Raw genomic sequence first — 72,089 nt, forward strand, 5'->3', positions numbered from 1 at the left:
TTCACAGATTTGTTGATGGATGTGTTTATAAAACTAGCAAATGAATTAACGTAAAAATAAAAGAGAAACAAACACGAGATAACAAGCAAAGAAAACTACGGGGTTGCGATTTCACCAGGTAACACAGCATCGGGGTTTCGGGAACGAACAATTACCACTATTCCTATGTAAGCTAATCTCATTCTCTCATTAATATTCCCTAGCCTCTCTCGAGTGATCTAGCGAACCTATGCAATTGTCGGATTACTTATCCTCTCGGCCTCTAATCCTATTAAAACAACCACATGCAATAAACGCGAGAATTCTAATGATTACACAATCGTCTAAGCCGTCAAGCAACCTAAAACAATGTGATGAGTGAAAAAGGGCACGAATTTTTACTCTCTCTCGAGCAGCTAAAAACTCTAATTAAACAATTATAAAGGTGATCAAGCTAAAGAATGCATTAAGAACACTTCCACACAAGCAAACATATTCATGAAACAGTTAATAACTAATCAAACCCTAACGAAACCCCTAAGCTATATCTAACCCCGACTACATCGTAACCCCGCTAAAGACTTAGCCTCTAACGGTGTTCATGACCATGATCAACACAAGGAGAGTGATTAAAAGCAATAAAACTAGCATAGAATGACGAAGAGAGCTCATGATTATAACGAAAAAGGAATTCAAGAACACAATAGTAAATTAAGAGCAGAAAATAAATAAAAGGAAGAAGAAAAACTATTAATGGAGTTCCGGCTGATCGGATTTTGTCAATTCCGTTGATAAGCTTTCTCTGCGTTGCAAAAGCTCTCCAAAACAATAATAAAATAAAGCGTAACCTAAAAATAGAGGCTGAGTTATGTTTTATAGTGGTTTAGGTCGAAGTACAATTTTGGACTGATCTGGGCCTTAAAAAACGATCCAACGGCTGAGATTAAGTCAAAATTCGACTTTATTTTCGTCAGGATTCGTCGTCTCGCGGCGCGCCATCCATCCTCGCGGCGCGAGGCTCATTTCTTCGCATCGTCGCGGCGCGAGATCACCGCGAGGCGCACCGCGAGAAGCTCCTGGAACTTTTTGTGTTCGTGAAAATACAGGGGTCGCGGCGCGAGGTCTTCTGGTCGCGGCGCGAGGTCTTGCGCACCAGCCTCCAAATCTTCATTTTCTTCATTTTGACTCCAAATTCATCGCTTTTACTTCTGTTCCATCGATATGTGACCCGACAGCTACTTTTCATCTATGTTGCCTGAAATTCACTATAACCACACTAAAACCATCAAAAACACTTGAGAACGCGCTAAATCCAAGTCAAACGAGAGCAGATTCGTACGTAAAATACGCACTCATCAGTGGACAAACATCCCATCCGTCGACAACAGCTCATTCAGGACCGAGCCAAGATTCTGAGGTATGTCAATTGAACACTGGCTCGGTTGTTATCTATAGCACTATTTGTTGATTTCCTTCAAGTATGAATAACATTTCTAACATCTTTTTAACACAGGATCGGTTGAAAAATGTGGAAGACACAGTCAACCACATGAAGGGTGAATGGAGCTTATTCCGGATGGAGATGAGACAAAGTTTTAATGAATTCACCAAGAGTGTGAAGGATCAATTGTTGGAGCTGTCCAACAAGAATTCTAAAGATAATCAACCAGAGTACAACGAGGAGGAAGAAGACCAAGAACAAGAAGAAGAAGAAGAAGAAAAAGAAGGAGGAGGAAAAGAAGAAGAAGAAGGGCAAGAAGAAGAAGAAGAAGAAGAAGAAGAAGAAGAAGAAAAAAAAGAAGAAAAAAAGAAGGAGAAAAAGAAGAAGAAGAAAAAGAAGGAGAAGAAAAAGAAGAAGAAGAAAAAGAAGGAGAAGAAAAAGAAAACGAGAAAGAAAAAGAAATAGATGGTACGTACATTATGTCAATAAATACAATTATTGACTATAATTGTTGACATTGTTGTTAACTGATATTCCTATTTCTTGTTAATTCAGGACCGATCGAGATCGAAGACAGTCAGTTAGATTCATCCCAAAATCTAACTGAATCACAAGCCAGATCGCACCTTCTACGACTGGATTGCGAGCAGTTTGAGAGAGAGATGTACGACGACAGCCAACTGATTTATATTGGCTCAGTTCCCGAGGGCAAAACCTTGGGGGGTATGGATGAGGAGATCAACGCTGCAAAGGACAAGGAGAATCAGGAATCATGTGAGATCGTTCCGATAAACATAGACGATTCACCGAGAAGACCTGTCCGAATCACGAGATCTCCGGAGAAATACACTCCAACTCCTATCCCAAGGCCGTACTTGAAGTTCACAAAAAACATCGATCGCCCGATGAAGAACCCTCTCACTGCTCAGTTCGATTCAACGTCTCTTGTGGACGTACTCGTAATGGAGACTTGGCTTAAGATCGGCTTGAGGAAGAAGAAGGACGATGAAGGCTTATGGTATGTGAAAAGGGAAGATCATTTACCATGGAGATGAGATTTCACAGAGGTAGAAGTCAGGTCAAAGACTTTCTTTTACACCCTTTGGACCGAAGAAGAATGGTTGTGCGATCAGGTATGACTACTACAATCTACTTAGACGTCAATTGTTGACATCTAGATGTCAACAATTGACATCTATTGTTGATTTCTATTGATGTATGTTTTTTTTACAATTTATCTTATATTATATTAATATGGGACCTATTAATATCCCTCACCTTTTCATTGTTTTTGCAGCATGTAGATGTTGTGTCGTACTACCTGAGGAAGAAGAGAATGACAGGTGAGTTGAAAGAATCGTTCACAATAATGAGCATTTTCTTTCATAGCTACTGCATCAAAGGGTACGAAGCATGGCTCAACTGTGAAGATAAAGATAGGTTTGATTGGACAAACCAGTCCCAAATCCATGACTACATAACAGCCACCAACAAGTCCTTGAAGCATTCTTCTCCCTGGGTGGACGTCGGGGTAGTTTACCTTCCCGTATGCTTCACAGATAGGTCACATTGGCTTCTTTCTAGCTGTGACGATTCGGGAACGTTCTTTCATGATCTACGACTCGATGTCCGGGAACAAGCATCACCGAAAAATGGTAACGGCCCACGTACAAAAAATTGCTGAATTTCTCCCGTTAGTTCTTTGTTCTGTTGGTGCGTTTGACGGGCTGGGGATTGAAGACACAAGTTCGTCGAAGTTCAAAGTCGGAACTTACACGAACATGCCTCAACCGAATAATGGGTACGTCTTGCTATTATAGAATATCATATTATTGAACATTCAAGATGTCTAATTTCAAATTTTTAAAAACAGCGGCGATTGTGGAATGTTTGTTATAAAGGCCATGGAGTTTTTGACTCACGGGTATGATCTATCGGAAATCCGACAAGACGACATGGCCATGTATCGACAAAAGATCACAATTGATCTATACAGACACGGGGCGGTTAAAATAGCAACAAAAGTGGGTACAGACATTGAAATGGATGATGATTAGGAAACTTTTTATTTTGGTTGGTTAAATTATGACATTCTCTTGATTTAAGTATTAGTTTGTTCATATAATAGATGGGATTAAGCAATCTTTTGTAGTTCATGTACTAGATTATGTACTCTTATGTCAAACATCTGTTGTAAATAGACATCTGTTGTCAATGACTAGATTGTTCATATATAAAACATAGTGTAAATAGACATATTAAGCAGTTTCAGGCATTCAAGTCATACAACAATCCATACATAAATATCACGAAGTTTAGACCAATGATGTGGGGAATTCATCGTCAGAGTCATTTTTTGTTAATCCTCATCCTCATATAGTAGAGGAGTTCCTCTCTCTGGATTTTCAGCATAAACACTCGTGTCCCCTTAGGCACGACTTCCATAAAATCTCCTTTTTTCTTCAACTGAGTCTCCCAGTCGTCTCCGAGGATTTCTTTCATAACACTTTCGAGACACATGATCGGACCCGATTCAGTCTCACTACGAAATGTATCCAAGTACCATATGTACTCAACCTCGCTCATTTGAAACTCTGTGAGTTGTGCATCACCGAGTTCCGATCCGCTTGCCTTATTAACATCAATTGACTACAATCCCTTTTAGTAATTGTCTACAATTATAGGTATGAATGTCTACAATCATAAAAAATAATAACTGATTTGATTGGCATCAAAATGTACCTCATGTTTAGAATATTTTCTCTTTCGGGGCTCGAAGTCGTCATAGCTTGTCACCGAAGATTCAATGGAGTGTTTTCCTGACATTTCTGCATAATTTGGACAATATTAGAGTCAACAACGTTCATTAGTTGTTGACATCAGATGTCAACAGTTGACGTCCATTGTTGACATCTAATGTCAACAAATTGACATCTAAACTCTACAGAGTTCATCAGTTGTTGACATTAGATGTCAACAATTGACGTCCATTGTTGACATCTAATGTCAACAAATTGACATCAGTTGTTGACATCTGTCAATTTGTTGACATTAGATGTCAACAATTGACGTCCATTGTTGACATCTAATGTCAACAACTTAGATGTCATCAGTTGTTGACATTAGATGACATCTAAGTTGTTGACATTAGATGTCAACAATGGACGTCAATTGTTGACATCTAATGCCAACAACTGATGAACTCTGTAGAGTTAAATTACCCAAACAATATCCTAAAATCTTAACCACAAAGTTCATCCAAACAATATCCCAAACAATATCCTAAACAACTGATGAACTCTGAAGATTCTTAACATACCCAAAAAATAGAAAAAATATCCCAAACAATATCCTAAAAAGCGAAACGAACCTTGTGCGCGACCTGATCTTGGACTAAATCTGGAGTTTTGAGTCTCGTCGGCGTTTGGGTCCTCGGGTTTTAGAGAGCTGGTGCGAGAAAGAGAGCTGGACCTCGGGCTCCTGGGTTTCTTGGGTCTGGTGGCTTTGGGGTAAAGAAAGAGAAAGAGAGAGAGATCTCGTCGGCGTTTGGGTCCTCGGGTTTTAGAGAGCTGGTGCGAGAAAGAGAGCTGGACCTCGGGCTCCTGGGTTTCTTGGGTCTGGTGGCTTTGGGGTAAAGAAAGAGAAAGAGAGAGAGATCGGGAAGAGAGAAGAGAGAGTGAGAGGAAGAGATAGATTGACGGGAACGAGAGAATAAGAAGGAGGAGAGATAAGACTGACGCGAAGAGAGAGAGATAGAGAGAGAGAGAGAGAGAGAGAAGAGAGAGATATGAGCGGGATAGAGATATGAGCGGGAATGAGCGAAAATGAGGAGTGAGATGAGATATGAGGGAGAGTTGGTGTGGGTTGTAAGAAAAATTTAAGTGGAGGGTAAAAGGGTAGTTGTACATTTGAGTTAGTGACATTTTTTGCCAAATTATGGTTTTGGTGGGAAATTGGAAAAAGTTAGTGATTTGATAGTAGATAGGGCAATTTCCCTTTAATGAAACCTGATCTTTCACTTTATGCAATAATAATACGCGTGTCTGTTACGTTATGACTTAATTTTGGATAAATTTAAAATGCTGACATACAATTTTAGATGCATTTTTAAATTTTAATGGAAATTAGACACAACTTGACAATTTTTTTCTATTCTAATTATTTTCTAAAATTAGGTTGAATGAAATTTTTCTCCGATGATCATAATTTAATCTAACATATTGAAACATATAATTAAATTAATCATCTAGTTTTTTTTTTTAAATAAATATGTTATTACTAAGTAAATTTTAATATTTGTATATGTGTTTCTAAAAAAAAATCATAGTAAAATAATACTTTTAAAGACCTTAATTATATGCGTCATTTTGAATCTCCATATATATACTATTGATAAAACTCCTCACAATCTACATTTTTTTGGCGTTGTAGATTTGTAGCCAAAACTAAGCTATAAAATTGGAATGTAGCCAACATTTGCAAATTTTTAGAAAAATAGTCAATGAAAATTATATTTTACTTAAATATCCTTATATTAAACATGTTATAATTAACAAAAAAAAAATGTAAATAATTTAAAAATTCGACAATTAATGTACCAATAGTGAACTCAGACGGAATTCTACATTAGTAGACATGATTTTTCATCCAACACAATGCGTCTATTTTTGAATCTCTTCTCGCTACGAATCCGTAGGATTTAGAATCACTCAATTTCGAGTTCATATGAGGAAGATATAGATTTTTGAAGTTTTGATGAGAAAAAAAATGTATGAGAGAAAGTGACGAATCAACGTATAAAAAAAAAAAACTGGAAGGACAAAATATGAAATTTTACTGGCTTATTCAAATGTCACCTCATCTGTTTAGCTATTTTCCTAAAGTTTCCAAACGTTGGCTATATCTCAAACGTGATGTTTGGAATGGGTTAGTAAGTTACAAATTTTTTTCTTTTTTCTTTTATTGCTATATTGGGCTCATTTGATTTTTTATTTTGACAAAGGCCATTTGGTTGTATAAACATGTAATAGACATGAAAGAGAAGTATGAATAAATCAAACAAATAATAGATACAAAAATATGCTGCTAATGTAGGTCTATTTATTTTAAATCTTAATTGTTATATATTTATGATTAATTTTTTTAATTGTATAATCAATTCTTATTTTTTTTATACACAATAAAACTAGTTATTTGACATTATCGAGTTTTTTTTTTAATCTATAAAATTATAAATCTATATTAATTTTAGCCTTCCTCGACATAATTCATGACTTCTTTCTTGGTTGCTTGTGTTTACTTTTCAAATACAGAAAGGAAAAAAAAACACAAAAAACAAAAAAAAACAAAAAGGCTAGACTTGATGGAAGATTGTATTGCTTGGCTGGTGAGTGTTCTTATCAGCATTGAATAAAAATGTTGGACCACAAAGACTTCTATTCAATCATGTATTGGTTGGCTAGTGAATGTACTATATCAGCAATTATGTAAAAATGTCGTTTCTTGATAATGGGTGTCATACCAGTTTAACAACTTGATAATGCCACCGACAATATTTTCCGTAAATTACCTATAAGTTTAACTAAATTTATGTTAGTCAAAACATGCTTGCTTGTGTTTACTTTCCAAAGCTGAAAATTACTAAAAAAAAAAACTTTAATGCTTGCTTGCAATGTTTCTCATTTGTTTTGCTCCGCCTTTCAGCATTTCCTCTGTTTATCTTGCGCTCGTTCGATTTTGTTTGTCAATTTTGATGATCTCAAGTTACATTACTAGGAAAGCTCATACAAGTGCTAGAGGCGAAGATGTCAATAATAGGACAAAATAAAATGATGATTTGTGCCAAAATAAAATAGTTTCGATTATTATGATGGAATGATCTTTTGACGAGTGGGAACATTAATTTCCAAATGTTGATCTATAAGGTTGTATAGGTAGCTTCAGAATTTCGTCTGCTTCAAAGGACAAGAAGATCAAATTTATGTTCAAGTGATCATGATAAGACTTTGGAGTTTTGAAGTCAACACAACTGAAGTCGATCAATTCGGTAAATTACATGTGATATGTGCAACTTTTTATGATGTGCTATTAAACATATCAATATAATATCATACATAAATGTTTCTGTGCTGTAAATAAAAGCAATATCTACATTATTGATGATCGTACATTCACTAGCCACTAGCCAGCTAGCCAGTACAATTTTTCAAGTCTTTGTCATTTTTCTGGGTTTGAAAATTCAACACAAGCAAGTCTATCTAGACTAACATGGAGAGATTAAATTGTTGATGTGACACTCTTTCATATTAGCCAAGGTTTAAAATATCGCCGATATACGGCGATATATCTTTTTTGAAGAGTCTCAGTAAAAATTCGTATATAAACGTTACCGTTTTATATTATATCATTTAATATCGAGATATATCGCCGATTTTTCATTTTATTACGACAAATTGACAAGTTATTTCAGGAAAAATATCCCAAAATCAGGAGAAGTACCATTCATTCCATACCCACGCAGACCGACTTCCAGAGAACAAAGCTTATACGATTTCAGCGATATCAAAGGTGAAACCTTCTTCTCCATGAGAAATCGCCTGTCATAGGAGAGTTTTATACGCCATCGACGGTATTGGTGGATCTATCGGCGTGGAACGTACGGTAAGTTCCAAAGTTAGGGTTTTGATTATTTTGAATTTGTTTTTACTTATTAGATTGATTCAACTCGACTTTGTTGAAATTTTTTACATAGTTGAGATTAGGACTTGGTTATTTTTCAGATCCCCAACTTTTTGTGAAGTACCGTCAAGGTTTTAATTTTTCAGCGACACATCACCGGCGACCGTTCGTTTTTCCGGCAGAGTAAAAAAACTTTAGAATAACGTGGATTGAAATTGTGTATTGGTTTGATATTGTTAAATAGTGATTTAGAATATATGATTGTGTTTTTGAAATTGTAATATTGAAATTGGGATTGTTTTGTAGTATTTGAGAACTATTTTATGTTTTATACTGTCTACTTTAAGTGTATTTATTGTCATGAACTTTGTAGTATTTGATTTTGTATTTTCGTAATTTGGATTTGATAACATATATATATATATATATTGGATTGTTTAAAAATATCTATTTTATAAGATTTTTGTCGATATATCCGTCGATAGTCGACATATCATCGATAGTCAGTATTGAAATTGTTATAAAATATCCGTGATACTCGTCATATCCGTAAAATCAGAATCTCGATATGAGTATCGGTATCGTTATTTGAAAATTGATATCGGCAAATGCATGGTTGACTAGAAGTCTCTGTGCATACTTAATGATGTGGTCCAACATTTTTACATAAATGCTGATAGAACTCTTATACAAATTTCCGATGAGTCTTGAGTATTTTTTTTTTTTTTTGTCTGAATTTGAAAAGTAAACACAAGCACGTCTATATCCAGACTACCATATCAATTAAGTTATAGGTCCCACACTGTTAAATTAAATTTTGACCATCAGAACAGGATAGAAAAAAAATTGGACATTCAACTTTAGTTTAAAAATAACTACTACTGATAAATCTAATTTGATAATTAAAAATAACTATTTAGCTAAAACGCTTAAATAATGATAATAGCTCGTTATTCAATACAAACATACCCCAATGGTCCCACCATATTCATTAAGAACAAGAACAACTGCCATGTGAACTTTTCTGATTCGAAACTCCCTAAGAAGATTCCACACCGACATTGAATCTGCACCAATAAAGCAATGTCATTTCCGTTCCCTAAAATCTACTCTAAAATACGAGACTCGAACCAGATATTAGCAAGATCGATAAATTACGAACAAAAAGGCAAGTGAAATGATTTTACAAATCGTAGCACGAGAAATTCAGATAAAATCTTACCAGGGACGAAGTAGGCCGGCTTGTGAGCCATGTCTCCAACACTGGTGCTTTCAAGTAGATCACCCTTTAAAAAAAATAGAACATTATTAACGCTACAAACTATTAAAATTTGTATAGAAATGGAATTTTGCTGAACCTTTGAACGCAGTCGAGTAGATCCATTGCATATGCAATGCCGACTATGTTATCCACACGTTGCTCAAACACGGGCACTCTAAAAGAGAGAAATATATCTGAGTGTTAGTGTCATCTTTGATCATTAGCAATATTCTACGTAAAGAGGTGTGATTATCGAAGCATTGCCTTGAATATATTGATGAGTCAACCACATGCTGTGAAAGTCTATCAATGTTGCACCGGCGTCGATGGCAACAACATCCACAAGAGGTGTCATTACCTCTCTAACATGCGTGTCTTTGATCTCCAACACATTTTCAATCATATCCTACCAAAAAAAATATCAACAAAATAATTGTAGTTAGCGTAAAAAACCGGAAAACAAATTAACTTGACGCCCAGATTGGCTAAAAGAAATCTTTATTTATTTATTTATGACATAAAATTTTCTTAATGACTGGAACGCCCAACTTGTTCGGTGTGAAAAGGACAACAATATCGTACCTCAAATGACCCACCCCAATGACTTATTTATGTACAATAAAAAAGAATAAATAAATAGCTTCTTTACCTTTTTCGGGTCTTAATTAGTTTCTCGAAAAAAAGAAGTTGGTGGAAGCAATACCTGTTCTTCCTCTTCTATTGCGCCGCTCAGTTCGGCGCCTCGCAGCATCAATTTCAGCTCATCTCAAACCCGGCGACAAAATTCGAAATAGAATTTGCTATAAAGAGCTGAAACATACCTGATTCCTTTCAACCCAAGCAACTTCAAGATTCCCATCGAAATGAACGTAACCACTCTTCCGACGGGATATAGTACCAATGAGAGCCAAGCCACTGGCCGGACCTAAATCAAGTAAAAATCAGTCTGGGCACCGAAGATTGTGAACGACGAAGAACAAAAGTCGGAGAGCCTTAGAACTTACCACGATCCTAGCAACTTCAGTCGCATTGTGAACAGCTATGCTTTTCGGAGTGATCTCAGTGAGCAGCAAAATCGCAACCTTGGAACATTTCATTCAGAGACAAGACAACTAGTGCATTGGTGAGATATGTACAAAAAGAGTGCACTGGACTTTTGCTAAGTTCTCGGTTAGGAATCAACCATCACGAATATATCCCCCGAGTTCGGTTAAAATTCACTTTTTGACCCCCGAGATTAATAAATTGATGCCAACATCATCTAGTCGTGCAATTTTTTTTTTAAGTTAACAAGTTGTAAGAAAAAGTTGGTTTGGGGATATATTTGAATCAATTTGAAGAACTCGGGGTTGATCATTACATACTGAAATTACAACAAGAAATTCTGACCAAAATCACGGAATACATTTATCATTTTCCCATCGAAATAAATTAAATACCCAATTTAGTAACTTTCCATTTGAGAAATATGAACTTACAGTCATTACTCCAGTGGCTGCACTAATACCAGCTTCTCCGAATATTGCCGTTGCAGCCTCGGTTACTAAAGCTGTAGCTCCAATATTGACAACGCTGAAAAAAAAAAAAAAAAAAAACAGATCAAGATAGAACAAAGACTCAGAACGCTCTATAAAAGTAAAATAGAATGGAGGGAAATTAAGGAAGTACGTTGTGCCGATGAGTATGGTTGTCAAGAATCTAGTCACGTCTTTACGGAGCATTTTGAACACACCGTCTTCTGACTCTCTATCGGCCAACTCGCGAACCTGACACACAAGAATTTTTGCTAAAAGATTGATCGCTCTATGTTCTCAAACTGTCTTTACATTCAAGAAGAGTCGTGTTGGTTTCCGATACGAACTGATATATTCGCTCATATTACGTAATATGTAAAAGAAGGGAATTATAGTGACATTATCTCTTTCGTCACACCAATCTCTCATACACTAATTTCATGATGATATTCTCTACTAATTCTTCTTATATACAGTCAAACTTAACTTCTTCTTATAAATTCTCTACAATGTCCATACATTCAAACTTCGACTCTCTATCGGCCAACTCGTGAACCTAACACACACGTTTGCTTATATTTATCACTCTATGTTCTCACTGTCTTTGCATTCAAGAAGAGCCACTTTGGGCTAATCCCATTTATATGTGTAACCATGCTAACCACCTAAACCATTATAACCTTAAACTCTGAGATTAGCAATGTTATTTTTTTTTTATTAAAGAGACTTTGGTTAGAACATCATATTCCTACCAAAGCATTTTACAAGCGTGATGACACTTAGCCAAAATCCTACCAATTTGAACAAACTGCTATTGACGGCCTAGCTCAGTGAAATCCTTATGCTTTTGGTGATTGCAAACCAGCTAACTCATTAAAATCTCACTCTAAGCAGTCTTTAAGTCAAGTGTCAATATATTAGTGCTAATACAGTAATACTATTTGGTTCTTGTCATTCTTTCTTACTTTATCTAAGACTGCCCTCAAAACTACATCAAATTTTTATTTAAGCCTAACTATAATCTCCTAATCCCCAACATTCCCCAACTATAACTTCTAATGAATCTACAATTCTTCTAAGCCAAAGGATTACTAACCTTCCAAGGCCAAAGCGTGGTGATTGAGGTCTCAGCCATGGAAAAAAACGCAGAGAGACCCAAAAGCAGAGCCAACACAATGCCTTGCTCTTTCAGAACATGAAGAACCTGAAGAGTCTTGGGCCAAGCGTTTCTCATCGCCAATACTACGCTCTGACCGAAATCCCCAAAGCCAACGCTGACTAGTCCTTCCGAGGCCAAAGCCCTTTGACTTCCACAAACCAAAACCCCACAAACCATCGCCGCCAAAACCACGCCACGTTTTAACAGTCCCTTCAAGACCTCCGAACTTGGACCCAAATCTCTGTCTTCGCTTCTTGTCGATATCGATGCTTCGAGGCCAAAGTCTGTCGCTTTCCATGTTGGGTAGCGAAAACTCTTGAGCTCGATTGCATTGCGAGACGAGAGTCGAAAAGGGTACGGATTGCTTCGACTGCTTCGAGGGAATTTTCGGATTCGTATTGGAACTGTAATTCGCGGATTGTAGTTCAAGAAGGTCAGACATTTAGAGCTGATATTCGAGGAATCTAAAGCTATGTCCATTGGTTATTTTCAAGCTATAACATTGTCAATGACCAAAGACATGAGTGGGTTTGAGTATCTGGGCGTGTGTGTGTTGTATGTACGGACGGACATGGATATCGGAGAAAGAACTCTCTGAAGAAGACGAGAGCTTCAGAGAGAGAATTGCTTTGCGATTGCTTGGTATAGTCAAGCAAAGTGACTAATTTGCCCTTTCAATTTCACATATATAATAAATATACAAATGAAAAAACATATTTAAATAGTCAACATTTGACTTACTTTTAAGTCAAAATTTAAATTGTTCATGTTTTATTTATGGAGAGAGTTTGTAACTTTGTATATTGAAAAGATTTAGATCTAGAGGTTTTTTCTAGGATTAGAGCTTAAAATCTGATCCAGGATAATAAATTTGTTAAAACATACTAATAAAAATAACACATAAATAGAGAATATTATTTTTCCTGAAATCTCTTTTCCCTCTAAAAACCCTACACCCTCTGGATTTTGGACATCGTTTGACTCGGGGGAGGGCAATTCCTCACAACGTCTCTTGTCGCTTTTTGAGATTTTCTTTCTTCTCCATTCAATGTCATCATCATCGTCCTCCGTCTATCCATTTCTCGGGACGCCGCCAAGCTCATGCGCCTCCACCGTTTCAAGATCCGCACGTGGGTCCACGCGCCACCTCGCTCCTTGGCCTTGGCCTTGGTCCTCGTCCTGCAAGAACCTCTGCGTCAGCTCCCGTCGTCTCCCTTGTCGATTTTCGCGATTTTGTCAACGTTGCATGTCGGGTGTTCACTGCGTCGTGGGTCTGAGTCACCGATGTTGAGGGTCTCGGCGAGCTCCCGTTTGCCGACCTCGTTTGGCTCACAGAAGCTATGACTCTCGACTTCATGTGGTCCCTAGCGGCATTGGTTCTCGTTCTCTGGTGATCTTCGCCTTATGAGGGTTCGTGGGGAACCTGGGTTCCGTGTGGTAGTAGACCTGGACATGGGTTCATAATACCCTTGGGTTTTGCATTTGTTTTTGTTTTCTGTTTTGTTATTATCTCGTTCATCTTTACTTTATGTTTTAGGAAGTCAAGTTTGTACTGTTGTGTTATGTTTTGGATTGGAGACGGGTTAGCCGTCGTCCACTTTTCCGCTCAGAAAGTTCTCTTAGACTTTAGCCTATACAGCCTGAAGACATGTGTCATTATATTGGTCTCCGTCACTACTTTAGCCCTTAGAATTAAAGTGGACGGTCAAGATTTTTAAATTCATAATATTATTTGCACTTTCTTTTAAAATGATTGAGCAAAATAAAAAGACTAAAAGTATTAGATATATAACCATTTATTTCAACCTTGCATGGATCTAAAATCAATCTTCCACCATCGTCGTGTTCATTAGGTTTTCTTTCCTCGGTTGGAAAGTCGGAATCAGAATCAGGGGATTTAGCCAAAAACGACGACCCTACAGTAGCGCATTCAGGAGGAACGTTTATGAAGATTTGTTTTGGAGCCGAATGTTCTTCTTTAAGAAAATCTCATGTGTCTTTTACAAGATAAGACTTCTTGAAATGGGGTGAGCTCTGCCCTTCTGTACCAAAACATTGAATATTAACTTCCTAAAATCTGGATACTTTATTTGTAAAAAAAAAGAAAAAAAAAAAAAAGAGATCAAGATGGATTCATCAAATCGTTTTACCTCTTTGTCTCTTCTGATTTGTGCTATTGAAACACCGAACGGAACACTTTTATAGTCTTCTTGTTTCCGTTGAGGTTTAGCGTTCTCAAAGAGCTTCCATTTGAAAAGGCTGAAGGAATAATGCCATCAAACTTGTTCATTGTCAAATCCAAAACTGACAAAGAGTTGCTGAAATTTCCAAGGCACGGAAGGATATTGCCGTTCGCATTTAGTAGTTGACTTGAAGTTTAAAATCATGAATTCTCACTTGTATGTAAGTCTACGCATTATGGTTGAGGCAAACGATTATCGGTCGAGGCGTGAAACACCAAGTTCTACCATTTTTTAGGTTTATTGCTTTTGTGTGATTTTGTTTCATTTTATCGCTCGAGGACTAGCGACAATTCAAGTTTGGGGGTATTTGATAAGCGCGTTATAAACGTGTTTGTTTGTACTTTCGGAAGTGAAAAGAAGTTAGTTTGAGAGCATTTTCATGTGTTTTGGAGTGTTTTTCTTAATTTTCAGTGTTTGGAAGTTCAAAATGACAAATAGAGCATCGAAGGACGACGGGGCAATCCCAAGGAGTTCAGAACATCTTTCGGATCTCAATTCCGACCCGATCATGGATATCCATTAGAACCCTTTTTAGAAAAAGCCAAACACGACTCATCTCGTTCTAAGTCACTAAATGAGCCTAACCAAAGAAGACATTCCCACAAAGAACCCGTTAAGCTAAATAGGACTTCATCGCTTTTTCACTTCTATACGATTTATTCGTAGAACGATCTTCCGAGTCAAAAAAAAAAGAAAAAAAAAATGTCAAAAGCTCGTTAAATACCGTCGTTGTTTTTATTTACGCACTATGTAAAAAAAAGAAAAAAACAAAAAAAGAGAAAAAAGAAAAAAAAAGAAAAAAAAATGCAATGAAGAACGCTCATCTTTAGCGTTGTGTCTATTATGTTTATTTGTTTTGAGTTTGTTAACGGTGTTTAAACGAGCAGTTTTGACTTGGAAGAGAGTTTGAGTGAGTCTAAGGAGGTGAGTAGTAACCCTAGTTAGCTTAGTCATGAGCCGTGAAAATATCCATATCTACCCGTGACTTAAGCCTAACATTACAAGCCTTAAAGACTTACCGATTGACTAGAAATGATGTGTGTAGATTAGTGGAGACTAAGGGAGAAGAGCGGGCATATGGGTGTGTTGAGCCGAAATTCACGAAATTAGGCATTAGAGTGTTTATCGAGAGGGGTTGGAAGAGTTGCAAAGCTTTGGGAGTCGAGAGTGAGCGAGATACGAAAGCATTGAAAAACGGTCAAGGTAACTCGAGCTTGTAATATTTCTTTCGCATTTAGTAGTTGACTTGAAGTTTAAAATCATGAATTCTCACTTGTATGTAAGTCTACGCATTATGGTTGAGGCAAACGATTATCGGTCGAGGCGTGAAACACCAAGTTCTACCATTTTTTAGTTAACTGTTACTGTAATTCAACCTTTTTAATTTAATTCTGCAGGTCTTTGATGGGAATTATAATTGAAGAGAATTTACTTTTTTTTTTCTCGAACTTACTTTTGTTTCAATGTTATTGTAAAATTTAAAATTATTATATATTATGATTTCATTTTGCAAGGGTATTTGATTAGATTTATTGTGCTTTTCGTGCAGAGTTTTGTTCTGACTTTTTGGATTGATTATTGCGGAGCTCATAGCAGCGGCGGTAAAGTGTCGTGTTATATTGGAGGTGAAATGTTATATATTTATCTTATCTTAATAATATTTTTATTCTCTATGTTAATTTATGTAACGACTCGAAATTTTAAGATGGATGTTGCAAATTAAGTTTCTCAAAAGGAAGAGAATAAACTGAAAATTGGAAATCAATGATATTTAAGGTCGACAAGGTTCTGGAAATTTTTCAAGAATTTGTGAAGGACCACGAATGTGAAAATAAATTCCAACGATCTTAAATAAATTCATACCCCATTTTCCCGGGGCGTGACAAAAACTTTATACGTCATCAATTATATATAACTACAATCTTTTGGAAATAATTAGTATGTTTTTTTATCAATAATTTTTAAAAATCCATACCAAATTTGTATACTAAAATATAAATTTAACTCTTGCTTATTCTTTAATGCATTATAATTTATACGCGCGTCGTTCGTTCACGAAACTAGTGGTAAAAGAAACACGTTAGGGAGAGCTTTGATAACCGTTTCCTATTCTGAATCTGCTGATTTCTTTTATTACTCGAACACTTAACCTTTTTCATGTGTTTTGAGAAGTGGTTTTCCTCTCTTGTCGAATTTTAATTGCAATTAATATATAGCAATAGTAGAGTTTATGATAGGGATAAATATAATAATATGACATCTTGGTAGTGTTTTTTTCTCATTATTCAATATGAGCCATTTATTCTAAAACTATTAACAGTAATGTCATGAAAAACAGTTGTTTAATAACATTTTATCATATAACATTTTGTCATTAAAATATCGTTAATGTAGTTTTTTTTTTCATGACAATGGGAGGAATATGTACAAAAAGGCAACATGTGAAAATACAAATATATCCTCTCAGTAATTTGGTCGAAATTCATTAATACAAATATACTAAATACTTGCGTAACGTTATCATGGGATTTTGTGAAACATCATCAAGCCGTCGATTTTCTTTTTCATTCATTAAAAAATGTAAATTAGTCGGGATTTATGCTTTTTGCATGGTAAAATGTAATGATAAATTAAAATTGGTTCATGCATGGTATATATATTTCACATCCTGATGATCATAGACTCGGGGTTAGTTATTTGACACTGAAATTACAAGCACAAAAAGTAAATTTTGACCAAACTCGAGAATATATATATATATATATATATATATATATATATATATATATATATATATATATATTTGTAAGCTTCCCATGCAAAATAAATAAAAGACCCAATTTAAGGTAGATATTTTTTTTTTCGAAATTTAAGGTAGATAATTACGTTCAACTTGATTACACATAAAAAGAACAGAGAAGAATCGGCAAATCCTCTGGTCCATTCAGATCATATTACATGAAAATAGAAAGACGAAAAAAAACAAGTGCATCTTCAAACAAATGTAGAACTCGCAGCACCACTCCTCGTGCTCATTCCTGAGTAGAAAAAAAAAAGAAAAAAAAAAGTTAAAATATGAACAGCCAGATATAAAATATCAAAGAGGGAATTACCGAAAATCACACCTTATTTAATATGCTTTATTATGTCCGCTAGACATTTGCAGTATGGTTGTCTAGCAATCCTTTTTTGAAGCCAAAAATCGAATCTTCTGGTGAACAACAGAGCGTACCCAATGGATACTCCGATTCCGAGACCTGCACCGTATCCGATAATTGCAAAGAGCTTCCACGTCATTGTTTCTTTTATGCTTTGTTCATCGTCGCCATCGTCAACCTCTTCATTGTCATCCTCTTCGTCGCTACAAGGCTTCGTCAATGGAAATCCACACAACCCCGGATTTTCACCATATGAATTGTTGTTGAAAGTATCAAAGTGTGCTCCTCGAGGTATTTTTCCGCCCAAGTTGTTGTTGGAGAGATTTAGAAAACCGAGCTGATCTAGATTTGAGGCCAGTTGTTGCGGGATCTCTCCGACGAGCTCGTTGAATGAGAGGTCTAACCATTCGAGATTACTCAAATATCCCAATGAGGGTGGCAAGACACCGGTAAGTTTGTTGTGAGAGAAGATAAGGCCTTTCAGTGAATTGCGCTTCCCGATCGATTTCGGAATCCCACCTATGGATCCGTTTCTCGAGAAATCAATACTTGTGAACATGGTTTGGATTCTCACCAGCTCCATGTAGTTTCCTTTCATTGAAATCATCACAGTATCTCGATAGTAGGATGTCATGTCATTTGGATATTCCATGTATTCCAACTTATTTGCTGATGCGCCGATCATTGCCTTGAAATTCTCAAAATATTTCGCTGGCAAAGCACCTGTGAATTTGTTGTTGGAGAGATCCACGATTCTCAAATTCTGAAACGGAGATTTTATCCTGGGATTCGTTATCAAACCGTGAAACCTGTTAGACCTCAATACAAGAACTCGTAACTGTGGTAGAGACTCCAAGAACCGAGGAAAAGAGCCATTTAGTTTATTGTTTCCGACATCTAAAACTTCCAAACTCTTGGCATTGAGCAAAGATCGTGGCAACGGACCTTCCAATAGGTTTCCATTGAGATTCAGCGTTCTCAAAGAGCTTCCCTTTGAAAAGGCTGAAGGAACAATGCCATCAAACTTGTTCATTCGTAGATCTAAAACGGAGAGAGCGTTACTGAAATTTCCGAGGCACGGAAACATGCTTCCGCTGAAGCTGTTGTTTGACAAATCGAGGACTTCAAGCACACTTTGTTTTTCGTCGTTAATTATTTATTTTTTATGGTTTTTTGTTTATGAAATTCTAAAATGAAAAATCAAATAAAAACTAAATTATATTATCCAAATCAAGAAATATATAAAATCCGGTTACGTACGTTTTCGGTTATCGAGAAATATGTAAATAATAATCTACTATACACAAAATATCTAATAAAACACTAGTCGCGATGTTTGCTTTGTCGTCCCGCCGCTCGTTTTCCCCCTCCTCGACGTGAAACGCTCTTTTGCTGGCGCTGAAGTTCTGCAGGCTGCGGCGTCGGAGTAGACTGGCTTGGTCCGCCGGGCGTCGTCTGCTGGCTGGCGTCGGGAGTCCTCTGCTGGCCGCCCGTCGGAGTGTGGACGTCGGGCGTCGGGCGTCGGAGTGTGGACGCCGGCCGTCGGAGTCTGCAGGCTGTGGGATGACGGAGCCTGCTGCGAACTCTGCGGAAATTGGGACATGAACGAGCTAAGGTTGAGGCCGGGCACCTGACTCTGTATTGTCTCGGCGAACGCGGCGAGGGTCGATGTCAACACCTCCTGCGAGATATATCCTGGTTGCGACGTCCCAGCCTCCGAACCGTAGACTTCGGCGACTTCAGCCGCCATCCGTGCTCCCTGTGGCACCAAACGTCCGACGCCGGTCAAGTGATCAGTCCGCGAACCCATAATATCGCGGATCGCCTGCTGCTCTAGGACGGAAATATCAACGTCCGCTCCTTGGTGCTCAGCCTCCGCTCGCAACGTGTTGAACCTAGCGACCAGTCGATCCTGATATAATTAACTAGTTAATATATATTAATCGAAAAATAAGAAAAATAAATGTAAACTTACATAACGTGCGGAGGCTTCAGGAGTCAGCCATTGGGACTTGTCGGACTGATGTTGGCGCTTGTAGTTCGCAAACAAGCTCTCGAAAGCGCCTGTCTCGGCGCTCTTCTACATGTAAACAAAACTTCAAGTGTTAGATAATTTTAACGATTTGATGTATCATATAAACATAAAACTTACGTTCTTCATGCGGTGGGTCGAGAACCCAATCGTCCCCTGTCGAGTCTTCGTCTTCTTCTTCGCGCGATTCGCCTTGTTCTTCGCTTGAATGGCCTGTAATATAAGTAAACGTACACGTAAAGAACAAATCGTTTAATAAAAGGGTAAACACATATTTAACGTAAATGATTTGATTACCTTAAACTCATCGCTCGTATATCGTTGTATCAGCGTCTCCCATTCGGTGTCTAGCTTAACAGTCCTCGGTTTCAGCGACCGTGCCACCTGTACGCTGCTCTTGCAGTCGATGTCGAACCATGACCGCAAGGTATGCCTCCAATCGCGAAGACGAGTCTTCGCGTCTCGAATGATTGCCGCATCGACAATCGCCTTCTTCTTCCCAGTTGCATCACCATCGACTTGAATGTCGTACTTGTCTCGAATCGCTGCTCGGATCTCGGCCTCCTTCGCCGGCCCCACGTTCGCATTCGTCCACCTTGGGACCATAGGCGAGATCTTGTCTCGGACGACCAACCCGAGCGTGTTCGCGAACGTCGCGAGATCCGGATCCATCTCGCGCTCTCGCTGCAAGAACGACTGAAACTCCTCATTATAAACAACGACTTCCTTCACCCCGGGGCGCCGTGCACGCTCAGATAGAAGCCCGACCGTCGGCCCACGCACGGCCGGTTCGATATCCTCGTCTTCTTCTTCGACGCCATCACGTACGGGCGCCGACTGGCAATAATTCGGGAGACGGGCTAAGAAGTCATCCCCGCATCCGCTGCCTCCAGCTCCTGTAGCCGCAGCCATATGAAATTCAAAACAAAATACGATCCTACCGAAATTTCGGCAGAACCTCCCCTATAAACTTAAAAACCCGACATCAAGCCTTTAACTTTAAAACCTGCATAGAAACATCCTAAAACTAACAATAAATCAAACCTCAGTGGTTCAATTATTAAAATTCATAATCCATATCAACTAATATTAAAATTTATAACTAATTTAAATATTTGTGTAAACTAATTAATATACATAACTAATTTAAACTAATTAATTCTATAAACTAATTTAAATTACCTAATATAAATATTTATAACTAATTAATATAATTCCATTTATTTATAACTAATTTAAATAATTTAAATTACCTAATATAAATATTTGTAACTAATTTAAATATTTATAACTAGTTCATAATCCATATCAACTAATTAATTTCACATTATTAATAATTTGTAACAAGAATTAAATACAATTCCATTTAATTTACATAAACTAACTAATTGTTTTTACATGTTTTTACATAATTTTACCTAATATAAATATTTATAACTAATTTAAATATTTATACCTAATATTAAAATTTATAACTAATTTAAATATTTGTGTAAACTAATTAATATAAATAACTAATTTAAACTAATTAATTCTATAAACTAATTTAAATTACCTAATATAAATAACTATAAACTAATTAATACAATTCCATTTATTTATATAAAGTTATATATATATATAAATAACTAATATATTAATTATATAAATAACTAATATATATATATATATATATATAAAGTTATAAAAAAAAAAACTTACCGTGACAAGTACAGACGGCGCGCGGGAAGCGGGGAGGAGCAGCGCTACCGGACCGGGGCGGACGTGGACGAGGACGGCGTCGGTGGTGGAGCGGCGACGGCGTCGGCGGCGGAGCGGCGGAGGAGCTGCAGACAGGAGAGAGAAATTAGGAGAGAGATGTGAGGAGAGAGAGAGAAGTGAGGAGAGAGAGAGACTTACCGGGTAGGCACACGGCGTCGACTGCGTCGGCGGCACACGGCGGAGGAGGCGCACGGCGGAGGAGGAGAAACCGGAGAGAAAAATGAGGATTTTAGGGTTTGGGAGCGAATGAGGGAACTGGGTCGCGATCTGATATTTAAAGACATTTAGCGACGATTTTATCGTCGCTAATTGATTAAAAATCGTCGCTAAATGAACTTAATTGAACCAGGCATTTAGCGACGATTATTCGTCGCTAATAGTAACTTTCACATCTTTAGCGACGATTTAATCGTCGCTAAATCATTTCGCTGTAATTAAATGGGAGGGATTTTTCCCTCTTTAAAATTCGTCAAAATTCGAAATCATTTAGCGACGATTAAATCGTCGCTAACTGAATTCACAACTAATTAGCGACATCGCTAATTATTTTCCCGCGAACTTAGCGACGACAAAAACAAATTAGCGACGATAAATTCGTCGCTAATTATCGTTGCCGCCAAACTTTAATATTTTTGGCACCAAACAATCAGCGACGATATTATCGTCGCTAAAAGGGTGATTAGCGACGATTTATTAGCGACGACTTCATCGTCGCTAATAGTTTCGTCGCTAAAAGTGGTAATTCTTGTAGTGACATTTGAATCTCTTTAAACTATCAAAATGACATAGAACTTGAACTTTTTGAACCACAAAATTTATGGGAAATGAAGAAATGCGAGACAAACCTTGTGGGCAAGCTGGTCTTGGACTACGAACTCGTGGGCGTTTGGGTCTCGTAGGCGCGGGCTGGTCTTGGACTACGAACTCGTGGGCATTTGGGTCTCGTAGGCGTTTGGGTCTCGTAGGCGTTTGGCTCTGCGTGACCGTGGGGGTAGAGACGCCGAGGGTTTTAGAGACCGACGGAGAGAGAGAGAGAGAGAGAGAGAGAGAGAGAGAGAGAGAGAGAGAGTCAGGGATTAATGTCCCTTAATGTATTAATGAGATATGAGCGGGATATGGAGAGTTGGTGTGAGTTGTAAGAAAAATTTAAGTGAAGGGTAAAAGGGTAGTTGTACATTTGAGTTAGTGGCATTTTTGGCCAAATTATGGTTTTGGTGGGAAATTGGAAAAAATTAGTGATTTGGTAGTAGATAAGGCAATTTCTCCATAAAAAAATTGATATAATTTTCCCAGCTATATCCTATTTATACCTTTATGATTTGGTGACGCATAGTGAACAGCAAAAGAAACACGTTCAACAGAGCTCAAATAAGTTTTCACCTGAACTACCTTACTGCACTAAAAAGCGTTTTACCATCTCAATTCCGAATCCGTTGAGATTTCTTTAATTACTCAAACAGCCAACCTTTTCCATGTGTCTTTGAGAAGTCGTTAACCTCTCTCATCGATTTTTAATTGCAATTATTATATAGCAATAAAAGAGTTTTATGATAAACGGGATGATTAACAAACTCAACCGGTAATTTATGGATAAAATAAAAATTACTCTACTAAGTCAAATAAAATTAGAAATAGACAAATCTTCTCAGATTTTGGTCAAAGTTCATTAGTAAAAATATATTGAATACTTGAAAATTCGTAACTTAACCATGAAGTTTTGTGAAATATCATCGAGTTATGGATTTTCTTTTTCATTCACAAAAATTATAGTTTAGTCGTAATTTATGCTTTTTGCGTGGTAAAATAAAATGAAAAAATAGGTTCATGGGATATATATGAATCACTTCAGAGTCGATGGTTAATTATTTTGACACTGAAAAATGCGAGCACAAAAAGTGGGTTATACTCATGTAGATAATTACTTTCAACTTGATTACACTTAAACAAAATGATAAAAAAAAAATAAAAATAAAAAGTTACATATTGATCTTCAAACAAACGTAGAACTGAAAACACCACTTCTCGTGCTCATTCCTGTGTAGGAAAAAAAAGAGTTAACAACTTGAACCATATATATATATATATATATATCAAAGAGGAAATTACCGAAAATCATACCTTATTTCCTTTGCTTTATTATGTTCGCTAGACATTTGCAGTATTGTTGTCTAGCAATCCTTTTTTGAAGCCAAAAATCGAATCTTCTGGTGAAGAACAGAGCGTACCCAATGGATACTCCGATTCCGAGACCTGCACCGTATCCAATAGTTGCAAATAGCTTCCACTATTCATCTTTTTTTTCTGATGATGATGAATAGTAGCAATACATATATTAAAGATTCCAATCCGTACGTGTTGATGCTTTCGTCTTTGTAGACCCAATAGAGAGCTCCGTCGAAGAAAGCCTGACCGCTGAGGTACAACAGTTCGAGGATGAACTCAGAAGCGTCGAGATCTCACCACGGAGTCCGTCCCGAGCTCGGCAGAGAGTTCAACATGACAACCTTGTAACGACCCGTGTTCGGATCGAGGCCGAACCCACATACCGCGAGCTCGATCGCGGTGTTATCCGTGTGGTCTCGATCAAGAACACGGTTCTCGGAGTCAGAGTCGTCTCATCTTCGGCCGCCTTTCGGGCCAAGACTTGCAGAGCGTGATGGTCTTCACCGACGAGAATTCTCACCAGAATTTCGACGATGACCTCCTCCGAAAGTCCAGAGATTGCTCCATGGCATATTTGAACTTCTTTATTCCCTCTCATCGTTTCCATAGCGATTTCGGATCTGTATATCGATTACAATGGGTAATATCAGTATGAATTAAACTGAAAACTGAACCTAACACTACATGAAAATTGGACAAACCATTTACAAGTGAAAACCCGAGAGCTAGCACGTAAAAGAAGGGCCTAACTTTTTATAAAAAAAAATAAAACTAACTTCAGAAATGTAAGTGTACTAATATATAGAGCAGTTCAATATTCAACTTTGTCCACCCAAAAAACATGATATTTAGGATTTGTAAATAATCAGCTTAGCTATTGAGACCTAACAGAGACTTAAAATAAAGGAACAATGTGTATTGTGTCATCAAAGAAGTATAATAGTCAAATAAAGCCATTGCAGATTTGAAATTTCTGCATTCCCTTTTATCATTTCTGTAGCGCTTTCGATCACGACGGGTATATTTTATGAAATCATTTTCAAACTGAAAACTAAGCTTAACAGTACATGAAAATTGACAAAAGCCATTGACAACATAAAGTGAAAATCCGATGGATATATCAAATGAAATGAATTTAAACTGAAAACTAAACCTAACACTACATGAAAATCGGACAAACCGTTTACAATACACGGCAAAGTGAAATTCGCGAAAGCTAAGAGCATTGAGACGAAAATAGCGAGCTTACATGTTTATCAATGTCGAATTCCTTCCGTGGAGACAAAAGCTGGGGAGAGAGAAAGGTCTCGCAGCACAAAAGACCTGAGAGTATAGCAAATGGAATGAATTTTAAACTGAAAACTACAGGTTCTTTGATTTCCAAGCAAAAGCAAAATCCGATCGGTTTTTATCAAATGAAATGGATTTAAACTGAAAAACTAAACATAACAGTAGATGAAAATTGGCAAAAATAGAAAATCCGAGAGCTAGAGAGCTTACAGGTTTATCAATGTTGAATTCCTTATGTGGAGAGAGAGAGAGAGGTCTCTCAGTTGAAATGAAACACCCAAATTGAAGACAATGCAACGGATATCATTGATTCATTGATACTCAGCTGAAGAAGTGGGCTTAGTCAAAAGGCCCAAATTGAAGAACTATTAGAGCTCATGATCAGATTTGGGCCAAAGCCCATTGAGTGTTTGGTTAGATCATCAGAATGTTATAACCTCGAAAGGAGAAATTCCACAAATATCTTATTTGAAGATGCTAATGCTTAAAACATTTTTTTTTAAATATGGTAAATTTTTAAATATTAGCATTTTCAAAACCTTTGATAAATACTTCATTTTTTTTAATGAAATTGTATAAACGAAAAAAAAAAATTATATGTCAAATGTAACGGGTAAACAACAAAAAATACTATAATTTTTGTAATAAAATATAACAAAATAAAATAAAATAAAATTTACTGTAACTCGATGTTTTTTTTACCAAATTTTGAAAACAAATTTTTATTTTTTTTTCAAAATTAATAGTTTCGTCATAAAGCGCATTTCTCAAGTTTGGGACGGACAGGTTGTTACAAACTTAATGGGTTGATAAATAACTCACAAGTCTGTCACAACATTAATGCATTCAATTACGAATAACTCACTGCTTTACGAGCTAGGATAAAATAAAAATAGAAATAAGATTCGTGCATTCAATTCAATTACCGATAAATAATGTCCAGCTTTGAGTATGACATCTTATCTCCCATTTTTGTCCTTTTTATATTTTTACTGAAAGATTCGAGTCAATTTTATCTTCTTGTGTTCTGCTGAAGCCAATTGACTCTCTGAGAGATTCAACTTTCAAATAACTGTCAGACATAAGGTTGTGGGTTTTTATCTGCCATTAAGGTTGTTAATTTCTTTCTAAATCGTTGCATTGTTCCTGAAATTCAAATAAGAACCTGAAATGTTGGTTTTTTGAATGGTTTGATCCTCCAATGTGTTCACGATCGAAGCAAATCATCCCTGGGTTGTTGAAGAAAATCAACAGACTTGAAAACGATACCGAGTCTTTGTCGATTGAAGGCTCTGAAGATTATGGAGAAAATGGTCAATATTCAGCTGTTGAGACTAGTGTTGTAATAAAATTGATAGCTACTGAATGTAAAAAATTGAAGTTGTTGCTTGTTCTCATCGTTTTGCTTGTGGTAGTGATTTTGTTCAAGTAAATTGATAGCTACTGAGTGTAAAAAATTGAAGTCTTGTTGTGTCTTTTTTGGAGTCTGTTTTAGTATGGCTAATTTCCTTGTTTTGTAAGCTAATTTCCTTGTTTTGTAACAACTTATTTTGAATTCTGTAATGTTGCACTGGCAGATTGAGTAAGTAATCAAGTTACCACGTTTCCATGTTTCATGAAGGACTTTATTTCTATACAAAAAAAGTTGCACAAAGCTGTAATAATTAGTAAAAGAATTCAAAGCATAAAAGTGTAGATAGCAGATTGATAAAGCATAAGAGACTTCTATTAACAACTTCAAAATACAGGCCAAAACAGCCTTGAAACATGTTTAAAATGCAGGTGAAAATGCTTCCCAAAATTAGTTGCACATTACAAAGTACACATAAAGACATACACCTACATAAATTCAGAACAAAGTTTATAGGATTACACTTGTGCTTAAATAACCCTAACCAAAAAGACTACAAAAAAAAAATAACACGTCGTTCTAATCCCTGAATAAACTGCGGGGCTCCATTTGTCCTCCTTTAATGCAGGTGTGAAGTCGGAACCGAGGGCTTCGCTGTAAATATGTATAAAACACATGAATCAGATACATGTAAGAAAATTCTAGTAGGTGATCATTGGTTCTTTACCCTAAGCATCGGTTGTTGAACTTGACTCGTCTGAGTAGACTGTGTCGGTTCTGTGGCTCCTTGACCTTGACTCGTCTGAGTTGACTGCGTCGGTTGTGTAGCTCCTTGCCTTGTACGTCTTGTGTTTGCTCTTTCATGTCTCTGTAAGAATTACAATTTCAAAACGTATGAAAATAAATAACTCCATATTATTTGGTACAATTTCAAAACCTATGAAAATAAATAACTTCATGAAAATAAACCTTTTGTTCTTGCTCTCTTCTAAGGCATGTTGTCTTGTTGTGTCCCTGTTTACCACAGTTTGAGCATGTTGTGGTAACATACTTCCGAGTCAATCTTGTGCCGCTACGAGGAACGACCTCGTCGTGTTCAACACGTCTTAATTTCTTGTGTCTACCAGGCTTAGATCTATTTGGTGGCATTGACATAGGATTGAATCCGGTTTTTGGCCATTGATCTACAGGGTTGATTGGATTGATCATGTTCATGTATGTCTTCTTGTAGCAGTCTTTTTTATACCAATCTGATATGTAGTTAAGGGGTTCTTGATGTTGCTGCCATATGCAACTAATGGCGTGCGAACAAGGAATACCTGCCATAATTGATAAATTACACATTAAAGTACCTAGAACAATTAAGTAAAGAATTCTAAGTAAATACGCTATTAAGGTACCTGTCACAATTAAGCTATTACCTGATAAGTCCCAACGACGACATGAACATGTTCGTTCTGCCAGATTGACCCTGTAGAAGGAACCATACATGTTCGACACTTGAAACTCAGACTCGCCAGCCCAATAGGCTATATTCTCTGCACTGAGGACCTTGTTCGTCTCAAGAATTTTGTGAATGCGTAGTCCAAGTTCACCGGCCCATTTTTGAGCAGCAAGACGTTGTTTTGTGAAGCGTTGCAGTAGATACATTCGTATACGCTCAAGCATTGACAGGATTGGCTTTTGTCTTGCCATTAGTATTGCTCGTGTACCATTGAACAGCGTCTCCGTCAACTTGCACGTCATCGTCGCTGAACTCAAACCCTACGTCTTGCTGCACTTCTTCATGCTCAACTTCCTTTTCTTTTTCAATTGTCGTCTTTTAAGTCAGAGTGCTCTTCAGGTTGCTCTTCTACTTTAGCTTGCTCTTCAGGTTTCTCTTCAACATCAGCTTGCTCTTCGGGTTGCTCTTCTACTTCAGCTTGCTCTTCATGTTTCTCTTCAACATCAGCTTGCTCTTCAAGATCAACTTGCACTTGCTCTTCAGCTTGCAGTTCTGGATCAGGTATGTTTTGTATGTCTTGTGTGTCTTGTGTTTGGTCTCCCATGTTTTGAGGGTGATCTTCGACGTCAACTTCATTTGCAACATTCGTTGGAACCACGACAATCTGCCTCTCGTTATCAATGAGCACATCAGGCCATACATTCATAGGGTGATCGCAGAATATATCCACGTGCCACTTTGTTTTCAGTGTGGCCGCCATAAATTCAAGCAATTCCTCGTCGTCTTCAACATACACCAACTTCTTACTCGTTGGATCTCTCATGTAATATAATGGAACCTGAAGATAGCCTAGCCTCTGCTTCACAATAGAATTTAGTACAACAACTGACATCCTGTCCAAATCCACACACTCCAGATGTGCTGCACTACCACCGACGTACATGCACCCACCAGACTCAAACACCATCGACCCCCCATAGTAAATATTGAGTACAAAGTTGTTGACCAAAGCATCTACAGAAATAAACAAAGAATGGAATATGAAATATATTATTATCACTCCACAGCCAACCAACCCCAAAGCACGTGAATAATATTATGGACATTCTAATATTAAACAAACTGGACCCACAGTTCTTCAAAATTTCCGACAACAAATAAGCAACAAAACAAATAAGGGGACAAAAATAAAGGAAAGAAACAAAATCAAGAATCTTTAATGTGTGGTCCCCAAAATCAAACCCTATTTAGACTTTAATGTTTGTATTGACATACCAAAAACTTCTTCTATATGAGGCTGCGTAAAACCCTTTTTTGGAGTTGATTTTTTCTTCTTCGTCAACTGTCTAGTCGTTGGGGATTTTCTCTTCGCCGGGGATTTTGAGGTGGCCGGCGATTTCGACGGAGTCTTTGCCGGGGATGTCGATGTTGCAGCAGAAGTTGTCTTCGTCAGTTGTGGCGATGACCGCGTCGGAGACCCCACCGGGAACTTTCGAGGGGATTTACTCTTGGCCGGCGATTTCAAGGGAGTCTTTGTCGATGTTGAAGCAGAAGTTTCATCTTCAGTCGTTGAGATGACCGCTTCTCTGGGGATTTTCTCTTCCCAGGGGATTTCGCCATTTCAACTCGTTTAGGTTTTTTCAAATTTTTTTTATTTTTCCCTTCTTTATTCGGAATTATAAAAATTAATAAAAAGAAGAATTCCAAAAAGAATGAAGAGAAAGAAATTGAAATTACACATAACACCCTGGACTGGTTTGATTTAACTGACGTCCGGACTAAATAATAGACGGAAGGACATTAGTGATACCAACACAAAGACTGAGGAGAAAACATCGAGTTTTAAAACTTTGAGGAGTTTATTTCGATAACCATCATAGTTTAGGGGGCAATTCTGTCTTTTATTCTTTCTTTTATCAATAGTATAGCAAATTGTACGTGGACGACATTAAAAGTATTTCAGCAATTTAAAACTATTGTACGTGGACGACAAAGCAATTTGAGGGTTTTACTTTTTATATTGTATCGATATACAAAACTTTGATATTCGTCCAAATTAGATGTAGTGCTAGAAAACCGATAATCCTTACCGTAAAAAATAATCCTTTACGTTGAAGTTTGAAAGTTATATACAATGATGCAATATATAAAACAAGATTGGAAATAATAAAAAAAATATTACGTGTTTATAATTATAGTCTTAAGAGAATTAATTGGCTATTAGTTCATGTGTAAGCATGCTAGGCAACGCATAGTTAATGTTTCAGTCTTTGGCACAAACTATTGACAAAATTTCGCATGTAATATGGAATACAATGGAGAAGTGACGAGGCAAATCTCATGAAGCATTATTTATATGAGAAATTATGTCGTTTACCTAGATTTAATAACGTATCAATTAAAACTAGATTCGATAATGTTTCAGATATAAACATCGGTTTAGTTTAGTAATTCAGATCAAAATGCTATTTATTTTCGATTCTTCTTTTTTGTTCTTTTCATTTTGAAGTTCATTTTCATTTTCACTTTCTTTCATCTATCACACATTTTTCTCTTTTTCATTTCTAAAAATTTCACACTCCCATTTAAAATCTATTTATAAACTAAAAACTAAAATTTTCTTGTGTTTTTGCGTTTTCATATAGATTTCTTATTTGTTATACGCATGTTCAGTATTAGTTGAAGAACTTCATCCGATTTCATCACAAAAGAGAATGTTGGATATCGAATTTCATTGGTCAATTTTTTTTTTTTTTTTGGTGATGAATTCCAATGATATTCAATTTGTTTTTCAAAAAAATTCTATCATACATAAAAAAAATATTCAACAACAAAAGAAACTTTTTTGTTCAAAATGGAGTTTAAATGACAGTAAGCTTTGAAAGTGAAAATAAAGATAGAAAATGAGTTACATGAAAAATCAAGCCTTACGAGGCCACGTCCCACGGGACCCAATCCTACGGGATCAAGCCTTACGAGGTCACGTCCCACGGGACCCAATCCTACGGGATCAAGCCTTACGAGGCCACGTCCCACGGGACCTAATCCTACGGGATCAAGCCTTACGAGGCCACGTCCCACGGGACCCAATCCTACGGGATCAAGTCTTATGAGGTCACGTCCAACGGGACCCAATCCTAAGAGATCAAGCCTTACGAGGTCACGTCCAACGGGACCCAATCCTACGGGATCAAGTCTTACGAGGCCACGTCCCACGGGATCCAATCTTACGGGATCAAGCCTTACAAGGCCACGTCCCACGGGACCCAATCCTACGGGATTAGCCTTAGAGGCCACGTCCCACGGGACTTAATCCTACGAGATCAACCCCACGGGGTTAGCCTTACGAGGCCACGTGCGACAGGACTCAGTCCTACGGGATCAACCCCACGGGGTTAGCCTTACGAGTCCACGTCCCACGAGACTCAATCCTACGAGATTAGTCTTATGGGTCATGTCTCACGAGACTTAAATTTTGCAAAGTCACGTCCCATTAGACGTACCGCTACAAGATACGTATCTAATTCATAAGACCAAACGGTCCAAAATATCAACGACGAAGCTCTCGGGGAATTTAAATTAAATTTCTCGCACGACAAGTCGCTCAAGAAACTGGGGGTTAATGTTATGCCGTTATTTTCACATGGTGTAAATAACACCCCGAGAGCAAAAAAACGAAACATCAAGCCCATACACAAGGCCCAAGTCTACAAGCAAATTCACGCGCCAAGCTCCGAGTCAACTCTCATGAAATGTCTTTCAAAAGACTCTCAAAGAATGTTTTCAAGCTAGACTTCTTGACAAATCTTCAAGACAAAACCACAAAAATGACCACCCGGCCGCCCAAAAAAGAAGACCATCCGGTCATCTTCACTCGGCCAAAATTACCCGGTTGTCTTCACTCGGTCAAGATCACCCGGTTGTCTTCACTCGGTCAAGATCACCCGGTCGTCTTCACTCGGCCAAAATCACCCGGTCGTCTTCACTCGGTCAAGATCACCCGGTCGTCTTCACTCGGCCAATATCACCCGGTCATCTTCACCCGGCCAAGACCACCCGATCATCTTCACTCGGCCAAGACCACCCGGCCATCTTCACTCGGCCAAAATCACCCGGTTATCTTCACTAGGTCAAGATCACCCGGTCGTCTTCACTCGGCCAAGATCACCCGGTCGTCTTCACTCGGCCAAGACCACCTGTCCGTCTTCACTCGGCCAAGACCACCCGGCCATCTCTACCACCTAATCAAGTACATTTAACCAAACTCCTTGGTCCCTATAAATACCCCATTCATTCACAACACAAAGTAAGTTTATCTCAACTTGTCAAAACTCTACAAAAATCATACTTCAACTCTTTCTCTCTCTAGAAAACTAGAGACGAGTACAAATCGTTCACCAAGAACACAATACAACACGACTAATGTTGAGCATCGGAGAACGCGCCGAGGGAAAACCCTCCGCGTCCCTCTAGATTCACGTTTTCTTGTGGTTCGGTGAAAGTGCAAGGATTCGAAGACCCGGAGACTCGAAGATCCGAAGACCCGGACACTAGAAGATCCGATGAACACGAAGAACACGAACACGTGAGAAACACGAAGAACGTGGAAGATTCAAAGGGTTGAAGACTCAAAGAAGCAAAGACTCGAGAACTCAACGAAAAACACGAAAGATCCCAAGATCCGAAAATTCAAGGACTCGGAAACCCGAAGATCCGAATAACACAAACACGACGAGAAGAGAAGAACTTCACCAAACCCAACCTACGTGCGGTCATAGGGTCCGGCCCTAGATCGAACCACGGACGGTTCTTAGTGCTAATCCAAAAACGCGATTAACACGAAGTATTACAAAAGTGGACTTAATTACAAGTTTTGGGCGTTTCACTTCTACGTTTTCATCTCGTAGTCTGCTCTCTTATATTTTTAATGATCTTCTCTTTAGGGTAATGTTCACAAAGAGATTGAATTTAATGCTTATATATTACTAACACAGTCCTACTGATATTACATATAACACTAATGTTAGAATGCATGAAGAATATTTAATTTCAAGAACAGTTAGGCCAACTTAATTTATCAATAATTTTGATACAACTCATAACGGCTGAATATTAAATTGGAAAATGTGTGAATATTTTCATATTTTGTGTGGAAAGCTTCATATTTGCCATTAAATGTTAGTATCGATGGGTATCATGACTTAAGTCAACCAATGCAGTATGAACTCTACGGAAAACGGGATTCATTGTTACACTAGGTATAATTTTATGAAAAATGCTATGTCCCATCATCATCTTTGGGGGAGTGAATCGTCTTGGCTAACGATTTGAAGCTCAACGCCGCCTTAGAAACGTCAAGATTAAATTTCCACACATGAACCTCAGGAAGTGTTTCCTCCAATTTGCTAAGAAACGTGTCCAATGTTCGAAGCCATTCCAGAGAACATTCCTTCGACATGAAGTTATGGTTCCGTGTGGGGTCAGAAAACCATGTACATTACATCGCATGTAAAACAGAGCTCCTTTCCAGTGAGCCACCAAGATAAGGATGCTGGTTCAGATTTTGAATCGCTAGTTTTGAATACAAAATTCCTTAATGAATTTGAATGTTATGTATACGTGATGATTTAATTTATTACATAATGATGTTTATAATTAATTTAAGTGTATAGTTTATTCACTTAAACGCACGCATAGGTTAGAGTAAACGTGGCTTAACGGGAGTTACCGCGCCTCCCGTCCCGCCCCCGCCCGGACTCCCGTTAATTCGCCGAACGGGAGTCGGGCGGAGGCGGTAAATGTCTAACGGGATCCGCGGATCCCGTTAGGCATTAAAAAAAAAAAAAATTTAAAAAAAGAATTTAATAAATAAAATGAAAGGATTAAAGTGAAAAGATTTGGAATAAGTGGGTAGAAATGAAAAATATGAATGTTGTTAAATAATTAAAAATGGGTAAAAAAAACAATAAAGAAGAATGTGAAATTAAAAATGGGCCTCCTAAAAAACCTCACCGACCCCTAAAAATGTGCGACGGCGAGGAAAAAGAGCACCCCTTTCCTCGTTAAATGTTTGAAAATGTATCCCGGACAAGGGCCGGGATATCCCTTTGTTATACACGATACTTTAACCATTTATGTTTACGTTTGCAAAATCAACTTCAAAATCGTCTAGAATATCGAAGCACATGAATGTTTCTTGTGCTCGATTTCGATGTTGAATCCAATCTTTTCCGCACGTCAATGCGTCGACCATCTCCGGTTTCAGGCTGCATCTTCTGCCATGATAAAATATAAGCGTATGAGACTAAAAACGAGAGAAATTGAGAGAATTCGATATTGAAATTGTGAGAGAGTTGAGAGAAATTGAGAGAATTCGAGATGATGTGAGAGAGAGTTGTGAGAAAAATGAATGAATTAGGGGGGTATTTATAGATTTTTGAGATAAGTGGGTAAAAAATTGAATTTTTTTTTTTCACCCGAGCCCCCAACGACTCTATTTCCAACGGCCATATCCTCAACGACTCTATTTTTTCGGCCGTTGGATCTTTGATCCAACGGCCGAGATCAAAAGGCAACGGCCATATTGGCTAGCGGGACTAACGGGACTCCCGTTTCCCGTTAAGCACAGTAACGGTAGCGGGAGTCCCGTCCGTTTCCAGTAACGGGAGTCCCGCTCCCGTTACTGTGCCTAACGGTAGCGGGGATTCCGTCCCGTCCCGCTACCGTTAGGCCAGGTTTAGGTTAGAGCTAGCCAAGGAGCAGAGGGGTGTATGCCCTTGAACTTTTAAGAATTAATGTTAACAAGTTTTACATATTTACCATAATTTGTTTTAGTCAAAAGTAAATGACTGTTTCATATATACAGCTCATGAATAATTTGTTTTCTTACAAACCCATTGTAAAACATAGAATAACTTATATAATCAAATTTATTCCCCTAACAGCAAGTCCTGGCTAAACCACTAATTAAATGCATGAATATTAAAATGTTATTTACGCATTGGTTTTTTCAAATTGTAACATAATTCATCTATTGGTATATTCTGTAGCCTAACCAAATCAACAATTCGTGAGGATGACAAAGTGGTGGTGAGGAATGTGTTGTAGGAGAAAGCAAGAAGAGAAAAAGAGGAAACACCCACAAAACCCAACCCATTATCGACGAACGAGAGGACTATGGATGATGAGATGCTTTAAATCCACAATAAATAAATAAAACATTTGGAAATTGTATGTGATATAGAGGTTCTTGTGTTTACTTTAAAATCAAGAAGGAAAAAAAAAGGACTTGAAAGACTTTATGGAAAATTGTATTGCGTGGCTAGTTAGTGTTGTAAAATGTTGGGCCACGTCATGCACAAAGACTTCTATTTTCAACCATGCATTCGTCAATATTAAATGGTGTGAGTGTGACCACTGGCGGACCCAGAATTCTTTTTGAAGGGGGGTCAAAAAAAAAAATTTGACTGTAAAGTAAAAAAAAATAATTTGAAAATAACACTTGTGCTCATTGGTCTATTATTTCTCTATTCAAGTAAGTATTATTTCTCTGAGATCTATTAGCATTGTCAGTCCTAATGTGGTTTTCATGGACTTTTGCAGAGATGACGAAGAAGAGAGGCGCACCCGCTGTGGTTCCGAGCAGTCCCAAGCGCCATCGTCCGTCTAAATGTTTGTGTACGTTTAATTATCTGCAATTATTCACAGTAGAGTTAAGACTCGTTCTCAGAGGATTCTGTGTCCTCTGCTCCTCTTATTGTAAGTAATAAATCTGCAATATCTTGAATATCAATTAAAATACTTCGCCTTGTTTTCTAAGCTAGATATTTGTTATTATTTTTTTTTCAACATTTGGAAGACAGAATGCATAGTTCTTTATAAAAATAAAAATAATAATAAATAAACCTTATAAAACAAGAGGGCATTGATAAGCACATCGTAGAAAAAGGAAATAAGAAAAGGGGAAGTTGCTAGAGAATAATAGAGTGTATTTCAGAGAAGATAAATATGAGGTTCCTTCGAATGATTTGAACATGGTAAGTCCTTTGTGCGACGATTCCGAGTTTATTATACTTCACTGTCTCAAAAATCAAGAAAAAAAAATTATCTATATATTTTTTTTCAATTTCTAGAAATATGCTTGATATTAAATATTTTTAAAAAAATTACATTTAAGACTTAAACGTCACACAATTTTCTGCCACATTTTCTTTCTTTTGTTTTTTTGCACAAAGTTCATGAGTATGTTTTTCCTCTATTTTGCTCAGCCTTTGAGCATTTCCTCTGTTTTTGTTGCGCTCATTCGAATTTGTTTATCGACCTAGATCTTTTTTTTTTTTTTTTGAGGAAAATATTAGAATTTTCACTACTGGAAAATAGCTAGTTCAGCACAATGAGAAGGATAGTCCTTCCAATTTCTGTGTGCTCCATATTTAAAACCAAAAACAGCAAAATTATAATGTGTGCATCAAACAAGTTCAGAGGGGTTAATTTGTAAATTTTTTAGGTAAAGAAAAAACTAAGTTAAATGCTATACTGGCTCCGTTCATAGCAAGAAGGTATCTCTAATCAAATTTATGCTATACTGGAGAAGATTGCTCACACCAAGTACTTCCCTTTGAGAAAGAGTACAAATGAATAAATGAAACCAGTGAATACTTAATGGATTCAAAGAGTAAAAAGATCCCATTAATACGGTAAACAAAGATTTGTTTTTTAAATTAAAAAAAAAAGACGTAAAGCACTAACTAAAAATAAGAAACTTAATGAATTCACAATTTGGCACTCAAAAGCTTCATTCAATCCTGTTCCGTAGGATTTTTTGTTACAAACGATTTAGAACATATTTGATGTAGATATTGTTCAAGTTTTGTTTGTTAGTTAATAAACACAAGTCAATCCGTTTATGTTTGTTAAATAATTGGGTTTTTATTTGTTTACAGAAAAAAATGGTTAATCATTTGTTATACTTTGTATAAAAAATAATAAAAAATAAAAACTTAGCTTGCGTTATAAATTATCGTATTTTTGTTTTGTAATAATCAGTTTTTGTCTGTGTGTTTAATGTATATTGTAAAGACTTGAGAGGAAAACGAAAAGTTGCTATTCGCTTCCGTTGAGATATTTTAATGATAAACTGCAATTCTCATCCAATCGAAAAAAATGGCTGGTTATCGATTACAAGGTGACGAAAGATCTGCAGAGACTTAAGCACAAAGACTTTTATTCAGCAATGGAAATTTGTATTCTCATGTCCGTTTCACAACTTGATAGGAAAAACAAAAAAGAAAAAGAAAAACATCGTTATTGTGTTAACTTGACTGGGTCAATAACCGCGAAGAAGTAGTTTCATATTTTTATTGACAATGAAATAAATTTGGCGCTATTAGTTTATAACACAGTCCCACTGGTACATATAACACATACAGTCCTCTGATATTTCAATTTGGGCCAGCTTGAAGAAAATTACAGTTCTTATTTAATATTGTCCTAGAACAGTTGGGCCAACTTGATTTATCAATAATTTAAAAATAATCCATAAAAGCTAAATTTTGAATTGGAAAATATATAGAGCAATATGTCAAGATTTTTGTGTTGTGTGATTTGACTTTAACCTATACAACTTTATGCATTGATAATACGTGTATCTGTAAATATTATCGCTGAATTTTGAAGAAATTTGAAAAGCCAATTTATTAATTTTGAAGGACATTTTGAAAATTCAATGGAATTTCATACGAATTGCGAAATTCTGTTTTTCATCGTGATTTTTTTTCTTAAATTATGTTGAATTTCATAACAGTTAATACAAGTGTTTGCTCATCCAAGCTTAGGGTTTTGGTTTACTTGGATTACTATGCTAAGAGTGTATATTTCAGAGGAGATAACATTTTTAAAGAGGTTCCTTCGTAGCTCTGTTTTTGTTGCGCTCATTCGAATTTGTTTGTCGACCTAGATCTTTTTCTTTTTTTTATTTTTATTTTTTTTTTAGGAAAAGATTAGAACTTTTCACTACTGGAAAATAGCTAGCTCAGCGCAATGAGACTTGGTAGTGTTTACTTTTCGAATCCAAGGAAAATATGGCTCCGTTTGGAACCTGGAAAATATGAGGGAAAGGAAAATGGAAATCTCTCCTATTTTACTCAGCGAACTCTTCTCCTCTATTTATAGGGGTCTTTTGGTCAAGTACGTGGAGTGATCAGTCTCACGTTCTCGACGATTTAAAGAGTAACCGTTCCCATGACGTGCGTAATGGGTGGGTATTCCTCGCCATGAGACGGGAGAGTCACGAGACGGACATGAGAGACGTACTCGGCGAGACAACGAGCCACAAGACGGACAGGAGACGTACTCAGCGAGACAACGAGGCGGCGAGCCACGAGACGGACATGAGAGATGCAGTACTCAGTGACACAACGAGCCACGAGATGGGCAAGTCTCCGACGGACCACTCGGATTCAAGCGTCACAAATTTAATTTTGTTAATAAGTCTTTCTACTATTTGTTGTTTTTCTTCATCAAGTATTTTGATGTTCCTGCTCATGAACTTTGTTGTTCTTTGTTTTGTATTTCTTATAAAACTGCTTAATCTTCAAAATAATTATATGAGTTGAAATAGAAACACATTAAGTTGACGTTAAATCGTTCAATGGAACGGAGAAACATACATTTGAGACCTGATGATTAACTCAGGAAAAAAAAAAAAAAAAAAAAACTTTGAAGGCTATAATAAGAAACGGAAAATAATGGCACCGTACATTGAGTCATAATGTCATTAATGTTGACACTCTTAGATATAAGACTGATAGTAAGTACTAGAGTATTTATTCCTTACAAAAGATAGCACTTAAATAAAGCTCAGAGAACAAAATAGAGGTGAATCCGATCATATATTACAGGAAAATAACAGAAAAACAAGTACAGAATGATCTCCAAACAAATGCAGAACTCACAACACTACTTCTCGTGCTCTTTCCTATACGTAGATAAAAATTAAAAAAAATATATATATAAGAGTTAGGATCTGAAAGTAGATATATATATATCAAAGAAAAAATTATTGAAAAGCATACCTTATTTCCTCTGCTTTATAATTTCTGCTAGAGATTTGCAGTGCCGTCGTCTAACGATCCTTTTTCGAAGCCAATAATCGAATCTTCTGCTGAAGAACACCGTGTACCCAGCGGATACTCCGATTCCAAGACCCGCTCCGTATCCAATCATTGCAAATAACTTCCACGTTAGCGTTCCATTTACGCTTTGTTCGTCATCGTCACCGTTAACCTTTTGTTTGCCTTCCTCTTCACTGTTGCACGGCTTCGTCAAAGGAAATCCGCACAGCCCCAAGTTTCCGTTGTAGGTATCGTTGCTGAATGTGTCGAATTGTGTTCCTCGAGGAATTTCTCCATTCAAATTGTTGTCAGACAGATTTAGGAACCCCAGCTGATTCAGGTTCGAGGCCAGTTGTTGCGGGATCTCTCCGACGAGCTCGTTGAATGAGAGGTCTAACCATTCGAGATTACTCAAATCTCCCAACGAGGGTGGGATCGGACCGACGAGATTGTTGCGAGAGAAATTGAGGCCTTTGAGCGAATCCAGCTTCCCGATCGTTTTCGGAATCGCACCCGTGAATCCATTTCTTGAAAAATCAATCGTTGTGAACAAGGTTTGGATTTTCTCCAGCTCGATGTAGTTTCCTTTCATTGACACCGCCACAGAGTCTTGATAATAGGCATACCTACCAATCAAACTATTTTGGTTATCCAAGTACTCCAACTTATTTGCATGCGCACCGATCATTGCCTTGAAATTCTCAAAATATTTTGCTGGCAAGACACCCACAAACATGTTGTTGGAGAGATCCATGATTCTCAAACTCTGAAAAGGAAAGCTACTCTTGGGATTCTTTATTGCACCATGAAATCTGTTAGACCTCAATACAAGAACTCGTAGCTCTGGAAGAGACTCCACGAACTGAGGAAAAATGCCATTTAGTTCGTTGTTTCCGACATCTAGAACTTCCAGAGTCTTGGAGTTAAGCAAAGATCGTGGCAGCGGGCCTTCCAATTTGTTTCCGTTGAGGTTTAGCGTTCTCAAAGAGCTTCCAATTGAAAACGCTGAAGGAATAATGCCATCAAACTTGTTCATTCTCAAATCCAAAACTGACAAAGAGTTGCTGAAATTTCCAAGGCACGGAAGGATATTGCCGTTGAAGCTGTTGTTTGACAGGTCGACAACTTCGAGAAAATTGTGGTTGCAGATCAGAGATGATATTCCTCCACTCAATTGATTGTTGGATGCAAAAAATGCAAGTGTAGACTGAGGCAGAGTCGGAAGATGGCCTTGAAGCCGATTAGATCGGAGGTCAATGTAATCGAAGCTATAATTCAGTGGAGGAATTGGGCTTATGTGTGTCAATGAGTTGTAAGAAAGATTCAGACTACCACTCCCATATGGATCTTTGGAGAGATTCCACAACCATGAGGGAATACTCCCTTCAATTTTGTTTTGGGAAAGGTCTAGATTTATTAATCCCTCTAAGCTTTTCAGACCGTTTGGGAACTGAGAAATATTGCAAGAAGACAAAATCAAATATGCAAGAGTATTTGACTTCAAGACAGTGTAGTTAGAATGGGGGATGGAAATAACAGATAATAAGCTATTAAAAGAAAGGTCCAGATTATCAAGTTTTCTAAGCTCTAAAAAATGTTCCAATATCACGACACCACTCAGTTTATTGTTCCCTAGATCCAAGGCCTCTAGATTTGGAAGGGAATATAACCAAGTGGGTATTGTTCCATAAAGAAGGTTGTTGTTTAAAATCAAGAATCGTAAATTCAATGGAAGAGGTCCCAAGAGTTGATGAGTTGAAGAGTCACATAGAAAAGCTTTTTTAGTTGATGAGTTGCTACAGAGATAGGGTAGTTGGCCTTCAAGTTTGCTGTATGAAAGATCTAACCTAATGATTTTACTGCTGAAGCATGGAAAGGTTATATCTAATCCTATGTTGGAAAGCCTCAAAACGGTGAGTTGACTGGTCCAATTTTGTTTATGGAATGAAACAGTGAGACTTGGGCTATCTGCTAATGAGAGATATGTAAGGTTTGGCAGCTGAAAAATATGTTCTGGAAATCTCCCTTTGAGTTCGTTGGAATCAAGATCCACATATGTAAGAGAAGTTGAGAGGTTCATGAAAGAGAAATTGGGTAAGACGTCAAACATGTTGACATCAAATAACAATAACTCTGAGAGAGAAGTTAGGTTCGTCAGGATTCGTTTCAAGCTACTGGTCTCGGCTCTTAACTCATAATATTGACCGAAAAGAGAACCGATTTCAAGTCTGAGCAAGTTAGACAAGTGAGCAAGTTCTGGAGGAATATGGCCATTGAAATTGGAATCTACGAGGGAAAGATAAAGCAAGCTGGGAAACCTACCAAAGTTGGGTGAGATTGAAGATCCTTTGAAATCATTTCTCTCGAGATTGAGAGATCGGAGATGAGTGAGAGAGAAAAGGCTGCTGTTGGAGTCCATGACACCTTCTAGCCCTCTGAGGTCGAGACCAACGACGTGACCAGTCACATCGTCGCACGTGACTCCACTCCAATTGCAACAATCTTTGCTCATATTCCATGATCCAACGCTGTACGAATTTGTGATAATATGAAAAGAGTTTTTGAAAGTGAGCAAAGAAGTGTTATCATGAGGATGACAGAGTATTGGCGAAGAATTTGTTGAAGAAGGATTAAGGAATAAGAGAAACAGAGGAATCACACACAAAACCCAACCCATTATCTGATCTGAGTAGTGATGAGATGAGATATTATTGTATGAGGTTTTATTTTATCACATTCGAAGATGCAGCTTATATATAAGTTCGCCCAATAAATATCGATTATTTGGGGCATATTCGTAATTCTCAGATACACTCGTACCAAATTACATCCGCAATAAATTAAATAAATTGGGACAAGCGACGAAATAACTTTGTTCTAACGGATTACATCCGCAATAAATTAATATTTAAAGAACAAATTATTGAAATGCCCCCTGAACTATGATCCGAGTCTACAATTGCCCCCTCATAAAAAAAAAGTGATCGTCTGTTTACTTTTAATTCTTATTTTGTGTCGAAAACGGTCATTCCGTCTAATTTTCTCTCATCCTGTTATGTTTTGAGGGTAATATAGTAAACGGAGTGATTTCATTTCTTTATTTTATTTTCATTGATTTCATTTCTTTATTTTATTTTCATTAGATTTACTGAGACGAGGTCCGCTCGTGGGCCCACCCGCAGACCACCGTGGCTGTCCACGTGGCGGTCGCGGCCGCGGTGGCGCGCCGGATTCGCCTAACTGTTCATGGCAGTGGCGGCGAGATTCCGGTGCCGGAGACCGGAGTTCTTCTTCTTTATCGTGACAAAATCATGCGTAAAGATTTGATCCTCGACAGCAAAAGCTAAAGTAGTTTCAGTTGTGTATTATACAAGAAAAGCATGTAAATATCAGTGGAATTAGTTGAGAGATTTGGTTACATATGAATCACACCGCTCTAAAAATTTACAACACGTGAATAAAAAGAAAACATAAAACTTTATTCAATCCAAAGAAGAAGAAAAAAGTCAATGTATTGTTTTTGTGTGTGTCGATCAGAGCTTGCTGGAGTGTTTTCCGAACAGCGAGTGTCTACCTTCAGCGATAAGCTCTACCTTCACCGAAGTCCCTGAATACCCTCCTGTTCGTCCCAAAAGCCTTCCCGTGATCTCCAACTCATCCTGCCATTTTCCCAATCTAAATAAATCCTAAAATAAACAAATAAAAAGGTCATTGAGAGATAATGAGAAAGAACATCCGTCAAGGTAAGCAGAGGAGAGGAATGAGATCGACATATCGACCGAGACACTCATCGGAAGCCCCTCCGCGTGGGTCAACGCGCCCCCGACCTCGTCCACCAGATTCGCGATCGCTCCCGAAGCCAATTTCCCGTTCCTGTCATGTTCCAATCAATATAATTAGCAACGGAGATTCGCCGACCGAATTTGGGGATTTCGCTTACGGTGAGTCGAGGAGGGACTTTGAAGGCGCAGACGACGAGTCCGGGCTCGACTCGGCCGACTCGGATGCCTCTCAGCGCGAAGTCCTCGTAGAAGCTCCGTACACCGCCAAGGTCGCCGCCGTGATGACGTGGCGGAGGAACAGCGATTTTCGAGACGAGCTCCGAGTCTTGTTTGCTTAGTACTAGGAATTCCTTTGCCTTGTCTATTGGATTGTGCTTCACCATCGGCTTTGAAGTTTGATCTATGTGCTTCTGTGATCTTCTGCTTCGAGGCGAAGAAAAAGTTCTTTAGATCCAGGAAGTTTTTTTTCTTTTTTTTATGATAAGTTCATTAAGGAGATTTTAGACATTACACTAAGAAATAAGCTTACGTGGCAAAAAACCCGAGCAAAAACAGAACAGAATAAGAGAAAAATAGACAGAATGACTGTTTTTGACACAAAATAAGAATTAAAGGTAAACAGACGATCACTTTTTTTATGAGGGGGTAATTGTGGACTCGGGTCATAGTTCAGAGGGCATTCCAGTAATTTGTTCTAAATTAAATAAACTGGGACCAACGACAAAATAACTTTGGTCGGGACTATAGAAATAAATTTATAATTGCAATTAATCCGGAGTTTTACAAAAGTGGACTTAATTACAAGTTTTGTGCATTTCACTTCTACGTTTTAATCTCGTAGTCTGTTCTCTTATATTTTAATTGTCTTCTCTTTAGGCTGATGTTCACAATGAAATTGAATTTAATGTTTTTAGTTTACTTTTACAGTCTTACTGATATTACATATATCACTAATAGTGCTCTCTGTAGTTTCAATTTGGGCAGCTAATGTTAAAATGCATGAACAATTACAGTTCGTATTTAATTTCGAAATACGAGAACAGTTAGGCCAACTTAGTTTATCAATAATCTTGATACAACTCATAACGGCTGAATATTAAATTGGAAAATGTGTGAATATTTTCAAATTTTTGTGTGGAAAGTTTCATATTTCGTGTGAATATTAAATGTTAGTATCGATCCGCATCATGACTTAAGTCAACAAATGCAGTATGAACACTACGGAAAATGGGTTTCATTGTTATCTGATCTTATACTTAATGCAATAATAATAATCGTGTTTGTTACACTATGGCTGAACTTTTAAAATGCCGATTTACAATTTTATATGAACATTTTTTAAATTTTAATGGAAATTCGAAACAAGTTCAGAATTTTTTTTCTACTAATTATTTTATAAAATTATGTTGAATGTCTGAAAATTTTGAAATTTTTTCTCTTTGGATGATCAAAATTTAATCTAACAGTATGAGACCTATAATAAAATTAATCATCTTATTTTTTTTTTATAAATATGTTATTAATTAGTAAATTTTATGTGTTTCTGAAACGAAATTATAGTAAAATAATACTTTCCTTATAGAGCATTGTAGCGAAATAGCCAAAATGAAACTATGAAATTTGTTTTTAGCCTATGTTTCACAACTTTTAGGGAAATAGCCAACATGATTATGTGGCAATAATTAAGGTCTTATTTACCCTTATTTATTAATAAATTCGTCATTTTCTCTCTCCTATTTTTTTCCTACACTTTTTTTTACATAAAACTTCAAAAAACCATATCTATCTCATATGAACTCGAAATTGAGTGATTCCAAATCCTACGGATTCGTGACGCCGAGATCTTCAAAAATAGATCCATTATGTTTGATGAAAAATAATGTTTAATACCATAGATGTAGAAAAATCTACCTTAAATATGGAAATAACGTAAATTTTTTGAAATTATAAAAAAAATGGAAATGTAAATATGATGCATTAAACATAATTTTTCATCAAACACATTGGGTCTATTTTGAAGATCTCGACGCCACGAATTTGTAGGATTTGAAATCACTCAATTTCGAGTTCGTATGAGAAAGATACGAATTTTTGAAGTTTTGATGCAAAAAAAATTGTTTGAAAAAAATAGGAGAGAGAAAGTGACGAATTTATTAATAAATAAGGGCAAATCAGACCTTAATTATTGTCACATAAGCCATTTGGCTATATCCCTAAAAATTGTCGAACATAGACTAGATCTCAAACCTAATGTTATAGGTGGCCTAGTTACTTAGAAAACTCTTCCTGTTTCATTTTGAAACTCTATATACTATGATAAAACTCACAATCTACATTTTTTTTTTCTTTTATTGCTATATTGGGCTGATTTGACTATTTATTTTTTTTACAAAGGGTCATTTGGTTGCATAAACATGTGATAAGCATGAAAGAGAAGTGTGAATAAAATCAAACAAATAATAAATACAAAAATATGTTACCGATGTACGTCTATTTATTTTACATCTTATTAATTATTGTGTATTTATGATTAATTTTTTTTTAATTGTATAATCTATTCTTCATTTTGTATACACAACAAAACTAGTTACCTAACATTATCAAGTTCCTTTTTTTTTTATATATATCTATAACATTATAAATCTATATTAGTTTTAGCCCTCATTACACGATAATTCATGACTTCGTCCCCGCTTGCTTGTGTTTACTTTTCAAATCCAGAAGAAAAAAAAAGACTAGACTGTCTAGTGAATGTTCTATCAGCATTGAATAAATATGTTGGACCACATCGCTAAGTATCCCTAAAGACTTCTATGCAATGATGCATTTGTCGATAATAAACAAAGTGACATCTATAATTTAATTTCTATGTTAGTCAAGATATAGACTTGTTTATGTTTACTTTTCAAACCCAGAAAAGACTCAAGACTTGATGGAAAAATGTATTGGCTGACTAGTGAATGTACTATATCAGCAATCATGTAGAAATTTCATTACTTGATATTTGGTGTCATATCAGTTTAACAACTTGATAATGCCATACGACGACAATATTGTCCGTAAGTTACCTATGAGTACAACTAAATTTATGTTGGTCACAGACTTGCTTGTGTTTACTTTTAAAATCCGAAAAACTTCATGGAAAATTGTTTTGGCTGGTTACTAACCGTTCAATAAGGATTATTATCACTTGGACCACATCTTTAACTTGATGATTACATTGCGATTAAAAACTTCGTTCTGAACTAGACGTTTCAATACTTGCTTGTGTTGATTTCTTTGGCCAGCTCAGCTAAGACCAACGACTTCATAATTTTTTTTATTAATTGTCATGTCAGTTTCACAAGTTGATAAAAGAAAGATGAAGAAAAAAACATCGTTATTGTGTAAACTTGACTGCGTCTATAAGACTATAACCACAATAAATAAGGAAGTATTTCATATTGTTTTTATTTTTATATACAAAATAAAGATATTATGTGTGTTTTAATATCATCATTAATACCACAACACAAAAGGTTGCACGCGTCAAATATAATTTAGAACTGAGCCCAGCTCTAAAATTTTTGAGGCTAAAGCAAATTTATTTTTATAAGTTTTTAAATTTTATTTACACTATTTAGTATATTCAGGCCAAAATAATATATATTTTAAACTTAAAATATATTAAATTTAGATATTTTTCTACATAATTTAAACCTAAAATATATTAAATTTAGATATAAACGTTTATTTAGAGGATACGTAAAGCAATTGCTTGAATTCCCTAGAGATCGAGTTGGACTTAAGTAGAGCAAAGACCAACTTTAGATTCCGAGTAAAAACAAAAGACTAACTTTATTAATTTAAATTTCAATGTACTTGAAGTTATACTTTATGCAATAATAATATGCGTGTTGCATTACGTTATGGCTGGATTTCGGAGAAATTTAAAATGCTGGATTACAGTTTTTGAAGAACATTTTTGTTTTATTCATGAAGGAATTTCGGCACAAATTGAGAAATTTTTTTTCTCTATTTGGTTTTAAAAATTATGTTGAATGTCCGAAAGTTTTGAATGTTTTTTTTTTTGTGGATGATCAAAATTTAATCTAACAGTATGAGACCTATAATTAATTTATCTGTTAGTCTACTCTAGATAGACTTGCTTGTGTTTACTTTTCAAATCCATAGAAAGAAAAAAAAAGACTAAGACTTAATGGAAGATTGTATTGACGTGACGTTTAGTGAGTGTTGTATCAGCAATGAATAAAAATGTTGAACCACATCACTAATTTGTCAATATTATTCAGTGTGAGATCTATTAATTTCTATGTTAGTCAACATAGAGACTTGTTTGTGTTTACTTTTCGAACCCAGAAAAGACGAAAGACTTGAATGTACTATTAGCAATTTCTATGTTAGTCAAGACAGACTTGCTCGTGTTTACTTTTCATATCTTAAAAAGACTAAAGAGTTGATGAAAAATTATTTTGGCTGGTTAGTGAGCGTTCAATCAGGATGAATAATATATATATCACACATCTTTAATTAGTGTTTTTTTTTCTCATTATTCAATATGAGCCATTTATTCTAAAACTATTAACAGTAATGTCATGAAAAACAATTGTTTAATAACATTTTATCATATAACATTTTGTCAATAAAATATCGTTAATGTAGTTTTTTTTTCATGACAATGGGAGGGATATGTACAAAAAGACAACATGTGAAAATACAAATATATCCTCTCAATAATTTGGTCGAAATTCATTAATACAAATATATAAAGGGCGGACTAAGTAACTAGCCCAAACAGCCCATACTTTAAAATTATATTTAAGAAAATAACCAATTTGTTAGAATAACATTTCAATATTCCAATAATACCCTTAAGGTTCAATATTATTAACTAACAGAGTAAATAATATTAACCGTAACAAGAAAAATAGTAAATCTCATTAACGGTAACACAAAAATAATAAATTTTATTAACCGTAACAAAAACAACATTAAATCTTATTTACCACAACAAGAACAACTAGAAATCTTATTAACCGCAATAAGAACAACAGTAAATCTGTGTTTTCATCGGAGTTTCAAACGGCGAAATCACAGTCTTAGCTTCCGATTCGAATGCCGCCGTTAACTGGATCACCTCCAACGTCGCTCCATTCTCCGACGAAATCTCGCTTGTCTCTGTCGGAAACAAGGTATTGACATTCGGCAATGAAACTCTCAAATCTCAGCTTTTTCCAGCGATTTCAAGACTGGACTTGCAAGACCTTCAAACGGTCGGATCATTGCAGCCGCAGGACTCGCTGATATTCGAGACCATTTTCGGTGAAGGATCGTCACAGTTAATTTGATTAACCTTCACAGTTAATCTAATTAACTATCAGAGTTAATGCGCATAAGTGGACTTGCGACCTTCGAACGGTCGGATCGGCGCAACCGCGTGACTCGCCGATGTTCAAAACCGTTTTCGAAAGAAGTTCGTCACAGTTATTCGGATTAACTGTGACAGTTAATTGGATTAATTGTGGTAGTTAATCCGCGTGACAGTTAATCAGATTAACTGTGATAGTTAATCGGATTAACTCTTGCCGAACTGGAGTTTCAAGAGACACAGAACCGATCTTGGCTTTTCTTATACCGGCCTCGCTTTTTAATATTCCTATTTCTCTACGATCATCGCCAAAAATCGGCGGTGCTTGATCGCCATCAGAGCTATCGTAGGCAAGTCGCGAATCGTCGACAGAGGCGGCGGCACGGAGGCGGAGGCAGAGGGAACAACTATAGTGTTGGTGGAGCCGTGGAGCTTGGAGATCGAGCCTTCGATCCGGCTATGGAGACGGAGGTGCTTGAAGCTCAGGCCTCCCATGGACTAGTGAGCCTCAGAGGCACAAGAAAGGAGAGGAACCACCATTTCGGAAGCAGAAGAAGGATTAGGGTTAGAGTTTTTGGGAGTTTGATTGTTAATGATCTGTCAAGGAAGAAGATGACTTGAATTGGAGAGAGACACGATTGTTTAGATAGTTTAGAGAGAAATTGGGGTAAAGGGTATTTTTGGAATTCAATTGAAGTTGGCCATTATGTTAAATATATTAATATTTTGGCTAGAATTTTTACTTCCCCTTTTAGATTCGGCTAGCTGTTAACAAATCTCATATATAAATTGGCTACGTAAGCCACCTAAGCTATAGGAATTGTAAATTAGCCAACCTTTGGTAAATACTTTGTAAATAGCCAACTTGCATACGTGGCAGCTCATTAACTACCTTTTTTTACATGTTTGGCTGGATTAAATAAGTCTTTTACTAATCTGTTAATAAGTTAACTTGGCTATTTACAAGAAATTAACGAAAGGTGGGCTATATCTCAATTCACTATAACCGTGTGGCTATATAACTTAATAACTGCGTAACGTTACCATGGGATTTTGTGAAATATCATCAAGCCGTCAATTTTCTTTTTCAGTCATTAAAAAATGTAAATTAGTCAGGATTTATGCTTTTTGCATGGTAAAATATAATGATAAAATTGATTCATGCATGCTATATATATATTTCACATCTTGATCACAGAGTCGGGGGTTAGTTATTTGACACTGAAATTACAAGCACAAAAAGTGAATTTTGAACAAACTCGGGAATATATATATATTTGTTAGCTTCCCATCAAAATAAAGAAAAGACCCAATTTAAGGTAGATATTTTTTTTTATCGAAACTTAAGGTAGATCATTACGTTCAACTTGATTACACTTAAAAAGAACAGAGAAGAATCGGCAAATCCTCTGGTCCATTCAGATCATATTATATAAAAATAGAAAGAAGAAAAAAAAGTGCATCTTCAAACAAATGTAGAACTCGCAGCACCACTTCTCGTGCTCATTCCTGGGTAGAAAAAAAAGGGAAAAAAAAGAGTTAGAATGTGAACAACTTGATAATGCCTACGACGACAATATTGTCCATAACTTACATGTGAGTATAACTAAATTTATGTTGGTCACACACTTGCTTGTGTTTACTTTTCAAATCCGAAAAACTTCATGGAAAGTTGTTTTGGCTAGTTAATGACCGTTCAATAAGGATTAATATCACTTGGGCCACATCTTTAACGTGTTGATTACATGGTGATTAAAAACTCCATTCAGAACTAGACGTTCCAATACTTGCTTGTGTTGATTTTTTGGCCAGCTCAGAGACCAACGACTTCATGGAAAATTGTATTGTCACGTCAGTTTCACAAGTTGATAGTAGAAAGATGAAAAAAGTATTTCATATTGTTTGTAGAGCAGTGTAGCAAAATAGTCAAAACGAAACTATGAAATTTGTTTTTAGCCTACGTTTCATAATTTTTAGGGAAATAACCAACAAGTTTATGTGGCAATAATTAAGGTCTGATTTGCCCTTATTTATTAACATATTCGTCATTTTCTCTCTCTTACTTTTTTCATACACTTTTTTACATAAAAACTTCAAAAAATCGTATCTATCTCATATGAACTTGAAATTGAGTGATTTTAAATCCTACGGATTCGTGACGCCGAGATCTTCAAAAATAGATCCATTGTGTTTAATGAAAAATTATGTTTAATATCATAGATGTAAAAAAATCATGTTACTACCTTAAATATGGAAATAACTGATTTTTTTTTAAATTATCGACATAAATATAATTTTTCATCAAACACAATGGGTCTATTTTTGAAGATCTCGACGCCACAAATTTGTAGGATCTGAAATCACTCAATTTCGAGTTCGTATGAGAAAGATACGAATTTTTGAAGTTTGATGCAAAAAAAAATATTTGAAAATAATAGAAGAATGATAGTGACGAATTTGTTAATAAATAAGGGCAAATCAGACCTTAATTATTGCCACATAACATAAGCGATTTGGCTATATCCCTAAAAATTGTCAAACATAGATTAGATCAAAAATCACATGTTTATAGTGGTCTAGTTAGTTAATCTATTATTTTTATTTACAAAATAAAGATATTATGTGTGTTTTAATATTATCATTGATACCACAACAGTACAAAAGGTTGCACGCGTCAAATATAATCTAGAACTGAGCCCCAGCTCTAAAAATTGTTATATTGTAAATACTACCATTTTCGTTTATTTTTTACAAAAAAATAATTTGAACTCCCCAAAATACCCTTAATAGGATATATATTTATTTACTATTATATTAAAAAAAACCAAAAATTTCTCTTTAAAAAAAAATCCTTAACATTTTGTAAAGAAAGTTTTTAATTTAATTTTTTATATATAAATAGAAATTAAAGAGTTCTTTCATTAAGGGTATTTTAAAGAGTTAAAAAAATGTAAAAATAAGTGAAAAGTGGTATTTGCAATATAACATATTTATGGGGGAGATGTATGTCGTTTATATTAAACTGAAAGAATATTTTTGAAAAATTGAGAGTATAAATTGCGCATTTAGATTCAACACTATGAAATTTTCCCTATAAATAACAACTGAGTAGAGCAAAGAGCAACTTTAGATTCCTAGCAAAACAAAAGACTAACTTTATCAGTTCCTTCATTTCTTATTATTTCCATAAATAATGTTAATGAATAAGAGCTGACTTTAAATTATCAATCTTTGATTCATAAGTTAGTGTCACATGGAAAAGTGAGTGAGACTATAAAGTATAAGTTAAAAATTGAGTTCACATAGAACCTCTAGATAATAACATAGTATCAGGGCTCATAAACCACAAATCAGTGATCGAAGAATTTACCACCCTATCATCTTTTCAAATTTAATCTACAAATATTTTCGTGAATTGATTGTTTTAATTTTAGAATACGCATTTTTTCTATATTTTCCTTATTATTTACAGTTTTATTTGATATTTGTTTCATTATACTATGTACGAACAGTTTAATTTAGCTACTATATTTTCCTTATTCGTAGTTTTATTTTAAAACGAGGAAAAAATGGTATGAAAATTTAAAAATGATGTATATATAAAAAGTTTGAAAAATATGAGATATTTTTTAATTATCATCTTTGCACAAGGTATAATATTATGAAAAATGCTATGTCCCTTCAACATCTTTGCCGGAGTGAATCGTCTTGGCTAATGATTTGAAGCTCAACGCCGCCTTAGCACCGTCAAGATCTAATTTCCACACATGAATAGTCCAATGTTCCTTCATTTCTTATTATTTCGATAAATAATGTTAATGAATACATGCCAACTTTAAACTACCAATCTTTTATTCATAAGTAAGTGCAGTTAGGAAATCCCACATGGAAAAGTGAATGAGACTTATAAAGTATAAGTTAAAAATTGAGTTCACATAGAACCTCTAGATAATAACATAGTATCACGGCTCATAAACCCCAAATGAGTGATCGAAGAATTTACCACCCTACCTTCTTTTCAAATTTAATCTACAAATATTTTCGTGAATGGATTGTTTTAATTTTAAAATAAGCATGTTTCTATATTTTCCTTATTATTTACAGTTTTATTTGATATTTTTTTTTCCTTTTACTATGTACAAAAAGTTTCATTTAGCTACTATATTTTCCTTATTTGTAGATTTATTTGAAAACGAGGAAAAAATGGTATGAAAATTAAAAAAATGATGTATATATAGAAAGTTTGAAAAATATGAGATTTTTTTGAATTATCATCTTTACACAAGGTATAATTTTATGAAAAATGCTATGTCCCATCATCATCTTTGGGGGAGTGAATTGTCTGTTATTTGAATTTGGGCAGCTAATGTTAGAATGCATGAAGAATTACAGTTCTAACTTATCAATAATTTTAAAGCAATCCATAAAAGCAGTATATCAAATTGGAGAATGTGTGAAGATTTTCAAATGTTGAGTGGACAGGTTCATATTTGCCATTAAATGCTAGTATCGATCGTATCATAACCTAGTAAACCAATACAGTATGGATTACTCTAGGAAAAGCGGATTTAAAATTCAATGTACTTGAACTTATACTTTATGCAATAATAATATGCGTGTCGCGTTACGCTATGGCTGTATTTCAGAGGAAATTTAAAATGCTGGATTACAATTTTTGAAGAACATTTTTTTATTTTTTATGGAATTTCGGCACAAATTGAGAAATTCTTTTTCTCTATTTGGTTTTAAAAACTATGTTGAATGTCCGAAAATTTCGAATGTTTTTTTTTTTTGTGGATGATCAAAATTTAGTCTAATAGTATGAGACCTATAATTAATTTATGTGTTAGTCTACTCTAGATAGACTTGCTTGTGTTTACTTTTCAAATCCAGAAAAAAAAAAAAAAAAAAAAGACTAAGACTTAATGGAAGATTGTATTGACGTGTAGTGAGTGTTCTATCAGCAATGAATAAAAATGTTGAACCACATCACTAATTTGTCAATATTATTCAGTGTGAGATCTATTAATTTCTCTGTTAGTCAACATAGAGACTTGCTTGTGTTTACTTTTCAAACCCAGAAAAGACGAAAGACTTGAATGTACTATCAGCAATTTCTATGTTAGTCAAGACAGACTTGCTTGTGTCTAATTTTCATATCTTAAAAAGACTAAAAAGTTGATGGAAATATTTTTGGCTGGTCAGTGAGCGTTCAATTAGGATGAATAAAATATCACTTGGACTACATCTTTAATTAGTGTTTTTTCTCATTATTCAATATGAGCCATTTATTCTAAAACTATTAACAGTAATGTCATGAAAAACAGTTGTTTAATAACATTTTATCATATAACATTTTGTCATTAAAATATCGTTAATGTAGTTTTTTTTTTCATGACAATGGGAGGAATATGTACAAAAAGGCAACATGTGAAAATACAAATATATCCTCTCAGTAATTTGGTCGAAATTCATTACTACAAATATATTAAGGACGGACTAAATAACCAGCCCAAACAGCCCCTACTTTAAAATTATAGCCCAACTATTAAGATATTTAAGAAAGTAACCAATTTGTTAGAATAACATTTCAATATTCCAATAATACCCTTAAGGTTCAATATTATTAACTAACCTAACAGAGTAAATAATATTAACCGTAACAAGAAAAATAGTAAATCTCATTAACGGTAACAAAAAGAATAGTAAATATATATTATTAACGGTAACACAAAAAATAATAAATTTTATTAACCGTAACGAAAACAACATTAAATCTTATTTACCACAACAAGAACAACTAGAAATCTTATTAACCGCAATAAGTTACATATGAGTATAACTAAATTTATGTTGGTCACACACTTGCTTGTGTTTACTTTTCAAATCCGAAAAACTTCATGGAAAGTTGTTTTGGCTAGTTAATGACCGTTCAATAAGGATTAATATCACTTGGGCCACATCTTTAACGTGTTGATTACATGGTGATTAAAAACTCCATTCAGAACTAGACGTTCCAATACTTGCTTGTGTTGATTTTTTGGCCAGCTCAGCTAAGACCAACGACTTCATGGAAAATTGTATTGTCACGTCAGTTTCACAAGTTGATAGTAGAAAGATGAAAAAAGTATTTCATATTGTTTGTAGAGCAGTGTAGCAAAATAGTCAAAACGAAACTATGAAATTTGTTTTTAGCCTACGTTTCATAATTTTTAGGGAAATAACCAACAAGTTTATGTGGCAATAATTAAGGTCTGATTTGCCCTTATTTATTAACATATTCGTCATTTTCTCTCTCTTACTTTTTTCATACACTTTTTTACATAAAAACTTCAAAAAATCGTATCTATCTCATATGAACTTGAAATTGAGTGATTTTAAATCCTACGGATTCGTGACGCCGAGATCTTCAAAAATAGATCCATTGTGTTTAATGAAAAATTATGTCTAATATCATAGATGTAAAAAAATCATGTTACTACCTTAAATATGGAAATAACTGAATTTTTTTTAAATTATCGACATAAATATAATTTTTCATCAAACACAATGGGTCTATTTTTGAAGATCTCGACGCCACAAATTTGTAGGATCTGAAATCACTCAATTTCGAGTTCGTATGAGAAAGATACGAATTTTTGAAGTTTGATGCAAAAAAAAATATTTGAAAATAATAGAAGAATGATAGTGACGAATTTGTTAATAAATAAGGGCAAATCAGACCTTAATTATTGCCACATAACATAAGCGATTTGGCTATATCCCTAAAAATTGTCAAACATAGATTAGATCAAAAATCACATGTTTATAGTGGTCTAGTTAGTTAATCTATTATTTTTATTTACAAAATAAAGATATTATGTGTGTTTTAATATTATCATTGATACCACAACAGTACAAAAGGTTGCACGCGTCAAATATAATCTAGAACTGAGCCCCAGCTCTAAAAATTGTTATATTGTAAATACTACCATTTTCGTTTATTTTTTACAAAAAAATAATTTGAACTCCCTAAAATACCCTTAATAGGATATATATTTATTTACTATTATATTAAAAAAAACCAAAAATTTATTTACTATTATATTAAAAAAAACCAAAAATTTCTCTTTAAAAAAAATCCTTAACATTTTGTTAAGAAAGTTTTTAATTTAATTTTTTATATATAAATAGAAATTAAAGAGTTCTTTCATTAAGGGTATTTTAAAGAGTTAAAAAAATGTAAAAATAAGTGAAAAGTGGTATTTGCAATATAACATATTTATGGGGGAGATGTATGTCGTTTATATTAAACTGAAAGAATATTTTTGAAAAATTGAGAGTATAAATTGCGCATTTAGATTCAACACTATGAAATTTTCCCTATAAATAACAACTGAGTAGAGCAAAGAGCAACTTTAGATTCCTAGCAAAACAAAAGACTAACTTTATCAGTTCCTTCATTTCTTATTATTTCCATAAATAATGTTAATGAATAAGAGCTGACTTTAAATTATCAATCTTTGATTCATAAGTTAGTGTCACATGGAAAAGTGAGTGAGACTATAAAGTATAAGTTAAAAATTGAGTTCACATAGAACCTCTAGATAATAACATAGTATCAGGGCTCATAAACCACAAATCAGTGATCGAAGAATTTACCACCCTATCATCTTTTCAAATTTAATCTACAAATATTTTCGTGAATTGATTGTTTTAATTTTAGAATACGCATTTTTTCTATATTTTCCTTATTATTTACAGTTTTATTTGATATTTGTTTCATTATACTATGTACGAACAGTTTAATTTAGCTACTATATTTTCCTTATTCGTAGTTTTATTTTAAAACGAGGAAAAAATGGTATGAAAATTTAAAAATGATGTATATATAAAAAGTTTGAAAAATATGAGATATTTTTTAATTATCATCTTTGCACAAGGTATAATATTATGAAAAATGCTATGTCCCTTCAACATCTTTGCCGGAGTGAATCGTCTTGGCTAATGATTTGAAGCTCAACGCCGCCTTAGCACCGTCAAGATCTAATTTCCACACATGAATAGTCCAATGTTCCTTCATTTCTTATTATTTCGATAAATAATGTTAATGAATACATGCCAACTTTAAACTACCAATCTTTTATTCATAAGTAAGTGCAGTTAGGAAATCCCACATGGAAAAGTGAATGAGACTTATAAAGTATAAGTTAAAAATTGAGTTCACATAGAACCTCTAGATAATAACATAGTATCACGGCTCATAAACCCCAAATGAGTGATCGAAGAATTTACCACCCTACCTTCTTTTCAAATTTAATCTACAAATATTTTCGTGAATGGATTGTTTTAATTTTAAAATAAGCATGTTTCTATATTTTCCTTATTATTTACAGTTTTATTTGATATTTTTTTTTTCCTTTTACTATGTACAAACAGTTTCATTTAGCTACTATATTTTCCTTATTTGTAGATTTATTTGAAAACGAGGAAAAAATGGTATGAAAATTAAAAAAATGATGTATATATAGAAAGTTTGAAAAATATGAGATTTTTTTGAATTATCATCTTTACACAAGGTATAATTTTATGAAAAATGCTATGTCCCATCATCATCTTTGGGGGAGTGAATTGTCTGTTATTTGAATTTGGGCAGCTAATGTTAGAATGCATGAAGAATTACAGTTCTAACTTATCAATAATTTTAAAGCAATCCATAAAAGCAGTATATCAAATTGGAGAATGTGTGAAGATTTTCAAATGTTGAGTGGACAGGTTCATATTTGCCATTAAATGCTAGTATCGATCGTATCATAACCTAGTAAACCAATACAGTATGGATTACTCTAGGAAAAGCGGATTTAAAATTCAATGTACTTGAACTTATACTTTATGCAATAATAATATGCGTGTCGCGTTACGCTATGGCTGTATTTCAGAGGAAATTTAAAATGCTGGATTACAATTTTTGAAGAACATTTTTTTATTTTTTATGGAATTTCGGCACAAATTGAGAAATTCTTTTTCTCTATTTGGTTTTAAAAACTATGTTGAATGTCCGAAAATTTCGAATGTTTTTTTTTTTTGTGGATGATCAAAATTTAGTCTAATAGTATGAGACCTATAATTAATTTATGTGTTAGTCTACTCTAGATAGACTTGCTTGTGTTTACTTTTCAAATCCAGAAAAAAAAAAAAAAAAAAAGACTAAGACTTAATGGAAGATTGTATTGACGTGTAGTGAGTGTTCTATCAGCAATGAATAAAAATGTTGAACCACATCACTAATTTGTCAATATTATTCAGTGTGAGATCTATTAATTTCTCTGTTAGTCAACATAGAGACTTGCTTGTGTTTACTTTTCAAACCCAGAAAAGACGAAAGACTTGAATGTACTATCAGCAATTTCTATGTTAGTCAAGACAGACTTGCTTGTGTCTAATTTTCATATCTTAAAAAGACTAAAAAGTTGATGGAAATATTTTTGGCTGGTCAGTGAGCGTTCAATTAGGATGAATAAAATATCACTTGGACTACATCTTTAATTAGTGTTTTTTCTCATTATTCAATATGAGCCATTTATTCTAAAACTATTAACAGTAATGTCATGAAAAACAGTTGTTTAATAACATTTTATCATATAACATTTTGTCATTAAAATATCGTTAATGTAGTTTTTTTTTTCATGACAATGGGAGGAATATGTACAAAAAGGCAACATGTGAAAATACAAATATATCCTCTCAGTAATTTGGTCGAAATTCATTACTACAAATATATTAAGGACGGACTAAATAACCAGCCCAAACAGCCCCTACTTTAAAATTATAGCCCAACTATTAAGATATTTAAGAAAGTAACCAATTTGTTAGAATAACATTTCAATATTCCAATAATACCCTTAAGGTTCAATATTATTAACTAACCTAACAGAGTAAATAATATTAACCGTAACAAGAAAAATAGTAAATCTCATTAACGGTAACAAAAAGAATAGTAAATATATATTATTAACGGTAACACAAAAAATAATAAATTTTATTAACCGTAACGAAAACAACATTAAATCTTATTTACCACAACAAGAACAACTAGAAATCTTATTAACCGCAATAAGTTACATATGAGTATAACTAAATTTATGTTGGTCACACACTTGCTTGTGTTTACTTTTCAAATCCGAAAAACTTCATGGAAAGTTGTTTTGGCTAGTTAATGACCGTTCAATAAGGATTAATATCACTTGGGCCACATCTTTAACGTGTTGATTACATGGTGATTAAAAACTCCATTCAGAACTAGACGTTCCAATACTTGCTTGTGTTGATTTTTTGGCCAGCTCAGCTAAGACCAACGACTTCATGGAAAATTGTATTGTCACGTCAGTTTCACAAGTTGATAGTAGAAAGATGAAAAAAGTATTTCATATTGTTTGTAGAGCAGTGTAGCAAAATAGTCAAAACGAAACTATGAAATTTGTTTTTAGCCTACGTTTCATAATTTTTAGGGAAATAACCAACAAGTTTATGTGGCAATAATTAAGGTCTGATTTGCCCTTATTTATTAACATATTCGTCATTTTCTCTCTCTTACTTTTTTCATACACTTTTTTACATAAAAACTTCAAAAAATCGTATCTATCTCATATGAACTTGAAATTGAGTGATTTTAAATCCTACGGATTCGTGACGCCGAGATCTTCAAAAATAGATCCATTGTGTTTAATGAAAAATTATGTCTAATATCATAGATGTAAAAAAATCATGTTACTACCTTAAATATGGAAATAACTGAATTTTTTTTAAATTATCGACATAAATATAATTTTTCATCAAACACAATGGGTCTATTTTTGAAGATCTCGACGCCACAAATTTGTAGGATCTGAAATCACTCAATTTCGAGTTCGTATGAGAAAGATACGAATTTTTGAAGTTTGATGCAAAAAAAAATATTTGAAAATAATAGAAGAATGATAGTGACGAATTTGTTAATAAATAAGGGCAAATCAGACCTTAATTATTGCCACATAACATAAGCGATTTGGCTATATCCCTAAAAATTGTCAAACATAGATTAGATCAAAAATCACATGTTTATAGTGGTCTAGTTAGTTAATCTATTATTTTTATTTACAAAATAAAGATATTATGTGTGTTTTAATATTATCATTGATACCACAACAGTACAAAAGGTTGCACGCGTCAAATATAATCTAGAACTGAGCCCCAGCTCTAAAAATTGTTATATTGTAAATACTACCATTTTCGTTTATTTTTTACAAAAAAATAATTTGAACTCCCTAAAATACCCTTAATAGGATATATATTTATTTACTATTATATTAAAAAAAACCAAAAATTTATTTACTATTATATTAAAAAAAACCAAAAATTTCTCTTTAAAAAAAATCCTTAACATTTTGTTAAGAAAGTTTTTAATTTAATTTTTTATATATAAATAGAAATTAAAGAGTTCTTTCATTAAGGGTATTTTAAAGAGTTAAAAAAATGTAAAAATAAGTGAAAAGTGGTATTTGCAATATAACATATTTATGGGGGAGATGTATGTCGTTTATATTAAACTGAAAGAATATTTTTGAAAAATTGAGAGTATAAATTGCGCATTTAGATTCAACACTATGAAATTTTCCCTATAAATAACAACTGAGTAGAGCAAAGAGCAACTTTAGATTCCTAGCAAAACAAAAGACTAACTTTATCAGTTCCTTCATTTCTTATTATTTCCATAAATAATGTTAATGAATAAGAGCTGACTTTAAATTATCAATCTTTGATTCATAAGTTAGTGTCACATGGAAAAGTGAGTGAGACTATAAAGTATAAGTTAAAAATTGAGTTCACATAGAACCTCTAGATAATAACATAGTATCAGGGCTCATAAACCACAAATCAGTGATCGAAGAATTTACCACCCTATCATCTTTTCAAATTTAATCTACAAATATTTTCGTGAATTGATTGTTTTAATTTTAGAATACGCATTTTTTCTATATTTTCCTTATTATTTACAGTTTTATTTGATATTTGTTTCATTATACTATGTACGAACAGTTTAATTTAGCTACTATATTTTCCTTATTCGTAGTTTTATTTTAAAACGAGGAAAAAATGGTATGAAAATTTAAAAATGATGTATATATAAAAAGTTTGAAAAATATGAGATATTTTTTAATTATCATCTTTGCACAAGGTATAATATTATGAAAAATGCTATGTCCCTTCAACATCTTTGCCGGAGTGAATCGTCTTGGCTAATGATTTGAAGCTCAACGCCGCCTTAGCACCGTCAAGATCTAATTTCCACACATGAATAGTCCAATGTTCCTTCATTTCTTATTATTTCGATCAATAATGTTAATGAATACATGCCAACTTTAAACTACCAATCTTTTATTCATAAGTAAGTGCAGTTAGGAAATCCCACATGGAAAAGTGAATGAGACTTATAAAGTATAAGTTAAAAATTGAGTTCACATAGAACCTCTAGATAATAACATAGTATCACGGCTCATAAACCCCAAATGAGTGATCGAAGAATTTACCACCCTACCTTCTTTTCAAATTTAATCTACAAATATTTTCGTGAATGGATTGTTTTAATTTTAAAATAAGCATGTTTCTATATTTTCCTTATTATTTACAGTTTTATTTGATATTTTTTTTTTCCTTTTACTATGTACAAACAGTTTCATTTAGCTACTATATTTTCCTTATTTGTAGATTTATTTGAAAACGAGGAAAAAATGGTATGAAAATTAAAAAAATGATGTATATATAGAAAGTTTGAAAAATATGAGATTTTTTTGAATTATCATCTTTACACAAGGTATAATTTTATGAAAAATGCTATGTCCCATCATCATCTTTGGGGGAGTGAATTGTCTGTTATTTGAATTTGGGCAGCTAATGTTAGAATGCATGAAGAATTACAGTTCTAACTTATCAATAATTTTAAAGCAATCCATAAAAGCAGTATATCAAATTGGAGAATGTGTGAAGATTTTCAAATGTTGAGTGGACAGGTTCATATTTGCCATTAAATGCTAGTATCGATCGTATCATAACCTAGTAAACCAATACAGTATGGATTACTCTAGGAAAAGCGGATTTAAAATTCAATGTACTTGAACTTATACTTTATGCAATAATAATATGCGTGTCGCGTTACGCTATGGCTGTATTTCAGAGGAAATTTAAAATGCTGGATTACAATTTTTGAAGAACATTTTTTTATTTTTTATGGAATTTCGGCACAAATTGAGAAATTCTTTTTCTCTATTTGGTTTTAAAAACTATGTTGAATGTCCGAAAATTTCGAATGTTATTTTTTTTGTGGATGATCAAAATTTAGTCTAATAGTATGAGACCTATAATTAATTTATGTGTTAGTCTACTCTAGATAGACTTGCTTGTGTTTACTTTTCAAATCCAGAAAAAAAAAAAAAAAAAAAAAAAAAAAAAAAAAGACTAAGACTTAATGGAAGATTGTATTGACGTGTAGTGAGTGTTCTATCAGCAATGAATAAAAATGTTGAACCACATCACTAATTTGTCAATATTATTCAGTGTGAGATCTATTAATTTCTCTGTTAGTCAACATAGAGACTTGCTTGGGTTTACTTTTCAAACCCAGAAAAGACGAAAGACTTGAATGTACTATCAGCAATTTCTATGTTAGTCAAGACAGACTTGCTTGTGTCTAATTTTCATATCTTAAAAAGACTAAAAAGTTGATGGAAAATTGTTTTTGGCTGGTCAGTGAGCGTTCAATTAGGATGAATAAAATATCACTTGGACTACATCTTTAATTAGTGTTTTTTCTCATTATTCAATATGAGCCATTTATTCTAAAACTATTAACAGTAATGTCATGAAAAACAGTTGTTTAATAACATTTTGTCATTAAAATATCGTTAATGTAGTTTTTTTTTTTCATGACAATGGGAGGGATATGTACAAAAAGGCAACATGTGAAAATACAAATATATCCTCTCAGTAATTTGGTCGAAATTCATTACTACAAATATATTAAGGACGGATTAAATAACCAGCCCAAACAGCCCCTACTTTAAAATTATAGCCCAACTATTAAGATATTTAAGAAAGTAACCAATTTGTTAGAATAACATTTCAATATTCCAATAATACCCTTAAGGTTCAATATTATTAACTAACCTAACAGAGTAAATAATATTAACCGTAACAAGAAAAATAGTAAATCTCATTAACGGTAACAAAAAGAATAGTAAATATATATTATTAACGGTAACACAAAAAATAATAAATTTTATTAACCGTAACGAAAACAACATTAAATCTTATTTACCACAACAAGAACAACTAGAAATCTTATTAACCGCAATAAGTTACATATGAGTATAACTAAATTTATGTTGGTCACACACTTGCTTGTGTTTACTTTTCAAATCCGAAAAACTTCATGGAAAGTTGTTTTGGCTAGTTAATGACCGTTCAATAAGGATTAATATCACTTGGGCCACATCTTTAATAACGTGTTGATTACATGGTGATTAAAAACTCCATTCAGAACTAGACGTTCCAATACTTGCTTGTGTTGATTTTTTGGTCAGCTCAGCTAAGACCAACGACTTCATGGAAAATTGTATTGTCACGTCACTTTCACAAGTTGATAGTAGAAAGATGAAAAAAGTATTTCATATTGTTTGTAGAGTAGTGTAGCAAAATAACCAAAACGAAACTATGAAATTTGTTTATAGCCTACGTTTAATAATTTTTAGGGAATTAGTCAATAAGTTTATATGGCAATAATTAAGATCTGATTTGCCCTTATTTATTAACAAATTCGTCATTTTCTCTCTCTTACTTTTTTCCTACACTTTTTTTGACATAAAAACTTCAAAAAAACCGTATCTATCTCATATGAACTCGAAATTGAGTGATTCAAAATCCTACGGATTCGTGACGCCGAGATCTTCAAAAATATATCCATTGTGTTTAATGAAAAATCATGTTTAATATCATAGATGTAAAAAACTCACGTTACTACCTTAAATATGGAAATAACTGAAATTAGTTGAAATTATCGACATAAATATAATTTTTCATTAAACACAATGGGTTTATTTTTGAAGATCTCGATGTCATAAATTTGTAGGATCTGAAATCACTCAATTTCGAGTTCGTATGAGAAAGATACGAATTTTTGAAGTTTTGATGCAAAAAAAAAAATATTTGAAAAAAGTAGGAGAGAGATAGTGACGAATTTGTTAATAAATAAGGGCAAATCAGACCTTAATTATTGCCATTTATTGCCACATAACATAAGTCAAACATAAATTAGATCCAAAATTACATGTTTAAAGTGGTCTAGTTAGTTACAAATCTCTTGTTTTTATTTTTATGTACAAGATAAAGATATTATGTGTGTTTTAATATTATCATTGATACCACAACACAAAAGGTTGCACGCGTCAAATATAATCTAGCACTGAGCCTAGCTCTAAAAATATTTAGGCTAAATCAAATTTATTTTTATAAGTATTTTTAAATTTATTTAGACTATTTAATATATCCGAGCCTAAATAATATATATTTAAAACTTAAAATATATTAAATTTAGATATAAACGTTTATTTAGAGGAGACCTTAAGCAATTGCTTGACTTCCCTAGAGGTCAAGCTTGACCTAAGTAGCGCAAACACCAACTTTAGATTCCGAGTAAACACAAAATACTAACTTTATTAGTTCCTTCATTTCTTATTATTGTTATATTGTAAATACTATCATTTTCGTTTATTTCTAAAAAAAAAAATTTGAACTCCCCAAAAGACCCTTAATAGGATATAAATTTATTTGCGATTATATTAAAAAAAAAAACAAAAACTTCTCTTTAAAAAAAATCCTTAACTTTTTGTAAAGAAAGTTTTTAATTTAATTTTTTTTTATATATAAATAGAAATTAAAGAGTTCTTTCATTAAGGGTATTTTAAAGAGTTAAAAAAAAAATGTAAAAATAAGTGAAAAAGTGGTATTTGCAATATAACATATTTATGGGGGAGATGTATGTCGTTTATATTAAACTGAAAGAATATGTCTGAAAAATTGAGAATATAAATTGCCCATTTCGATTCAACACAATATGAAATTTTCCCTATAAATAACAACTGAGTAGAGCAAAGAGCAACTTTAGATTCCTAGCAAAACAAAAGACTAACTTTATCAGTTCCTTCATTTCTTATTATTTCGATAAATAATGTTAATGAATACGAGCTGACTTTAAATTATCAATCTTTGATTCATAAGTTAGTGCCACTTAGGAAATCTCACATGGAAAAGCGAATGAGACCTATGAAGTATAAGTTAAAATTTGAGTTCACATAGAACCTCTAGATAATAACATAGTATCAGGGCTCATAAACCCCAAACCAGTGATCGAAGAATTTACCACCCTACCTTCTTTTCAAATTTAATCTACAAATATTTTCGTGAATTGATTGTTTTAATTTTAGAATACGCATTTTTCTATATTTTCCTTATTATTTATAGTTTTATTTGATATTTTTTTCCTTATACTATGTACGGACAGTTTAATTTAGCTTCTATATTTTCCTTATTTTTGTTTTATTTTAAAACGAGGAAAAAATGGTATGAAAATTTAAATATGATGTATATATAAAAAGTTTGAAAAATATGAGATATTTTTGAATTATCATCTTTGCACAAGGTATAATTTTATGAAAAATGCTATGTCCCATCAACATCTTTGCCGGAGTGAATCGTCTTGGCTAACGATTTGAAGCTCAACGCCGCCTTAGCACCGTCAAGATCTAATTTCCACACATGAATAGTCCAATGTTCGAAGCCATTCCAGAAAACATTCCTTCGACATGAAGTTATGGTTCGGTGCTTTGTCGACTTGTCTTCAAGGAAAACCATGTACATTACATCGCATGTAAAACAGAGCCCCTTGCCAGTGTCAGCCACCAAGATAAGGATGCTGGTTCAGATTTCGAATCGCTAGTTTTGAATACAAAATTCCTTAATGAATTTGAATGTTATGTATACGTGATGATTTATTACATAATGATGTTTATAATTAATTTAAGTGTATAGTTTATTCACTTAAATGCACGCATAGGTTAGAGCTAGCCAAGGAGCAGAGGGGTGTACGCCCTTGAACTTTTAAGAATTAATATTAACAAGTTTTACATATTTACCATAAATTTTTTTTTAGTCAAAAGTAAATGATTGTTTCATATATACAGCTCATGAAAAATTTGTTTTCTTACAAACCCATTGTAAAACATAGAATAACTTATATAATCAAATTTATTCCCCTAACAGCAAGTCCTTGCTAAACCACTAATTAAATGCATGAATATAAAAATGTTATCTACGCATTGGTTTTTTTCAAATTGTAAAATAATTCGTTTATTGGTATGTGTTAGGGGGGTTTAATGAATTTGTTTCGGTTTGACCTAGTATATTCTCTAGCCCAAACTAACCAAATTCGTGAGGATGACAAAGTGGTGGTGAGGAATGTGTTGTAGGAGAAAGGAAGAAGAGAAAAAGAGGAAACACCCACAAAACCCAACCCATTATCGACGAAGGAGAGGACTATGGATGATGAGATGCTTTAAATCCACAATAAATAAATAAAACATTTGGAAATTGTATGTGATATAGAGTTGCTTGTGTTTACTTTAAAATCAAGAAGGGAAAAAAAAGAACTTGAAAGACTTTATGGAAAATTGTATTGCGTGGCTAGTTAGTGTTGTAAAATGTTGGGCCACGTCGTCAAGTATGCACAAAGACTTCTATTTTCAACCATGCATTCGTCAATATTAAATGGTGTGAGTGTGACCAATGGCGGACCCATAATTCTTTTTTAAGGGGGTAAAAAAAAATTAACTGTAAAGTAAAAAAAATAATAAGTTGAAAATTATTTGGGTTGAAATTTTGGTTGGATGGGGGGGCCAAGGCATCTTCATGTTTCTACTAGGTCCGCCTTTGTGACATCTATAATTTAATCTTTATGTTTGTCTAGATAGACTTATTTTGTTGAGTTTCCAAACCATAGACGACTATAAAGACTTTGACGATAATATTATTCGTTGCCTAGTTATTGTAACTATCAGCAATTGTGTAAAAATGTTGTTTCTGGGTGTCATGTCATACCACAATGACTAATGAATAGAAGATTTTTTTTTTTAGCAAAATAGTCAATTTAAACGTTTAGATTTAGCAAAATAGTCAACATTTTGTAAATTTTAGGTAAATAACCATTGCATTTTATTTACAGGTGTATTTTTACAAAACTACCCATAAATAAGTTCAATTTTTTTTTGGTATTTTTGTAAATATACGCTTGTAAATAAACATAAATAAAATGCAATGGCTATTTATCTAAGATTTACGAAACATTGGCTATTTTGCAAAAGCAAACGTTTAAGTTGGCTATATACCTAATGGACTGATAAAAGAATATTAAAAAAAATGCAAAAAATACAAAACATTAATAGTCCTACGATTACGTATAACATTAATAATGTAGAAATATGCCTTTTTCCGAATTTATTTGATTAAGTTTAGTTGACCATGTCTATTACCAAAGAAGCAAATGAATATCTCATAGTGAAATTTGTTGTAACTAGCCAAGTTTGTCATTCTTATTGGGGGAATAACTCAAGTTTCATTTTATTAAGCAAATAACCTATATATTCGGCTCATACCATAATGCCCTCACTTCCTTCGTGAATATGTTAATTTCATTAACGTACCGGAGTGAGTTAGGTTAATTAATTAACTTATTGGTTGATTATTAGCTTAGGTTTCGATTTTTTTTGTGAGTAAACTTAATTTACTAAATGATTGAATTAGGAATTAGGTTAATTAATTGAATGCTTTGAATATCAATTGACTTAAGTTCTTATTTTTATAATTTTTTTTGTGAATTTCAAATCCTTCACGAATCAGTTAATTAATTAATCTAAACAATCCAGTACGTTAATTAAATTAACCTATTCACGAATTTACAGTGAATCAACAAAATCAGAGAATTCTTTCTCTTCTTCTTTTTTTGCGGCGAATATTCGTCGAGGCCTCCGTCAAACCTGTTTGACTCGAAGCGGAGAGTCAGCAGTCTCGGGAGACGAGCGAACTCGATCGCCGAAATCTCGCCGGTGAAACGGTTATGCGAGAAATCCAATATTTGGACTTGCCGGAGCTTCGAGATCCCGGAGCAGGAGGGCGTGGCGGCGGCGAATGTGGTGGAGGACTCTCTCTGATATTATAACCACCCAAGCAGTCTAAAAAACTTAGAGCGTTTAGGACACTTGAACCTTTCCCAAAACAAGGATATAGTTAATGTAATCTCGGCAACGGTTCATATAGTTATCATGAGCCCACTTCCACCACTGAATAATACCTTCAACAGTTGTTTTTCGCATCCAAAAATCAGTTCAGTGGGGGAATATCCTCTCTAATTTGCAACCAAAGTGTCCTTGAAGTCCTCGATTTGTCAAACAATAGCTTGAGCGGCAACAAATTTCCGTGCCTCGGAAATTTCTGTAATTGTTTCAAAGCTTTGGATTTGAGAATGAACATGTTCAATGGACGGGTTCCTTCAGTCTTTTCAAATGGAAGCTCTTGAGAACGTTGAACCTTAACAAAAAAACCGGTTTGGAAGTCTTAGATGTCGGAAACAATAAACCAAATGGCTATTTTCCTCAATTCTTGGAGTCTCGTCCGTAGTTGCGCGTTCCCATATTGAGGTCTAATAGATTTCATGGTGCAATAAAGAATCCCGGGATTATATTTCCCTTTCAAAATATGAGAATCATAGATCTCTCTAATAACAAATTCAAAGGCGTTTTGCCTGCAAAGTATTTTGAGAATTTAGAATCCGTGATCGGTGCACATACGAATACGTAAGAATACTTAGGAAGTGGGGACTCCTATTATCAAGACTCCGTGACAATTTCAATTCAGGGAAATTTTTTAGAGCTGAAGAGAATCCAAACCATGCTCATAACTATTGATTTCTCGAGAAACGGATTCCCATGTTGGATTCCAAAATCGATCGGGAAGCTCTATTCGCTCAAAGGACTAAATTTTTCTCACAACAAGCTCTCCAGTCCCATTCCATCCTCATTAGGAGATTTGAGTAATCTCGAAGCATTAGATCTCTCATCAAACAAGCTCGACTGAAATATTCCACAACCATCGGCCTCGAATTCGAATCAGCTCTCGTTCCTGAATCTCTCTATCAACAAGTTGGATAAAAAAATACCTCGAGGAACACAATTCAACACATTCGGAAAAGATTCGTGCGTCGGAAACTTGGGGCTTTATGGGTTTCCATAGAAGGAGTTGCACAGTAACTGCAAATCTCTAGCGGAAATTATAAAGCAGAGGAAATAGGTGCTCTATTGTTTCTACTTTCCTCTTTGATATTCATTATATATCTGCTTGCTCAAAATTTAACCCCTCCTTTTGTTTGTACGTATAATGTAGGAATGTGCACGAGAACTCCTTTGGTTATTATTTTCATGTAATAAGTAATGTTTGTGTACGTTTAATTATCTGCAATTATTCACAGTAGAGTTAAGACTCGTTCTCAGAGGTTTCTGTGTCCTCTGCTCCTATCATTGTAAGGAATATATCTGCAATATCTTGAATATCAATTAAAATACTTCGCCTTGTTTTCTAAGCTAGAATTTTTTTTTTTTTTTTGGTTTCAACATTTGGAAGACTGAATCCATAGTTCTTTATAAAAATAAAATTAATAATAAATAAACCTTATTAAACAGATGGCATTGATAAGCACATCGTAGAAAAAGAAAATAAGAAAAAGGGAAGTTGCTAGAGAATAATAAAGAGTGTATTTCAGAGAAGATAAATATTTTAAAGAGGTTCCTTCGAAGGATTTGAACATGGTCAAGTCCTTTGTGCCACGATTCCGAGTTTATTATACTTCACTGTCTCAAAAATCAAGAAAAAAAATTATATATATTTTTTTCAATTTCTAGAAATATGCTTGATATTAAATATTTAAAAAAAAATTGCATTTAAGACTTGAACGTCACACAATTTTCTTCCACATTTTCTTTCTTTTGTTTTTTGCACAAAGTTTATGAGTATGTTTTTTGCACAGCCTTTGAGCATTTCCTCTGTTTTTGTTGCGCTCATTCGAATTTGTTTGTGGACCTAGATCTTTTTTTTTTTTTTTTTTTTTTTTGAGGAAAATATTATAATTTTCACTACTGGAAAATAGCTAGTTCAGCATAATGAGAAGGATAGTCCTTCCAATTGCTGTGTGCTCCATATTTAAAACCAAAAACAGCGAAGTTATAATGATATTTTGGTAGCATTATCATTAAATCCACTGATTCAGCACCTTGGTGTGGCTAGCTGGATATGTAAGTTAGGGGGGACTAATGTGCAAAAAACAAGTTCAGAGGGGTTAATTTGTAAATTTTGTAGGTAAAGAAAAAACTAAGTTAAATGCTATACTAGCTCCGTTCATAGCAAGAAGGTATCTCTAATCAAATTTAAGCTCAATTATGCCGAATCAAGGAGAAGATTGCTCACACCAAGTACTTCCCTTTGAGAAAGAGTACGAATGAATAAATGAAACCAGTGAATACTTAATGGATTCAAAGAGTAAAAAGATCCCATTAATACGGTAAACAAAGATTTGTTTTTTGAATAAAAAAAAAAAGACATAAACGCACTAACTACAAAATAAGAAACTTTTAATGAATTCACAATTTGGCACTCAAAAGCTTCATTCAATCCTGTTCCGTAGGATTTTTTGTTAGAAACGATTTAGAACATATTTGATATAAATATCGTTCAAGTTTTGTTTGTGAGTTAATAAACACAAGTCAATCCGTTTATGTTTGTTAAATAATTGGGTTTTTATTTGTTTACAAAAAAAAAATGTTTAATCATTTGTTATACTTTGTATTAAAAAAAAAAATAAAAAAACCTTAGCTTGCGTTATAAACTATCGTATTTTTGTTTTGAAATAATCAGTTTTTGTTTGTGTGTTTAGTGTATATTGTAAATACTTTAGAGGAAAACGAAAAGTTGCTATTCTCTTCCATATTGAGATATTTTAATGATAAACTGCAATTCTCATCCAATGGAAAAAAAATTACTCTGGTTGTCGATTACAAGGTGACGAAAGATCTGCAGAGACTTAAGCACAAAGACTTTTATTACATGATTGGCAACGACTTCGTGGAAATTTGTATTCTCATGTCCGTTTCACAAGTTGATAGGAAAAAAAAAATGAAAAACATCGTTATTGTGTTAACTTGACTGGGTCAATAATTGCGAAGAAGTATTTTCTTATTTTTATTGACAATGAAATAAATTTGGCGCTATTAGTTTATAACACAGTCCCACTGGTACATATAACACATATAGTCCTCTGATATTTCAATTTGGGCCAGCTTGAAGAAAATTACAGTTCGTATTTAATATTGTCCTAGAACAGTTGGGCCAACTTGATTTATCAATAATTTAAAAATAATCCATAAAAGCTAAATTTTGAATTGGAAAATATATAGAGCAATATGTCAAGATTTTTGTGTTGTGTGATTTGACTTTAACCTATACAACTTTATGCATTGATAATACGTGCATCTGTAAACATTATCGCTGAATTTTGAAGAAATTTGAAAAGCCAATTTATTAATTTTGAAGGACATTTTGAAAATTCAATGGAATTTCATACAAATTGCGAAATTCTGTTTTTCATAGTGATTTTTTTTTCTTAAATTATGTTGAGTTTCATAACAGTTAATACAAGTGTTTACTATGCATATGTCGAACGTAAAGCCTATATATGAGTGGTTACAGCTTCAGTTATAACAGCAAACGTAATAATACTTTATTCTCTTCAGAAAAAAGATTATTATAGAAATATGCCGTCTTCCGAATTTATTGGGTTGAGTTTACCAGGTCAATGAGCAATGAAAAACAATTAATAAATTATTTTTTTCTTTATTTAATTGCAGAAAATATACATTTAGGAAATTATATTGGTATGATTAATACCACATAAAAAAAAAGGTTGATATAATTTTCCCAGTTATATCCAATTTATACCTTTTTGATTCGGTGACGCATAGTGAACAGCAAAAGAAACACGTTCAACAGAGCTCAATTAACCGTTTTCACCGGAACTATTTTACCCTCTCAATTCCGAATCCGTTGAGATTTCTTTAATTACTCAAACACCCAATCTTTTCCTTGATTAACAAACACAACCGGTAAATATTTATGGATAAAATAAAAATTACTCTACCAAGTAAAATAAAATTAGAATAGGCAAATCTTCTCTGATTTTGGTCAGATTTCATTAGTAAAAATATATTAAATACTTGAAAATTCGTAACTTAACCATGAAGTTTTGTGAAATATCATCGAGTTATGGATTTTCTTTTTCATTCACAAAAATTATAGTTTAGTCGTAATTTATGCTTTTTGCGTGGTAAAATAAAATGAAAAAAATAGGTTCATGGGATATATATGAATCACTTCAGAGTCGATGGTTAATTATTTTGACACTGAAAAATGCGAGCACAAAAAAAGGGTTATACTCATGTAGATAATTACTTTCAACTTAATTGATTACACTTAAACAAAAAAAAACAAAAAAAAAAAGTTACATATTGATCTTCAAACAAACGTAGAACTGAAAACCACCACTTCTCGTGCTCATTCCTGGGTAGGAAAAAAAAGAGTTAAAAACTTGAACAATCATATATATATATATATATATATATATATATATATATATATATATCAAAGAGGAAATTACCGAAAATCACACCTTATTTCCTTTGCTTTATTATGTCCGCTAGAGATTTGCAGTATTGTTGTCTAGCAATCCATTTTTTAAGCCAAAAATCAAATCTTCTGGTGAAGAACAGAGTGTACCCAATGGATATTCCGATTCCGAGACCTGCACTGTATCAAATAGTTGCAAATAGCTTCCACGTCAGTGTTTCATCGTCGCCATCGTCAACCTCTTCATTGTCATCCTCTTCGTCGCTACACGGCTTCGTCAATGGAAATCCACACAACCCCGAATTTCCAACATATGAATTGTTGTTGAACGTATTAAATTGTGTTCCTCGAGGTATTTTACCATCCAAGTTGTTGTGGGTGAGATTTAGAAAATTGAGTTGATTCAGGTTTGAGGCCAGTTGTTGCGGGATCTCTCCGACGAGCTCGTTGTAAGAGAGGTCTAACCATTCGAGATTACTCAAATCTCCCAACGAGGGTGGAATCGAACCGACGAGATTGTTGTGAGAGAAATTGAGGCCTTTGAGCGAATTTAGTTTCCCGATCGTT

The 72,089-nt window shown here is 34.3% G+C and overlaps 3 protein-coding genes, 2 long non-coding RNA genes and 1 pseudogene across 7 annotated transcripts in view; all 6 read right to left on the bottom strand.

Moving 5' to 3' along the window:
* Nucleotides 1–7,962: 7,962 nt before the first annotated feature.
* On the bottom strand, nt 7,963–12,708 carry LOC149398709 (putative DUF21 domain-containing protein At3g13070, chloroplastic; annotated as a pseudogene). The gene is made up of 10 exons (XR_016296989.1): nt 11,970–12,708; nt 11,028–11,125; nt 10,838–10,931; nt 10,364–10,441; nt 10,063–10,284; nt 9,650–9,765; nt 9,465–9,534; nt 9,321–9,384; nt 9,068–9,165; nt 7,963–8,016 (listed from the first exon to the last, which is right to left on the bottom strand). The product of XR_016296989.1 is annotated as a putative DUF21 domain-containing protein At3g13070, chloroplastic (transcript).
* A 4,407-nt stretch (nt 12,709–17,115) lies between these two features.
* On the bottom strand, nt 17,116–24,952 carry LOC149398710 (uncharacterized). Of its 2 annotated transcripts, none has more exons than XR_016297043.1 (4): nt 24,890–24,952; nt 24,639–24,712; nt 23,345–24,009; nt 17,116–17,313 (listed from the first exon to the last, which is right to left on the bottom strand). It is a non-coding gene; the product is annotated as an uncharacterized LOC149398710 (long non-coding RNA). The 2 variants fall into 2 exon arrangements; XR_016297042.1 differs by lacking the exon at nt 17,116–17,313 and adding an exon at nt 23,105–23,260.
* Nucleotides 19,438–19,811, bottom strand: LOC149398711 (uncharacterized). The gene is made up of 3 exons (XR_016297055.1): nt 19,763–19,811; nt 19,586–19,678; nt 19,438–19,513 (listed from the first exon to the last, which is right to left on the bottom strand). It is a non-coding gene; the product is annotated as an uncharacterized LOC149398711 (long non-coding RNA).
* Nucleotides 24,953–38,198: 13,246 nt separating the features above from the next.
* On the bottom strand, nt 38,199–41,275 carry LOC149398712 (receptor-like protein 7). The gene is made up of 2 exons (XM_089614647.1): nt 38,547–41,275; nt 38,199–38,449 (listed from the first exon to the last, which is right to left on the bottom strand). Exon 1 carries the CDS (start codon nt 41,260–41,262, stop codon nt 38,548–38,550), a length of 2,715 nt encoding a protein of 904 aa, XP_089470773.1. The 5' UTR covers nt 41,263–41,275; the 3' UTR covers nt 38,199–38,449; nt 38,547.
* An 843-nt stretch (nt 41,276–42,118) lies between these two features.
* On the bottom strand, nt 42,119–42,805 carry LOC149398713 (uncharacterized). Its single transcript, XM_089615711.1, has 3 exons — nt 42,527–42,805; nt 42,323–42,464; nt 42,119–42,244 (listed from the first exon to the last, which is right to left on the bottom strand). Exons 1-3 carry the CDS (start codon nt 42,748–42,750, stop codon nt 42,119–42,121), a joined length of 492 nt encoding a protein of 163 aa, XP_089471837.1. The 5' UTR covers nt 42,751–42,805.
* Nucleotides 42,806–71,406: 28,601 nt separating this feature from the next.
* LOC149398714 (receptor like protein 27-like) overlaps nt 71,407–72,089 on the bottom strand; it is a 1,877-nt gene continuing 1,194 nt past the window's right edge. Inside the window, exons 1-2 of the mRNA XM_089613968.1 lie at nt 71,566–72,089; nt 71,407–71,456 (exon numbers count right to left, since the gene is read on the bottom strand). The exon at nt 71,566–72,089 is cut by the window's right edge and continues 1,194 nt beyond it. Of these exons, the coding sequence (XP_089470094.1) occupies nt 71,708–72,089 (382 nt within the window). The 3' untranslated portion in view covers nt 71,407–71,456; nt 71,566–71,707. The remainder of the gene's footprint in view (nt 71,457–71,565) is intronic.

Source organism: Urtica dioica, chromosome 5, assembly GCF_054948205.1.
Source record: "Urtica dioica subsp. dioica isolate 48M chromosome 5, U.dioica_male_clone48M_v1_H2, whole genome shotgun sequence".
NCBI lineage: Eukaryota > Viridiplantae > Streptophyta > Magnoliopsida > Rosales > Urticaceae > Urtica > Urtica dioica.

Coding starts and splice junctions, on each gene's coding strand:
- LOC149398712 (XM_089614647.1), bottom strand. CDS start 41,262: ATGGGTTGGGTTTTGTGTGTGATTCCTCTGTTTCTCTTATTCCTTAAT.
- LOC149398713 (XM_089615711.1), bottom strand. CDS start 42,750: ATGGTGAAGCACAATCCAATAGACAAGGCAAAGGAATTCCTAGTACTA. Junction 42,465..42,526: donor AAAGTCCCTCCTCGACTCAC/CGTAAGCGAAAT, acceptor TTGATTGGAACA/TGACAGGAACGGGAAATTGG. Junction 42,245..42,322: donor TCTCCTCTGCTTACCTTGAC/GGATGTTCTTTC, acceptor GGAAAATGGCAG/GATGAGTTGGAGATCACGGG.